The 72,089-nt window shown below is 44.8% G+C and overlaps 2 protein-coding genes across 2 annotated transcripts; one reads left to right on the forward strand and one right to left on the reverse strand.

The window, feature by feature from the left end:
• Nucleotides 1–10,315: 10,315 nt before the first annotated feature.
• LOC144764074 (uncharacterized) lies at nt 10,316–23,466 on the reverse strand. The gene is made up of 3 exons (XM_078650234.1): nt 23,404–23,466; nt 11,161–12,333; nt 10,316–10,996 (listed from the first exon to the last, which is right to left on the reverse strand). Exons 2-3 carry the CDS (start codon nt 11,910–11,912, stop codon nt 10,318–10,320), a joined length of 1,431 nt encoding a protein of 476 aa, XP_078506360.1. The 5' UTR covers nt 11,913–12,333; nt 23,404–23,466; the 3' UTR covers nt 10,316–10,317.
• A 348-nt stretch (nt 23,467–23,814) lies between these two features.
• Nucleotides 23,815–54,386, forward strand: LOC144764070 (uncharacterized). Its single transcript, XM_078650226.1, has 2 exons — nt 23,815–23,910; nt 47,905–54,386. The coding sequence occupies exon 2, from the start codon at nt 48,928–48,930 to the stop codon at nt 50,821–50,823; it is 1,896 nt and encodes a 631-aa protein (XP_078506352.1). The 5' UTR covers nt 23,815–23,910; nt 47,905–48,927; the 3' UTR covers nt 50,824–54,386.
• The last annotated feature ends 17,703 nt before the right edge of the window (nt 54,387–72,089 follow it).

Below are 72,089 nucleotides of genomic sequence, written 5' to 3' on the forward strand. Positions count from 1 at the left end.
TCTGTATATATTATACAGCCGTAATGTTCCAGAGGCAGGATTTCAGTCGGCAGAGGATATTCATATTAGTATTGGAGAAACTCTTGCGATTTTAAGTTAGGATACTACGTCTGATGCAGCAAGAGAATTAACCCATTGTATCCATCTCGGATGTAAAACTTTAGCATTCGGAATGCTGGCTCTTGTTACTGCCTCTAGGGCAGGTACCGGTGTAACGATTATTATACGTTTACCTTGTGCGAGGGCTCTTTCTTTTGCTACAGCAGTTTGGACCGCAGTCAGAATTTTTTCAGTAGAACTGAATTTCATTTCAGCTTGTGTGTACAAGTGTGATTTGTAAGCTATTGGTACCGTTTCTCCCTCATTAGAGGTCAGGTACATAAATCCGCATCTTCCTGGGATGACTCGGATTACAAGGTTGTATTCGTTTGCGCGTGTTTGCAGTTTTAGTTAATATGTCTGTTTGTATTGCTCGTAAATTTTCTGTGTGTTTCTGTCCAATTAATTGGTTTGAAATCAGGTTTTATTAATTCGTAGAGAGGTTTAACCCTCTCTGCATGATTTAGAATGTAAGTTCTTCCGAAATTCAGGAAACCTAGAATTGATTGTAAGTTTTTCAGCGTTTTTGGAGCTTGGAGTACTGCACACTTCTCTAAGAAGTTGTCTGCTAGGCTTTTGCCTTCACTTGATAACTCATATCCCAGAAACAGGACAGTGAGGTGGGCAATTCGTGATTTTTTAAAGTTGAATTTGTACCCTTCAGATGCGAACCGAAGTATAATGGTGTTCACTCTTTTCAAGTGTGTCTCCAGGTCATCGTCTGTTAGATAGATGTCATCGACATAAGATAATGCCTCATCATCATACATTTGTAGTAACTCTGTTAGCCTGGCTGAAAATAATCCTGGGCTGTTCTTGAATCCCTGGGGGAGACGACAAAATTGCCACTGGGCCCCCATACTGGAGAAAGCGGTCAAATACCTGCTTTCTGGTGCAATGTTTTGACAGAAGAAACCATTTGAAATATCTAGTGTTGTTTTATATCTTTTGCGCACGATGTTATTCATTAGTGCTGCACTGTGTGAATTTTGTACTGCAAATGTTTTGCAACAAGAGTTTAGGTGTCTGTAGTCCAATACTAGACGATATGAATCATCTGGTTTGGAGACAGGAAACAAAGGATTGTTCATTTGTGAGGTGCACGTTTCAAACACCCCCTGGTATTCAAGTTGATCTAAGATCTCCCTGACTTGTTTTTTAGCTTCTTGCTTAACAGGATACTTCCTCTGTGCAGTAGGTTTATTTTTTAACTGAATTTTATGGTGAGGAGAATCCTCATCCCATCCTACATGATTTTTATATAATGCAGGGGCTTGGGCCCCTGCCCATTTTCTAGCATATGTGTATTTTTTATGAATTGGAATGTGATTTGAGAAGGCAGGCATAATCATTTCTTCGCCATGTGGGCACTCCCTGACAAACTCTGGTGGTCAGTCTTTCTCTGCTAGAAGGATATCATAGCCTTTAGATACATTCTCCCAAAAGAGACCTCTTATTTGCCTAGTTGTGTCCCCTTCTATACGTAATGTTACTTCATATAATTTATGGGGTACACTAACTCTGGTGTCTGCAGTTTCCACCTGAATGTATTCATTCGTGTCCACTGTCTCCAGAAGATTCATCAGGATCTTGCGAGCTATGGTCACTTCTGCTTTGCTGTCTAGCATTGTCTGGGCCCACTCTCCATTCTTGAGTTGTGTCCCCGGGATCCTCGGCATGTTTTAATTTAATACTATCTACCTTCTTTTTGGGAAATTGTAATTTTTTACTTTGACGAGCAGGTTCCTTGTCTTTGGACTTGACTCGCTCTTCTTTATGTTCTGACCGTCCTCTTCTTTCCGATTTCTGTGAGGAAGTCTGAAAAGATCGAGAGGGATGTGTAGCATTATCTTGATATATGTCAGGTTTTCTGAAATTGTCCCTATTTCTAAGGCTGTATCTTTTTTCAGAGGGCTCCCATTGTGGTGACCTGCCCCCCCCCGTTCTCAATATCTAGCTCTCTATTGGGGAGACCTTCCTCTGGACTGAAACTGTTTTTCTCTGGGAGTGGTTTGTTTATTACCCTCCCACTTCTTTTTTGGAGTAATGAGATTATTCTTAATAAAAGTGTTTTCAGGATTTTCAGTTAGTTGTGGTTTTAGTTGTTTCCCACCCAAACTATCGCTACCTAATTCTTCAAAGCACTTTTCAATTATTCTGGGAAGTTCAAAAGGTTGGTCTGTTATTTCTGTTTCTTTTAAGTTTTGGCGGATCGCCACAGATGCTGCTTCTCCCTTTATGTTGGCTAGTAGTATAGCAGAGACTTGCTTAATTTCATACCTAGATTTAAAGCAGGCTCTGGACCGTATTCATTTTGAATCTGTCTTAGTACGCCTAGTATAACCGCCATAGACGGAACACCATGTGTTTTTGTGTATATTGAAGCAAAGACTGTTCCCCAAGTGTCACAGTCCTCCACATGTGGTGCGATCCCCATTGGTAAACAGATCGTCAGAATTCTGTGTTTTTCATGAGGTGTACTATCAGGGAATACTGCCTCTATTTGAGTAATCTTTTGAGCTAACCAGAACGGAATTTGTTCCCGTTTTGCGGGTAATTTGCCAATGACTGATTGTATAGTCTGTGGTGTAATTTTATTTGTGTTCCCCTGGTGAGGGGTGTGCTGTGGAATTTTTATTGCTGTTGGACTATTAAAGTCCGCATGACATATTGGACCAATTGTCTATGTATTTTAATTAATTGTTTTAGCTGAACTAAAAGTTCTCCGTCTGACATTTCTTAGATGTCAGGATGTGGTGTATAGCTGGCTAGAACCGGCCATGTCTACCTAGTGGACCGAGCCTGGTAATGTGATTTTGATGTTTTAGGGCGCCATTAAACCAGAGCTGATGCTCCTGGTAAGTTAGTGGAATTTCAACATCCTCGAAAGGAACGTATTCCACTGGATGTTCCTCTGCTTTGTAGTAGTGGAACTCGTGTGTCACAGCATTTGCTGTTGGAAAAGTTATCCATGAATAGAATACCTGTGTCTGCCGATCTTCATGTGCCTCTACCACAAATATGACTATACCACCTCTTGATGATACTCCATTATTTATAAGTTTGTAAGTTACACTTCTTATATTTATTGGGTTGAATATTGCATCCGGGTCATTTTGTAGAGCTCTCATTCAAGACTGCTTGAGCTGCTATTCTAGCTCTTTCCCTTTCGTCGTCACTTTCCGTCATTTTTGCTGACAGAAAGTTTGCAGAGCAAGTTTCAAGGAAACAAAGATTAGGTGCACAATATTTTGGAACACTGTATCCTTCAATGTTGACTAAACCAAAAATTAATACATAGGATTCTCCTCCTACTAAGTTTTGGCGGATATTAACCTTTTACCCACTCCAGACGTCTATTGGAGTTTTTACGGGAAAAGGGGTCTGTGTGAAAAGCACGACTGAGTTCCTCTAGTATCTAGCATTAAATTATCGCCTTACCAAACGTTGGGCGCCATGTAGTGTAGTTCTTACATTCCCAATAGGCTCCGCGCATTGGAATAACATAAACAATAGTTTAGACATAGGACTTAGGTCGACTAGGTCTCTATTGAATATGTTAGACTTAATTATGAATGCCAGCTAGCTAAGAGGTCACTAGAAACTTTCTCGAACTCACAAGAAGGGATTAGTTTCTGACAACCGCATAAACATGACAACTTTGCTCCCCAAAGAATAAGGAGTATATCTCTAGAGTCGCGGAAACAATAGATAGCTATTTCACTCAGTCAATCGTGCATGCTTAGTTCCACCAGAACTGGGATGGTGCAATGAGCTAAAAAACGGTGTTGGATCTAGCCCTGATCTCTTGACTGGGTGAGAGTACTCTGCTTAATTCAGAGACTCTGTCCATCACCACCCCTTGTTGTAAATAATTTTGTCCACCCTAAGCGTGGAAGGGTATACTCAGATGTGAGTCCCTTGCTCATTGCACCATCAGGATTCAAGCAAGCCAGGCCGAAGACGGCTGAAATGCCAGAAACCGGTCCCCGGAAGCTTGTTTCCTTCCCAGTGTAAGAATTGGCTTTTGTAGTCTGGTCTGCCATGTTCCCATGATGCACTGGGCCAGGGACAGACTAATTTGCATACAGCCAGGTTCTGAAACTGGGATGGTGCAATGAGCTAAAAAACGGTGTTGGATCTAGCCCTGATCTCTTGACTGGGTGAGAGTACTCTGCTTAATTCAGAGACTCTGTCCATCACCACCCCTTGTTGTAAATAATTTTGTCCACCCTAAGCGTGGAAGGGTATACTCAGATGTGAGTCCCTTGCTCATTGCACCATCAGGATTCAAGCAAGCCGGGCCGAAGACGGCTGAAATGCCAGAAACCGGTCCCCGGAAGCTTGTTTCCTTCCCAGTGTAAGAATTGGCTTTTGTAGTCTGGTCTGCCCTGTTCCCATGATGCACTGGGCCAGGGACAGACTAATTTGCATACAGCCAGGTTCTGAAACTGGGATGGTGCAATGAGCTAAAAAACGGTGTAGGATCTAGCCCTGATCTCTTGACTGGGTGAGAGTACTCTGCTTAATTCAGAGACTCTGTCCATCACCACCCCTTGTTGTAAATAATTTTGTCCACCCTAAGCGTGGAAGGGTATACTCAGATGTGAGTCCCTTGCTCATTGCACCATCAGGATTCAAGCAAGCCGGGCCGAAGACGGCTGAAATGCCAGAAACCGGTCCCCGGAAGCTTGTTTCCTTCCCAGTGTAAGAATTGGCTTTTGTAGTCTGGTCTGCCCTGTTCCCATGATGCACTGGGCCAGGGACAGACTAATTTGCATACAGCCAGGTTCTGAAACTGGGATGGTGCAATGAGCTAAAAAACGGTGTTGGATCTAGCCCTGATCTCTTGACTGGGTGAGAGTACTCTGCTTAATTCAGAGACTCTGTCCATCACCACCCCTTGTTGTAAATAATTTTGTCCACCCTAAGCGTGGAAGGGTATACTCAGATGTGAGTCCCTTGCTCATTGCACCATCAGGATTCAAGCAAGCCGGGCCGAAAACGGCTGAAATGCCGGAAACCGGTCCCCGGAAGCTTGTTTCCTTCCCAGTGTAAGAATTGGCTTTTGTAGTCTGGTCTGCCCTGTTCCCATGATGCACTGGGCCAAGAACAGACTAATTTGCATACAGCCAGGTTCTGAAACTGGGATGGTGCAATGAGCTAAAAAACGGTGTTGGATCTAGCCCTGATCTCTTGACTGGGTGAGAGTACTCTGCTTAATTCAGAGACTCTGTCCATCACCACCCCTTGTTGTAAATAGTTCCACCAGAAGAGCATAGAAACAGAGAGACGGGCGTTTTCAATAAAAGAGGTTATTTATTGAGTAGTCTTCTTTCACATGCAAGAGAAGTGAATTGCTACAATCGCAATACTTGTCATGAAGTAAAGTGCGTACAGTAAAAAGAGTATTATGAAATAATACTGTAAAAGCATTATATGGTTTCTAAGCCATAAGATACTTAAAATGGATAAAATACATACAATGATAAAATAATGACTAACCGTACTCAACTGGTTCTTCTAAGATACGCCTACTCCGGTGTACCTAACCTAAGCCTAGTACATGGGAAGGAGTAAGTGAGATGTAGTTTGAGTTAAAATAGTTTCTGCCAAGAATCTAAATCAAGAATTCTCTAAGGGTCTAATCAGCTCCGTACCTTGGTTATAGAATGAAGGAGGTCTTGTATCTCTCTCTCAGGACTCGATCTCCCAGCAACCTGCAAGGGTAGGAGGGAAACACTGGAGCTGGATTTCTCAGCAGGAGAAAAGACAGCGGCTCTCTCAGCGCGTCAGCGGGAGGGTCTGCTTCCTTTGGCACTTGCTACAGCAGGGTGTCGGGCAAGTAGATAGTCGATCGGCTCCAAACCATCGTATGTTTTTTTCTAGGGCAGATGCTGGTATATTTATACCTGGAAGGTGCCGAGTTTGACGTAAGGTTGGACATAAGACGCCACTAAGAACTCTCAGTTCTTTCAGGACCCCGGGAGTTCTAGGACAAATCAATACAGAAGCAGGGGGAATTCCCGGGCTGCTGGAGGCTTGGTTTATCTAAGAAGACGTTGTGCTTTCTAGGAGTCTATGGGAGTAGCCTTGCCGTATTTGGACTGCATTGGCTATGTCTTAATATGGGAATGATTCTTATGCCTATATAAGGATATGATTTGATATAACCACATAAGGGCAGAAATCGGGAATATTAACTAGAGTCCTAGATTCGTCTACAACAGTACACATCACTGGATGTGTTATCTCGTCACCACACCCAGAAATGATATCGTAGACCACCTCAATCTACGTATGCGGGCATTTAGTTGATAAAATTGATACAAGGTCTCTTTTCTTGTGTTGATGGTGAAAAATTTGCATTGTGCTTATATACCTAACCAAAAGAGACACAAATGATAGACGGAATTTGGAATAATTCAAACATTCACCCCCAATCAAGTGATCTGGGTTAAATCCATTGGTCTTTTGCTCACCATGCCACGCCAATTAAGACTTAGCCATATTCAAATCATTGGCCCTGCTCGACATGGGTACAGTCCATCTTGAACTTTCAAGTCAGGTTCTCCCTGGACCAGAAACAAGCATACTGGGACCGGTTTTGGGGTATCACCCCTTATTAGTCATCTTGAATCCAGTGTACAGTGAGCCCGGGACCCACGTCTAGGCATACCTGTGGCACTTTATATGGTTCCTCCCCAGGGTGGGCTTTTCTATGGTACATTGGCTGAGCTGTGCCTTTCTAATAAATGCCTTGTCACTTTCTGTAGATTCATACGGTTACTTCCTTAAGAACACTTTGTAACATTCTCCAGGAACTCGCCCAGAGTTCTGCAAAGCCAGCCCTTACTTCATCACCTAACTCGCCATTGCCTCCGAACACTAGATATTGACAGCAGATCTCAACTTCCACATGGAAGACCTTAGCGACGTCAGCACTGCCAACCTAATAGAAAGCATGAGCAACATTGGCCTCATCTAACTCGTCATCGACCCAACACACATCTTTGGGCACACGCTTGACTCCATCCTCATCTCCAGAGAAACAATCAAGTACCACCATCTCACAGAACTCACCTGTACCGACCACTCCATTGATAAAGATCAGATCACACCACAGCAATGAGCTTTTCACCATCATTATGGAATTCAGCAACCCTGCAGCCACCGAGAATATCATAACTCCCTCATAGAATCTGTGATACACGCTTGCTGACTACTTCCATTAGAAGATCGCTATCATCTACAGGGACTTTGAACTTCAGCTCTCTACCAGTGACAGCCTCGACCTCCTCACACCCACTGACAATAACTTTGACCTCCGTCTCGCTTTCTGGGATATCCTCATTGCACAAGACACCACCTCTATAATGAACTCCATGCAGTCTGGGGTCCCCACTGATCCATGCCCCCACCATATCTTTAACATCAGGAGCAAGGTGATCAGCTTAGAGCTCACAAACCCACATAGCAGATCGATCACCTTGGCCTCCTTCGCAGAAGAGTGATAACATGTAGAAGTAAAACCCTCCGGAAAAAAAAACATTCAGCAGACCTAGAGCAGTTGAAGAACTCCCGACTGATAACCCTGCTCTCCTTCCTGGACATAGTCTTCAAAGGACAATCAACAGTAAGCTCACCAGACACCTGGAGCACAACAACCTCCTGGACTCCTCTCAGTCAGGCTTCCGTGCCAATCAAAGCACAGAGACTGCCCTGATAGCAGCCACAGATGAGATCAAAGCCCTCCTGGACCTCAGTCAGAATACAGCCCCCATCCCCCTTGACCTCTCGGCTGCCTTCGATATGGTCTTCCACCAGATCCTGATCAAAAAGCTCCACCACATCGGAATCCAAGGAAATGCCCTCAAGTGGATCGCCTTCTACCTCACCAGAAAAACTCTGAAAATCAGACTCCCGCCCTACTCCTGAGCCCAAGGACATCATCTGTGGTGACCCACAAGGATCCTCCGTCATCCCCACCTTCTTCTACACTTACATGATACCCCTAGCCAACATTATTAGATCGCACAGACTGAAAGTCATCTTCTACACCCACCTCACCAACTCCAGAAACAACTTACATAGGTGCCCGGCCAACATCACCGACTGGATGAAGCACAACTGCCTAAAACTGAACACAGACAAGACGGAAGTGCTCCTCTTCAGTAACCACGCGTCTCTATGAAGCAATGCATGGTGGTCAGCAGAATCTGGCTTCTTCCCCTCCCTTACAGACCATGCCCATGACTTACAATGCACATGCACTGTAAGATCTTTAGATCTTGCAGCTCTCCATCAGCACCAGACAAATGATCACCCAAGCCCTGGTGACCAACTGGCTTGGCTACCTAAACACTCTGTATGTAGGAATCAACACTAACCTCCAGAGACAACTGCAGACAATACAGAACTCAGCAGGAATGCTAATCCTCAACCTCGTGAAGCAGACCCACATCACTCCCCACCTCAGTAAACTCTACTGGCTCCCAGTCCAGAAAAGAGGCAAGATACCGACCCATGCTTATAAGGCACTCCACAACGAAGGATTGTCCTACATCAGCCAAAGTGTATTCTTTAACCAGCCCGCCAGACACCTGCATTCCGCCTCCCTCTTGCTCACTCACACTCCCAGTGTCAAACCAGGCATGAAGGCTGCGCTTTCTCCCACCTGGCTGTAAAGACCTGGAATGAACTTCCCCGGCACTGGAGATCCGACTCATCAGTGAATCTGGAAAGAACTCAAGATCTGGCTGTTCAACTGATCAGCCCCTCCGGACAGCAACTCCTCCTCCAGCGGCTTGAGAATCTCACGGATGATTTGCTGCGCTTTATAAATACCCATTGACCGATTCAAGTCCGTACATTCATATAGATTTTTCCCAGTGGGGACTTGGATGTTGTTTAACTCTCCCTTGCTAACAAATGCCTTGCTTTAATCAGTGCAGTCCTCAAAGTGGACTTTTGATGCTGCGTTAGCTTTCCATTTATGAATTCATGGTCACATTCAATACATTTATAGAGTTTCTGTCCTGTGTGAACATTCTGATATATTACATTTTGTATTGTAATCAATCCCTTGCCACATTATATTTATTAGTAGGGTGTCTCCCTAGTGTGCATTTGTTGATGCTGCATTAGATTATTCTTCCTTGGAAGAATGTATTAAACTCTGTAAATACATAGGATTTTTTGCCATGTAAATTTTCAGACATCGCTTTAGTTGTCCATTTATTATGAATGCTTTGTGGTATTCAATACATACATTTTCTCTCCTGTGTGAACTTTCTGATTTTGTATTAAATGTTGCTTTGTGATGAATGCCTTGTCACATTCTGTAAACTGCTAAGTCGTATTCAGTACAGCCCTATCGTTTCTAACCAGTGTGGAATTTCTGATGTACTATTATGTACATTCATAGGTTTTCTCCCCTGTGTGGACTATCTGATGTTGCATAAGACATGTAATTATTATAAACGCATTCTCACATTCAGTGCAGTTGAATGGTTTCTTCCCAATGTGGATTTTCTAATGTCACTTCAGGTCTCCATTTGTTATAAATGCTTTGTCACATTCAGAGCATTCATACGGATTCCCCGCCAGTGGGGATCTTTTGATGTTGCTTTAGCGGTCTATATTTTATAAATGCCTTGCCACATTCTGTACGTTCATACGGTTTCTCCCCAGTGTGGATATTTTGATGTCGCTTCAGCTCTCCATTTGTTATAAATGCTTTGTCACATTCTGTACATTGATATGGTCTCTCTCCAGTGTGGACTTTTTCATGTCGCTTCAGCTCTCCAATTGCTATAAATGCTTTTTCACATTCTGTAAATTGATATGGTCTCTCTCCAGTGTGGACTTTTTGATGTCGCTTCAGCTCTCCATTTGTTATAAATGCTTTGTCACATTCTGTACATTGATATGGTCTCTCTCCAGTGTAGACTTTTTGATGTCGCTTCAGATCTCGATTGGTCTTAAATGCTTTGTCACATTCTGTACATTGATATGGTCTCTCTCCAGTGTGGACTTTTTGATGTTGCTTCAGCTGTACATTTGTTCTGAATGCTGTGTCACATTCTGTACATTGATGTGATTTCTCCCCAGTGTGGACTCTCTGATGTTCCATTAGTTTTGACTTTCTAATGAATGCCATGTTACATTCTGTACATTTGTATGGTTTCTCCCCAGTGTGGATTTTCTGATGTTGATTTAGCTTACTATTTCTGATAAATGATTTGTCACATTCTGTACATTGATATGATCTCTCTCTAGTGTGGGTTTTTGGTGGTTTTTTAGGTTTCCATTAAAAATAAATGCCATGTCACATTCTGTACATTGGTATGGTTTCTCCCCAGTGTGGATTTTCTGATTGTTTTTTAGCTCTCCATTTGTTATAAATGCTTTGTCACATTCTGTACATTGATATGGTCTCTCTCCAGTGTGGACTTTTTCATGTCGCTTCAGCTCTCCATTTGCTATAAATGCTTTTTCACATCCTGTACATTGATATGGTCTCTCTCCAGTGTGGAATTTTTGATATCGCTTCAGCTCTCCATTTGTTATAAATGCTTTGACACATTCTGTACATTGATATGGTCTCTCTCCAGTGTAGACTTTTTGATGTCGCTTCAGATCTCGATTGATCTTAAATGCTTTGTCACATTCTGTACATTGATATGGTCTCTCTCCAGTGTGGACTTTTTGATGTTGCTTCAGCTGTACATTTGTTCTGAATGCTTTGTCACATTCTGTACATTGATGTGATTTCTCCCCAGTGTGGACTCTCTGATGTTCCATTAGTTTTGACTTTCTAATAAATGCCATGTCACATTCTGTACATTTGTATGGTTTCTCCCCAGTGTGGATTTTCTGATGTTGATTTAGCTTACTATTTCTGATAAATGATTTGTCACATTCTGTACATTTATATGATCTGTCTCCAGTGTGGGTTTTTTGATGGTTTTTTAAGTCTCCACTAAAAATAAATGCCATGTCACATTCTGTACATTGGTATGGTTTCTCCCCAGTGTGGATTTTCTGATGGTTTTTAGCTCTCCATTTGTTATAAATGCCTTGTCACATTCTGTACATGCATACTGTTTCTCCCCAGTGTGGGTTTTCTGATGTCGTTTTAGCTCTCCATTTGTTATAAATGCTTTGTCACATTCTGTACATTGATACGGTTTCTCCCCAGTGTGGACTTTCACATGTTTCATTAGATGTGACTTTCTAATATATGCCATGTCACTTTCTGTACATTGGTATGGTTTCTCCCCAGTGTGGATTTTCTGATGTTGCTTTAGCTCTCTATTTCTTATAAATGATTTGTCACATTCTGTACATTGATATGATCTCTCTCCAGCGTGGGTTTTCTGATGGTTTTTTAGGTCTCCACTGAAAATAAATGCCATGTCACATTCTGTGCATTTACATGGTTTCTCCCCAGTGTGGATTTTCTGATGTCGTTTTAGCTCTCCATTTGTTATAAATGCCTTGTCACATTCTGTACATTGATATGGTTTCTCCCCAGTGTGGATTTTATGATGTTTCATTAGATGTGACTTTCTAATGAATGCCACGTCACATTCTGTACATTGGTACGGTTTCTCCCCAGTGTGGATTTTCTGATGTTGTGTTAGCTTTTCATTTGTTATAAATGCTTTGTCACATTCTGTACATTCATACGGTTTCTCCCCAGTGTGGATCATTTGATGCCGCTTTAGATTCGCCTTCCATCTGAACAATGTATTACATTCTGTACATTTATAGGTTTTCTCCTCTACGTGGACACTCTGATGCTGCATTAGGTCTTTCCTGGCAAAGAACACGTTTCCACAGTCAATCCATCAATCTGGTTTTTCTCCAGTATGAAGTTTCTTATGTCACACTTGCTCTTTTTTTGCCTAATAAATGTTTTGTCACATTCTAGAAATTCATATGTTTTTTCTCCTTTGTGTTCTTTCTGATACCAGGTTATCTCTTCATTAGTAATGAGCACCTTAGACTTGCTTCAGTATGTCAGTGTGTTGTGTCTCCAATGTCTATCAGCTGATATCTAAGAGCCAAGTACAGACCTCATTGGGCATCTTGGGTTTTCTGCTGTAGAAAAAGACTTCGGCGAGGCATTAGCCTTCAAGGGAAGAGTCACACTGTTTTTACATCACTCCCCACACGAGTGATGTTTAATAGCTTTACTTTTTTCATTCATTACTGCATTTATTTCACCTGTTAGATTAAGAAAAAGAAACAATGAATAAGCTTAAATGCAAAGCCCATCAGAAAAACCTATTGGCATTTAATGATACATTTAAGTGTTCATATAGACAAGTGCGCTGAAGAAATCCTAGATTCCACTTTCAATGTAAAGATGCAATAGGCAGAGTAAGGGCATACAATCCTTCCGTGATCCCCTTCTATTGAGGAGTGTGGACTCAAGGAGTAACTAGGGGAGAGGGGTTGGCCTAACGGCTAAGGCGCTCGACCTCGGACCTGGGGAACTTGGTTCGAGTCTCGGTAACGACGCCAAAAACCCCCTGTGATTCTGGGCAAATCACTTAATCTCCCCGTGCCTAAAATGAAAGTGTGTCCTCATGTAACGTAACTGGTGCTATGTAAAGCGCTCTGATAACTGATTCGGTTCGGTTCTAGTTCGCGCTATATAAAACTCTGCAAAAAAAAAAAAAAAACAAGAGACCAGAGGATGTTGCTTGTTCAGTGTTCAGTGAGTGAGATCTTCTCCCACGACACACTACAATGTTAAATTCATAGCAACCAGATGCCTCCCTTCTTATCCAGGGAACGGTTCCTATTATCAAACGGCCTAACGAATAATGCAAGATGGAACCGGTTAGAAACCTGGTCTCTAGTTGGAAGAGGTATGCACCATGTCCAAGTAGGGCCAGCAATCCTGGTCAGGGTAAGTCACAACACAATTCCAAATTATTCTGTGCTCACCCCCTGGTGGCTGGGCACAGAGCAGGGATGCTTAAAAGGCAATGTTTAAAGGGTTTGTGCAATAACTCATGCAACAACACAGTGAACACATCACAAAAAGACTCAGTTTAGAAATATAGAGAACATTTATCTGAGTAAAACAAGTCCAAAACGATCATCAAAATCAATCAAGTAGAAGCTGTGATATTGAATTTTGAAGAGATAAAAGCTAATAAAATGATTAAAAGCAGGTAACACTAAAAAAGGATACTTCAGGTTGGTCAAGAGGGACCGGCACAAATTCAAAGTGCAGGCCGACTACGATGGAGCGCAGAAAGACTACAGGGACCCATTAGGGCCCACTTAACACAGTAGCTTGGAACTTGGGGTGCAGTGTGCGTGGGGAGGCCTTGTGCCATCTAGTGGAAGAGACTTTGCTGGGTTTCGCGCTGCGTCACAACAGATTTGGCAAAGACTCAGCTGTAGAAACCACTTCTGAGGACCGGAATTTGGAGGGGGCACCTCAGACAAGGGTAGGACTTACAGAAGGGAGAGTCCAGCAGCATTAGCAGAACTGTAGGAAGTCTTTTGTGTCTCTAACACTTCAGAAACGGGAGGCAAGCTTACAAGCCCTTGGATCACACTTTGGAGTGAAGGCAGAGCCTAGCTATCCTTCCAGGAGTCATAGAGCTGCACTCAACAGGGAAACACACAGAAAAGCAGTTCTTCCACGAAAACAATCCACTTGAGTCTTTTCTGCAGCACCACAGTTCTTCTGACAGCGGTTCTGTGTAGATCCAGAAGTGTCGGAGTTGACGGGGCCAGAGACTTAGCACTTATGTCCAAATGTGCCTTTGATCGGAGGGAAACTCCAAAGAGTGGTTTTGAAGTGCACCAGTATCTCTTTCAATCCCAGCACTCACTCCAGACTACCAAAGGGAGTTATCAGTAATTTGTATGGTCAGTTCACTACCCTGTGATGTGTAAGGGTGGGCCTCTTCCTCCCATCTGCCCAGGAAGACCCATCAGAATACAGATGGGTGCTAAATCACACCGAACCCCTGCACTGTCTGTGGCTGTCTAGACAGAATGCACAAAGGGGCCGGTCACCTAGCCCAGACGTGTATTAGAGACAGGGTATGAGGCACAAAGAGCAGTACAAGCATAGAAAAGTCCACTTTCTAAAAGTAGCATTTTTAAAATAGGAATGTTAAATCAGTCTTTACCAGTAAAGAGGATTTATCATTTCTATTCCAAAGATATGAAATATGAAACATGAAACGGCTACTCCTTTCCAATCAGGAATTACAGCTCATAGGTATTCTAAGGAATTCCCAGTTCTAGCCAATGAAAGTCAGCATTACAGCAGTGAAAACTGAATTTAGCTGTTTGTCACTACCAGGACATGTAAAACAGAGTATATGTTGCGACTTTTACTTACATAGCACTCTCCCTTTGGTTCACCAATGGCCATCCTTAGGGGCGTCTTATATGTCAAGAAAGGAGATTTGAAGGCTTGGCAAGTAGTTTTAAATGTAAAGTTGATGTGGCAGTAAACTGCACACACATAGGCACTGCAGTGGCAAGCCTGTGACATGGTTTCAGGCTGCATATGTGGGTAGCACAATCAGTGCTGCAGACAACTAGTAGCAAATAATTTGCAGACCCTGGGCACATGTAGTAACATAGATCTGAGTGACGCTGCAGGAATGCGCCACAGCAGACACTCAATCTCCAACAAGGTATCCCCACCCCAGTTCTTTTAATACTTGATTTTTAATAAAATATTGCCCAAGGCATCAGATGCGTGCCAGGTTTCCCACAATGTACACCAAGCCAAACATAACAGCATTTAGACCAGAAGCAACACAGAGAGTAGCCTGTCCACATGTTGACAGAGTGCACACTATACGTCTCCCTGCTTCAATTAGGTTAATAAACAAGCATTGGCACAACCAATAGGTCTCGCTTTTGGGACCTTATCATTGTTTATCCATGAAACAGTTTCTGTTTTTGCACCAAGGATACTGTGCTGCATGACTAAATACTTATATGGTCCCAAAAGTGAGACATATTGGCTAAGCTAATGCTTGTTTGCAGCGATGGTTGAATGTGTAGGCAGAGCCTGACACTACGAAGGTTGCTGATTTTACAAGCGATGCCTAGGTTCACAGTTAGCACCAATTTATCTCAAGAATGGAACAAAGATAAAGAATGATGAATTATTTGAAATTCTCACATTCCCCTGGCAGGAAGGAACATTGAATATTGATTGTAGGCATACATTTGTGCCAAAATGAAAAAAAAAAAACGACAATAGATTTAAAGTGGCCCTTAAAAATGTCAAACTCGTTCATAGGACAGTATATGCTGAAATGTGACCACGTACAAAGGGATGTGTTCCAGCAACCGCAATGGATGTCACCTGATAACAGACCGTCAGACCTTTCAATAAAATCCCAAACTCTAGTCTGTGAAAGGCAAAGCCAATATAAAAAGCAGCCGCTGGCTACTATGGCAACATATAGGCTGGACGTTCCACTGCATGTATTTCAAAGCCTCGTGAGAAGAAACATATCGGAGGTTGCTCTTTTGTGGCGCCGAGCGCTGGCTCTCAGGCTGTGCAGGCGCTTTTTAAAAGCTGCATTTTGTTTAGAGCAACATGAAAGAAATATTCATTATTGCGATGTATTCATATGGCCTGTACCCGATTGGAGGGGAATTCGAATAACTCAGATAACAAGGTCAAAGACGCGCTTTGCGGTGAGGGAGGGGGAGGGAGTTGAAGCGAGGGCGGGCTGAAAGTGAAAATGCACACGATCTTGCGGTGAGGGAGGGAGGTGGAGTTGAAGGGTGGCCGGGCTGAAAGTGAAAAGACGCGTAAAAGAAGTGGGCACCTCAAGTGCGTGAAAAGAAGCCCGGGAGTTGAGTGCGCAAGCGCCGCGAATGTGATAGCGATCGGATTCGCGCGATTAAGCCACATGGCAGCTGTGGCTGCAGCAATGGACTGCAGGAAAGGACTTCAGCAATGGACGACTGCAGCAATGGAGTGCAGCAATGGACAACTGCAGCAATGGACCACAGCAATGGACCGCAGCAATGGACCGCAGCAATGGACCGCAGCAATGGACCGAAGCAATGGACTGCAGCAATGGACGACTGCAGCAATGGAGCGCAGCAATGGAGTGAAGCAATGAAAGACTGCAGCAATGGACAACTGCAGCAATGGACTGCAGCAAAGGAAGGCAGCAATGGACTGCAGCATTGGAGTGCAGCAATGAAGTGCAGCAATGGACTGCAGCAATGGACAACTGCAGCAATGGACAACTGCAGCAATGGACCGCAGCAATGGACCGCAACAATGGATTGAAGCAATGGACTGCAGCAATGGACGACTGCAGCAATGGACTGCAGCAATGGGCTACAGCAAAGGAAGGCAGCAATGGAGTGCAGCAATGGAGTGCAGCAATGGACTACTGCAGCAATAGCCTGCAGCACTAGAGTGCAGCAATAGAGTGCAGCAATGGACGACTGCAGCAATGGACGACCGCAGCAATGGACGACCGCAGCAATGGACGACCGCAGCAATGAACTACAGCAATGGACTGCAGTAATGGACTACAGCAATGGACTACAGCAAAGGAAGGCAGCAATGGACTGCAGCAATGGAGTGCAGCAATGGAGTGCAGCAATGGAGTACTGCAGCAATAGCCTGCAGCACTAGAGTGCAGCAATAGAGTGCAGCAATGGACGACTGCAGCAATGGACGACCGCAGCAATGGACTACAGCAATGGACTACAGCAATGGACTACAGCAATGGACTGCAGCAATGGACTGCAGCAATGGACGACTGAAGCAATGGACGACTGAAGCAATGGACGACTGAAGCAATGGACGACTGAAGCAATGGAGTGCAGCAATGGACTGCCACAATGGACTGCAGCAATAGACGACTGCAGCAATGGATGCCTGCAGCAATGGATGACTGCAGCAATGGATGACTGCATCAATGGACTGCAGCAATGGACTGCAGCAATGGATGACTGCAGCAATGGACGACTGCAGCAACGGACTGCAGCAATGGACAACTGCAGCAATGGACGACTGAAACAATGGACGACTGACGTAAGGGAGTGCAGCAATAGACTGCAGCAATGGACAACTGCAGCAATGGACTGCAGCAATGAAATGCAGCAATGGACTTCAGCAATGGACAACTGCAGCAATGGACGCCCGAAACAATGGACGACTGACGTAAGGGAGTGCAGCAATGGACTGCAGTAATGGACTGCAGCAATGGACAACTGCAGCAATGAGATGCAGCAATGGACTTCAGCAATGGAGTGCAGCATTTCTATGTTTTTTTCGAGTGGGCGCAGAGTCAGTCCGTTCTCCTCCTAGAGTGTCTTATGCTGGAAGGCCGCAGCACCACAAACTATATTTGAATATTTTAAGTGTGTACAGCAAGCTCACTTATTCAGCGACTTTCCTCATTTAGCAGCCCCGCCCATGCCCATGTCTGTTTCAGGGAGGCTGGGGGAGGGTATCTGACCGAGGGAGCAGCAGGAAAAGAAACCATATATCCGTGGCCGGTAGCTATAACGAGTCCTCCAAGGCCATCGCAGGCAGGATTGATGTCTCGCAGGCCCTGCAGAGCGCTGTGCAGAGATTATCTACGGTGCACAATGCTGTTTTTAAGCATTGCATGTACTCTCTATCGTATCTGGGAGCTATGTATGTGTACCGAATGCATTTTAAAGCAGTGATGCGGATACCAGCATTAAAATGCCTTAGCCTAACGCCTGATGCGTGGTACTTGACAGGGCTGGTAAGATGCTGACAGGCTGTCTGCAGGAGGCACATTAACCCACTGGGCTATCCATATAAAATACAGTCCTGTAATATGCTGGCAGACTCTCTGCAGGAGGCGCATTAACCCACTGAGCTATCCATATAAAATACAGTCCTGTAATATGCCCGCAGACTGTCTGCAGGAGGCGCATTAAAGCACTGAGCTATCCATATTAAATACAGTCCTGTAATATGCCGGCAGACTCTCTGCAGGAGGCGCATTAACCCACTGTGCTAGCCATATAAAATACAGTCCTGTATTATCCCGGCCGACTTCCAGGCAGGAGGCATATTAACCCACTGAGCTATCCACATAAAATACAGTACTGTAATATGCAGCAGACTCTCTGCAGGAGGCGCATTAACCCAGTGAACTATCCATATAAAATACAGTCTTGTAATATGCTGGCAGACTCTCTGCAGGAGGCACATTAACCGACTGAACTATCCAAATAAAATACAGCCCTGTAATATATGGTGGCAGATTCTCTGCAGGAGGTGTATTAACACTACTGAGCTAGCCATATAAAATAGAGTCCTGTAATATGCTGGCAGACTCTCAGCAGGAGGCACATAAACCAACTGACCTATCCATATAAAATCCAGTCCTGTAATATGCTGGCAGACTCTCTGCAGGAGGTGCATTAACCCACTGAGCTATCTATGTAAAATAGAGTCCTGAACAATGCTCGGAGACTCTCTGCAGGAGGTGCATTAACCCACAGAGCTATCCATTTAAAATATAGTCCTGTAATATGCTGGCAGACTCTCTGCAGGAGGCGCATTAACCCACTGAGCTATCCATATAAAATACAGTCCTGTAATATGCCGGCAGACTGTCTGCAGGAGGCGCATTAAAGCACTGAGCTATCCATATTAAATACAGTCCTGTAGTATGCTGACAGACTCTTTGCAGGAGGCGCATTAACCCACTGAGCTATCCATATAAAATACAGCTCTGTAATATGCTGGCAGACTCTCTGCAGGATGCGCATCAACCCACCGAACTATCCATATAAAATACAGCCCTGTAATATGCTGGCAGACTCTCTGCAGGAAGCGCATCAACCCACTGAACTATCCATATAAAATACAGCCCTTTAATATGCTGGCAGACTTTCTGCAGGAGGAGCATTTAGCCACTGAGCTATCGATATAAAATAGAGTCCTATAATATGCTGACAGACTTTTTGCAGGAGGCGTATTAACCCAATGAACTATCGATATAAAATACAGTCCTGTGATATGCTGGCAGACTCTCTGCAGGAGGCGCATTAACCCACTGAACTATCGATATAAAATACAGTCCTATAATATGCTGACAGACTCTTTGCAGGAGGCGTATTAACCCAATGAGCTATCCATATAAAATACAGGCATGTGATATGCTGACGGTTTCTAATAATTCAAATCTGACCTGCACTGTGGTACTCCCATTACCATGGTCCGATCACAGTGCCATTTTATTTGAACTGAAAGAGTCAAACGGCCTTCAACCCAGACCTGAACCCATAAGGAAGATTACAAAAAGTGCCTGGAAAAATGCAGATTGTTTAGAATTAGAAGGGAAACTGAAGAGAACCTTGTGCCCGCTCCCCTCTGGGGTGAACAAGGCTACGTCAGCCTATACAGATTGGATAGACACAGCATGCAATAAATTAGTTCCGGTGAAACATTGAACCCTTAAATGGGCCCAACCCTCAGATTCCTGGTACTCAGATGATTTTTTTTTAAAACTGAAACAGCCTGTAAAATATTAGAATGGGCATGGAGGAAAGGGTATAAAAGTAAGGATTTCGAAATTTATAAGCAGAGTCTCAGAATCTATAAGGAACTATTGCTGGAAACAAAAAAGAAGTTTTTACAGAACAAATTTCTCAAGCTAAGTCCAATTTCAAAGAACTCTTTAAAAGTATTACTAAACTTGCCGCACCAGCCCCTAAGAGCTTAAGTATTCCTGAATTGTGCGAAAAATGTGCTCCTTTTTTCCAACAAAAGGTGGAATGTATTTTTTCTACATTCACTTTAGCCCAAAAAGGTGAAAAAGTGCAGCCACCTAAAATAGAACCTAATAGGCCCAACCCTACACCAGTTTTAGATAAATTCTCATTGCTAGAAAGATCAGATTCAATTAATCTTTTGAACTCTTTTCGATCAGGGTCAATAGACCCATGTCCGGCGTTTGTATTGAAATTAATCCCGGAAGTCATAGGGTCAGCTCTTACCCCTTTGCTCAACACCATATTCACCACCGGCATATTTCCCAGGGACTGGAAGAAGGCCTCTATCCTCCCCCCATTAAAAAAATGACTCTGGTTCCTAAGGACCCAAGTAGTTATAGGCCAATTTCATGGCTTCCGCTTCTTGCAAAAAATGCTGAAAAAGCTATGAATACCCAGCTTGGTGTATTTCTCCGAACCAATAATCTACTCGACCAGTCTCAATACGGGTTTAGAGGTGAACACAGCACGGGGCTGGCTTTAATTAAATCTACAGATGAAGTGAGGGAGGACTTGGACTGTGGAGGCAAGGCAATACTGATTATGCTAGATTTGTCAGCGGCCTTTGACACGGTCCATCATGAAGCTCTGATGGACCGGCTGTCTGAAGCAGGGGTACAGGTTGCTGCTTGGAACCTCCTGCAGTCCTTTCTATCTGAAAGAACACAAACAGTTGATCTGGATGACAACAACAAGTCAAAGCCGTTTTCCCTCCCTTGTGGGGTGCCTCAGGGCTCACCGTTAAGCCCAACATTTTTTTAATATGTACATAATAACTCTGGCATGTTTGATAAGATCCTTTGGCTTCCAACTCACCTCCTATGCGGACGACACTCAAATTGTTTTATCTCTTAGAGATGTGGAGGAAAAGGAAACTGGGGCATGTTTTCATGATTGTATGAAAACCATCTCAGGATTGGATGTCGACCAACTGCTTGAAACTAAATTCAAGCAAAACAGAGGTCATCATATTCAGGAATAACCCACACCTATGGACACCAGATTCGTGACCAGAAGATTTTGGTATTTGCCTTGCCCCCACCGGGAAAGCAACAAATCTGTGGGTGTTCGTGCATAACAAACTTACGTTTAGTGACCACATAAGCACAGTGGTGTCAGCTTGTTTTCTGATACTCAGAATCATAAGAAAAATAAAGCTTTATCTTCCAGAAGAAAGTCTCAGGACGGTGGCCATGGCACTTGTTATGGCCCGTCTGGATTATTGCAACAGCGTCTGTCTGAACGCCCAAAAACAGCACATTAACAGGCTTCAGATCGTGCAAAACGCGGCAGCCCGGTTGTTGACAGGGACACCTAAATATTGTCAAAAAAGAACTAATATAACTACACTGGCTCCCTGTGGAACAAAGGATAAGCTTTAAGGCCCTCTGTACGGCATTTAAAGCACTTAATGGAATATGCCTGACCAACTGAGGCAAAGATTCAAATGGTATGTTCCTGGAAGGACTCTTTGGTCCACAGGAGCAAAACAAGTCCTAGTTCCTATATTTAAACAAGCCAGTTGGGGAGCTAGGAGTTCCATCGCCTGCGCATCTAAGGCCTGGAATGATCTGCCATTCCATTTGAGAAATTCAGCAGATCTCCTCTTTTTTAGAAGGGGGCTGAAAACATGGCTGTTTACTCAGTGACATAATTTCTCCTGACATGCAGTGCATAGCGCCAGGACACCTCAGGGAAACCGTTGCACTCTAAAAGTTTAATTAACATAACATGTACTTGCTGCCGTTCTTTTCTAACTAGAACTCGGCTGATTGTGGGCCTTTTCAAAGTATTTATGCTAATCACAGTGCCCATCAAGGGCAGCACTTAACAAATACTTTCAATAGGCATAAAATCAACCCCAAAGCTGTGCTCTACTTAGAAAAGAAATGCAACAAGTCTACAAACATGAGGTTTGCTTTCAGAATCATCTGAAAGAACAAGTACGTGCTTTTAAAATTGATGCATTTCTTTTCTAAATATAGCGCAGCTGTGTGGCTTAGTGTGTGCCTTCTGAAAGTATTTTTATGCTAAATGCAGCCCTTGACGGACGCTGTGATTAACATAAATTCTTTCAAAAGGCCCGCAATCAGCCCTGCAGCCATGCTGCTTTAAGAAAAGAAATGCAGGACGTTTAAAAGCACAATGTGTGCTTTCAGATGATCCTGGATGTTGGTGAGTGGTAGTGATGGAATTCATGGAGAAGAAGGAGATAGGGCGCCAAAAAAGACTGTTGCACAGTGTGCGACGCGTGCTAGGGCTATCCCTGGGTGGGAGTGTTAGCCCCCTCCCGAAGGTCAGGTCTAGTTGCTCCCCTGATCACAGCGTCCGTCATGGGCTGCATTTAACATAAATTCTTTCAACAGACAAACCATCAGCCCCACATTTAGAAAAGAAATGTAGCAAGTTTTATATAGTGGGAACTCAACCCAAAGTTATTGGAGCAATTCACCTGATTATTTTTTTTGTATGCATGGGGAGATTCATCGAGTTGCAGAGAATCACAGAATGTTAGTCTGACCCGAGCCAGAAAACCCATTGCCTAAGTTGGCAGCTCGAGCATTAAGCCACAACCTCTACCACAAGAGCAGAAGCATTTTCAATTGATATACAACTTTATGCAACGAACAACCATTGACAAAGCCAATAATCATGCCTTCTTGTAGGTGTAATTATACTTGTATTATATATTTGGATGCAATGACAGAAGAAGCAAAATATCAGTTGGGTGGCACACTATGTTAAGCTAACTTAATTGCTTTTAAGCCACGCCCTTCATTGCATTGGTCAGGCTTTTTGAGAGACACCCTAGTGTTTTCATCCCACTTAAAGCCCGGGTCTACATGCATGGTTAGGTTGTTGGCGCACATAGCCTTGGCTGCAGCACACAGAGACCTTACTCTCTCGCACACAGAGGATAAAATTAGAGGGAATATTGCTTGCGTGGTATTGTAATTAAACGTGTGACTGTGTTTATGAAATAATCCCCACATATCCCAGGTGTTGGTCGCCCTGGAGTAATGTTGCAGCCAACGCTCCTTGCATCGCCACTAAAAACATTAACAAAGCCAAACAGCTCTCAGATAACATGAGAGGTGCTTGGCTTTGTCAATGCTTATTTAGACATGATGCAAAGCTCGCGAGCTGCTGTGAACATGACAAAGAATAACACAGTCCCAGGCCGCGGTGCACTCTGGGGTGTCAGCGCTTTGCTCTGCTTTGAGCTGTGCAGCATGGCTAAACAAACATTGGCAACGCCAGGAGACTTTGCATGGGTGTAATCTCTTGGCTTTGCCAATGATTGTTCAGGACCTGTGCTCTGAGGACATAGATACCGAATTCACGAATGGTTTATAAAAATGCAGATCATAAACTGAGGCTTGTAAAGGGTCACACAGGGTCTGAGGGATCGACACTCGAAGGATGAGGGTCGATGACAGGGAGGGGGAAACATGGACGAGACCCCCCCTCCTCCCCCCTCCTCCATCCTCAGCCTCCCCTCTGACTCACCAGGCCTCACAGTGCCTGGAGGTGAAGCCTCCGCTTCGAGGCGCCCCCGGGGCTGCAGCTGCACTGTCTGCGAGAGCACTTCCTGGTTGCAGTCACGGAGGACGTCACTTCCGGAGGTCGTGAATGCGGATCTGCGCATGCGCCACCCACTGGCTACGGATTTATGGGGAAGTGAGCGCAGTGCAGGTAGTGAGTGTAGATCTGCGCATGCGCAACTCGGCTAACGCGGTTGTGAAAAGATCGACTGTTAATAACTGCGCATACGCGGACCTTAAGCTACTAGTTTAGGGGGAGACCGCTGTTTTAGGGTCTGCGCATGCGCAGCACGGCCTGTAAAACCTTGACAGCTGTCCCGCCGGCGTCTGCGCATGCGCAGTGCGACCAGTGTGCTACCCTGACTGCTGCCCGCCAGGGTCTGCGCATGCGCTGAGGGACCAGTGTGTTGTCCTGACAGCTGAGCCCCGACCTCAGGTTTGCTGCAGTCAGAGCAGGATCCCCGGGTCAGGGGTGAGTGCAGCGTCATCACTGTTTGTGTTTATGGGATTTCACGAGAACCAGAGAGAGGTGGACCAGACCCAGGCTGAGGGGAGTCACTGGACACGGGGGGGGGGGGGGCAGAGGAGAAGGATTCTATGGGACCCCCTTGGGGGGGGGGAGGGGCAGAGGTAAAGGATTCTATGGGGCCCCTGGGATGGGGGCAGGGGTGAAGGATTCTATAGGGCCCCCTGGGGGGGGGGGGATGGGCAGGGGTGAAGGATTCTATGGGCCCCCTGGGGGGGGGGCAGGGGTGAAGGATTCTATGGGCCCCCTGGGGGGGGCAGAGGTGAAGGATTCTATGGGTCCCCCGGGGGGGCAGAGGTGAAGGATTCTATGGGTCCCCTGGGGGGGGGGAGGGGCAGAGGTGAAGGATTCTATTGGCCCCCCTGGGGGGGGGAGGGGCAGAGGTAAAGGATTCTATGGGGCCCCTGGGATGGGGGCAGGGGTGAAGGATTCTATAGGGCCCCCTGGGGGGGGGGATGGGCAGGGGTGAAGGATTCTATGGGCCCCCTGGGGGGGGGCAGGGGTGAAGGATTCTATGGGCCCCCTGGGGGGGGCAGAGGTGAAGGATTCTATGGGTCCCCCGGGGGGGCAGAGGTGAAGGATTCTATGGGTCCCCTGGGGGGGCAGAGGTGAAGGATTCTATTGGGCCCCCTGGGGGTGGAGGGGCAGAGGTGAAGGTTTCTATTGGCCCCCCTGGGGGTGGAGGGGCAGAGGTAAATGATTCTATGGGCCCCCCTGGGGTGGGGGCAGGGGTGAAGGATTCTATTGGGCCCCCTGGGGGGGGAGGGGCAGAGGTAAAGGATTCTATGGGGCCCCCTGGGGTGGGGGCAGGGGTGAAGGATTCTATGGGCCCCCTGGGGGGAGGGGCAGGAGGTGATCAGGGAGCAGGCGATCCATCAATCAGAGGTTTGTGAAGCTGATAGAGCGCGCAGGTCAGCCGACTAGTCTCTCCCTGGCTTGCATTTTACTGTTTCAGTCTGAGACTGGCTCAGATTGTTCTCTGGGGCAGAGCTGGCGGTGTCTTTTTCATGATCAGTCTCCACCCTAATGCTGACTGAGTGTTTTTAGGCGCTAGGCTCTGGATATTTATTTACACAGCTTGGAGCAGTATCACACATTAGAGGTCGCGACTGGGGCCCTGGGCGATGGCTCTGTCATAGTGCTGCTTTTTCAAAAGTGTCCTTAATCGCAGGGATTTCATCCTGACTCCAGGTGCTTTTAGTGCGGTCCATGACCCAAACTGTATGTGTTTAAATGAAAAACAAATATGCTCCATTGTACGATCTAGAGTCAGGTTGAACATAATGAGTGCAATAATAGAGGCGAACCATTTCAAATTGTGGCGTATATTAACTGTTGGGAAAACGTTGCATTTTAAATAAGAGCCTCTTGTGGTCCTGCTGCTCATTTTCACCCGCGGCCAGCAGGTCACGGGCTCCTGCTGCTCATTTTCACCAGATGCCCAGGAGGTCACGGGCTCCTGCTGCTCAATTTCACCAGCAGGTCACGGGCTCCTGCTGCTCAATTTCACCAGCAGGTCATGGGCTCCTGCTGCTCATTGTCACCAGCTGCCCAGCAGGTCATGGGCTCCTGCTGCTCATTGTCACCAGCTGCCGGCAGGTCGCGGGCTCCTGCTGCTCATTGTCACCAGCTGCCCCGCAGGTCATGGACTCCTGCTGCTCATTGTCACCAGCTGCCGGCAGGTCATGGGCTCCTGCTGCTCATTGTCACCAGCTGTCGGCAGGTCATGGGCTCCTGCTGGTCATTTTCACCAGCTGCCGGCAGGTCGCGGGCTCCTGCTGCTCATTTTCACCAGCTGCCGGCAGGTCGCGGGCTCCTGCTGCTCATTTTCACCAGGAGGTCATGGGCTCCTGCTGCTCATTTTCACCAGCTGCCATCTGATCACGGGCTCCTGCTGCTCATTTTCACCCCCTGCCGGCAGGTCAAGGGCTCCTGCTGTTCATTTTCACCAGCAGGTTGCAGGCTCCTGCTGCTCATTTTTCCCAGCTGCCGGCAGGACACGGGCTCCTGCTGCTCATTTTCACCAGCAGGTCACGGACTCCTGCTGCTCATTTTCACCAGCGGCCAGCAGGTCACGGACTCCTGCTGCTCATTTTCACCAGCTGCATAGCAGGTCATGGGCTCCTGCTGCTCATTTTCACCAGCTGCCGCCTGGTCATGGGCTCCTGCTGCTCATTTTCACCCCCTGCCGGCAGGTGGCGGGCTCCTGCTGCTCATTTTCACCCCCTGCCGGCAGGTCACGGGCTCCTGCTGCTCATTTTTCCCAGCTGCCCAACAGGTCGTGGGCTCCTGCTGCTCATTTTCACCAGCAGGTCACGGGCTCCTGCTGCTCATTTTAACCCCCTGCCGGCAGGTCACGGGCTCCTGCTGCTCATTTTCACCCCCTGCCGGCAGGTCATGGGCTCCTGCTGCTCATTTTCACCAGCAGGTCGCGGGCTCCTGCTGCTCATTTACACCAGCAGGTCGCGGGCTCCTGCTGCTCATTTACACCAGCTGCCAGCAGGTCACGGGCTCCTGCTGCTCATTTTCACCAGCAGGTCACGGACTCCTGCTGCTCATTGTCACCAGCTGCCAGCAGGTCGCGGGCTCCTGCTGCTCATTTTCACCAGCAGGTCACGGACTCCTGCTGCTCATTGTCACCAGCTACCAGCAGGTCAAGGGCTCCTGCTGCTCATTTTCACCAGCTGCCGGCAGGTCGCGGGCTCCTGCTGCTCATTTTCACCAGCAGGTCACGGACTCCTGCTGCTCATTGTCACCAGCTACCAGCAGGTCAAGGGCTCCTGCTGCTCATTTTCACCAGCTGCCGGCAGGTCGTGGGCTCCTGCTGCTCATTTTCACCAGCTGCCCAGCAGGTCGCGGGCTCCTGCTGCTCATTTTCACCAGCTTCCGGCAGGTCGCGGGCTCCTGCTGCTCATTGTCACCAGCTGCCGGCAGGTCACGGGCTCCTGCTGCTCATTGTCACCAGCTACCGGCAGGTCACGGGCTCCTGCTGCTCATTTTCACCAGCTGCCGGCAGGTCGTGGGCTCCTGCTGCTCATTGTCACCAGCTGCTGGCAGGTCGTGGGCTCCTGCTGCTCATTGTCACCAGCTGCCGGCAGGTCATGGGCTCCTGCTGCTCATTGTCACCAGCTACCGGCAGGTCACGGGCTCCTGCTGCTCATTGTCACCAGCTGCCGGCAGGTCACGGGCTCCTGCTGCTCATTGTCACCAGCTGCCGGCAGGTCACGGGCTCCTGCTGCTCTTTGTCACCAGCTACCGGCAGGTCACGGGCTCCTGCTGCTCATTTTCACCAGCTGCCGGCAGGTCGTGGGCTCCTGCTGCTCATTGTCACCAGCTGCTGGCAGGTCGTGGGCTCCTGCTGCTCATTGTCACCAGCTGCCGGCAGGTCACGGGCTCCTGCTGCTCATTGTCACCAGCTACCGGCAGGTCACGGGCTCCTGCTGCTCATTGTCACCAGCTGCCGGCAGGTCACGGGCTCCTGCTGCTCATTGTCACCAGCTGCTGGCAGGTCGTGGGCTCCTGCTGCTCATTGTCACCAGCTGCCGGCAGGTCACGGGCTCCTGCTGCTCATTGTCACCAGCTACCGGCAGGTCACGGGCTCCTGCTGCTCATTGTCACCAGCTGCCGGCAGGTCACGGGCTCCTGCTGCTCATTGTCACCAGCTGCCGGCAGGTCACGGGCTCCTGCTGCTCTTTGTCACCAGCTACCGGCAGGTCACGGGCTCCTGCTGCTCATTTTCACCAGCTGCCGGCAGGTCGTGGGCTCCTGCTGCTCATTGTCACCAGCTGCGGGCAGGTCGTGGGCTCCTGCTGCTCATTGTCACCAGCTGCCGGCATGGCACATATTCCTGTAGCCTTCTTTTTCCTGTGGGTTTAGTCGGGAGTGGGCCCCAGTGATCACCCAAACATGCTATGCTGTGGGTCTCATGTGCAGCTTTGATACTGAATCAGAAAATAGATTTATTGCATCTTTATTTAAAATCATTACAAAATAATGCAGTAACTCTGACTATTCACCATAAAACATTGGTCTTTTATCATTGGCTGGCATATAAACTGTGGACACATGCAGACATAATAAAAGAAACTAGTGACATCCGCTAGCCATTGTGGCTATGCATTGCTACTTTACCAGCAAACTCCCACCATGACATAGGTAGTCCGGCAAACAGAATGCAATAGTGTCACAGGTAACATTGCCTCTAAGAGACATTTAAAATGACCCACATAATTACTCTAAAAGGCTTTTAGATTAACTTCTCACAAAGCTAGCCTTCAAGTAGCTTAATCCAAAGATAGTTGTAAGTACTTTATGATAGTGAAATCCATGAATAAAATGGAAATGTACTTCAGTTTGGACATGACTTCCCATCATAGAAGACTGCTATCGTCCATTTAAATCTGTTTCCACAGCTGTTGATGTGGTGGCATAAGCCATTAAGCTGTCTTTTTTGCACACGTGACATGGTGAAAAAGGTATTAGATTAATGGTTTTAGGTGGCTCCCATGATTCCCTACTTACATAGCAGACCCGTATAAGGTGGTTTTTGTTTGTTCGTTTTTTTTTAGGATAAGCGCCAGCGCCCTTTTACACAGTATTTAAGATTTTTTTGCTGTATGTATTTTTAGCAATGCATTTTTATCCTTTCAAAGGCTTGACTTTAAAAATTTGCTGTATTTTTTCAAGGTAGATAGGTCTTTGATTTTATTGATGGATACTCAAAAAAATCCATCATGCAACGGATCTAGGGCGCTATAGCAGGGACCCCAATGTAGAACTTTAAAAGATTCCTCCCTATACTTCTAAAGTGCCACGAGCAGCCGTCTGAAGCGCTGTAGCGGTGCTTGGCGCTTTCTGAAGTTACTAACTGTACCTATCATAGAGCTCCTGTGTTACTAGTTCACCTCCGTTCTGCCTCAACGATGTCACACTGTTTTAAAAGGCCATCAAGAATCAAGTCTGAAAGTGCCTTGTGCAGCAAATCAAAAGTGCTATGACTGCCTTAAAGTCCTTGCTGGGCTGCTTCAGAGTACCCAGTGAGGGCTGCCCCTGCGGCGCTCACTTTCTCAGTTTCCTGTAGGGTCTGTTTGATAGTGAAGCCCTTTGAGGGGTGTGAGGGATGCACAGCAGTAGTAGGCACAAGTGAGTAGAGCAACTGCAGGCGTTGAGAGCTGGGAGCAACAGAAGCACTGTCATTATCATGCTACAGAATCATCGATTAACTCGACCTGGTGCTCTTTTTCTACAGCCGCCCAATCAGGAGCAGGCCCGTTGTGGCTGCAAGGCAGCGCGTGCTTTTTGACTAAATTAACTTCTTCACCCTGTTCAGCCTTGCCAAGTGTCACATTGCATGACAATTTCAGTCCTTACGGGAATGCGAGAAATGACTAGAATAGGTTAATCTAACCCGCCAAGCGTAGTACTTGGCAGGGCAGAGTACCCATACTAATTTTAAAGGGAAACTACCAGCACTTCACAGAAGAGAGAATTGTTTATTTGTTTCCACAGTTTTACATAGCACAACCTCGACCCAAAGGAATTGGAGCACTTTACATGAGCAGTAGCTGCACTCACAAGGGTCTGCCAAGTGCCCCGTTCCAGGTGTTAAATTAATGCATTTAGCATGGTCCCTGCATTGATGGTTTTACATCACCTATTCTGTGCTTCACAAAGTCCAGCCCTGCATTTCTTAGAGAACCATGACATTTGTAAGATGCTGTCAGCTAGCACACTTTTGGGGAGCTGCTGTGTGACCTACCTGTAAAGTTTGTGGGACCTAGGGCCCCGTACCAGCTAAATGTTTATGTGTTTATGTATTTATTTTTATATAGCGCATAATTCACCGTTCGGTCTCAGAGCGCTTGCGGAGGGCTGGGCTAGAGATGGGCGGGCAAGGGAATTTTCATGAGTTTAAAAAAGCCAGGTTTTAAGGTTTCTGCGAAACGTTTTATGATTACGGTCCATTCTGATGGATAGCGGTAGAGTGTTCCAAGTGGTGGGGCCTATGTTGGAGAAGCTTCTGTCCCCATTTCTAACTGTCCTAACCCTTGGGACTTTTAGAACGTGTTTGTTGGATGAACGCAGGGTTCTCCCTGGGGAATAACCTTGAAGTTTTCTCTGCAGGTATTTGGGTCCATGTCCATTTATAGATTTATGCACCAGACAACATATTTTGAATGTGATTTGTTTTCTTATTGGGAGCCAATGAAGTGTCTTCAGACATGGGGCTGAGGGGGTACGAGGCGGAAGATCGAGTGTCAACCTCGCTGCTGAGTTTTGTAAGCTCTGGAGTTTAGTTAGAGCGCTTTCGTTCACATCAGCCAGTAGCGCATTACCATAATCAAGGCGGCTGATTATAAGGCCCTGAATAAGGGGTTTTCGAGAAGCAAGTGGGAGCCACTTAAAGATTTTCATGAGGCTTCTCATTAGCCCAATGCTGGTGTGGACAACTTTATTTATATGTGGGGACAAGGACAGTTTGTCATCTATGGTGACTCCCAAATTTCTGACTGAGTTTTTCGGGGCTGGGCAAGGGCCTAAAGACGAAGGCCACCATTCATCTGTCCAAATTTAATTTGCCATACCAAACAGCATGATTTCTGTTTTTCCGGCATTTAACATTAAATAGTTGTTGGTCATCCATTCTTGAATGGCGATCATGCACTGTTGAAATCTCACTTTGGCATCGACTGGGTTGGGGCCTAAAGTTATCAGAATCTGGGTGTCATCGGCATAGGATACCGTATCAAAGTCATATGCTTTGATTACCTTGGCCAGTGGTGATAGATATACATTAAATAAAGTTGGACTCAATATTTAACCCTGAGGGACACCTTTATCATTTTCCACATAAGGTGAGGAAAATGAACCAATCTTGACCTTTGACCGCCTCCCTATCAGGTAACTTTGGATCCATCTATGTGCACGACCCCCGACACCAATCTCCGCCAGCCGTCTTAGCAGTACGCTGTGGGACATGGTGTCAAAGGCCGCTGACAAGTCCAATAGGATCAGAATAGCAGATTGCTTAGCATCCAAGGCCAGCCGGATGTTGTCAACTACCTCCAGAATGGCGGTCTCGGTGCTATGGCAGGCTCTAAAACCCGATTGGGAGGTGTCCAGTAGCATGTTGTCTTCTAGGTAATTGGTTAATTGAATATTGATTAGGGACTCCATTATTTTGCCATAAAGTGGAAGGAGTGAGATAGGACGATAATTAATTGGTTGCTCTGGGTCGGCATTGTTCTTTTTTAAAATGGGTTTAACAGTTGCTTCTTTCCACGACGCGGGGAAGATGGCTTGGGCAATCGATAGGTTGAACATTTCCGTTATTTCAGTTAACATGGCAGGGGCAATTTTTGCCAGGATCTGGCCAGATGCCGGATCACTTGGGGAGCCTGATTTAACTTTCTTTAATTTGTCGCTAACTTCCTCCTCTGTAAGAGTGTGGAATTCTAAAAGGGATTTAGACAAGGGTGTAAATTCAGGGGTATGTGTATTAAATGAGCTTATGTCGTTGTCCTTAGCATTAGGTGGATCCATATCTTTTGGAAAGGCTTTATGAATAATCTCTATTTTGTCCTTAAAATAAGGGGAAAGCCTATCGGCCCACTCTTGCGACTCAGTGATAGGTGGCTGGCAGGAAGAGGGATTTGAAAATTCCTTTACTATGGAATAAAGTTCTTTGTGAGAATTGCCAGCAGGTTCAATTCTGGTTCCTAGATAAACTTTCTTCGCAGCGGCTATCTGGCTCATATATTCCTTGTGTGCCGTCTTGTATTGTTGTTTGTCCATGGGATTCTTTGTTTTACGCCATTTACGCTCGGCGCACCTAGTAACTTGCTTCACTAGTTTTTACTCGGATGTAAACCAGGGAGATCTTGTGAATGGGAATTTAGTTTGCTGTTTTGGGGCAATGTGATCTAATGCCATGGTGATTGCTTTGTCTAGGTCTTTCACCGCCTTGTCTGGGTCAGTGTTATGGGTCACAGCGGAAGGTGCAAACACGCTAGCAAAAGAGTCAGAATTGATTTTATTCCAGGGCCTACTTATTTTCACCTCCTTTACGTGAGCAGGTATGATCGCATTCACTCTGATGTTAAACTTTATTATCATATGGTCAGACCATAGGACTGGGTAGAGTTCGACAATCTGAATTCCCTGGGAGTTGGTACATAGGAAGTCTAAGGTATGGCCAGCTTTGTGCGTGGAACCCGTTTCTAATAACGTCATACCAAGTGCATTAATGCTGTCCTGTTCTGAGGTGTGTGTGTCTTGCCGCAACTCAATATGATAGTTAAAATCACCTATTAACAAAAAGTTTTTACATGCTAAAAAATGGCTTGCGGACACTTGGTATTATGTTACTAAACGAGCCCAGGGCACATGCGCCTGACCCCTTTTATTAGCAAGCTCTGCTTCACTTCGGATACCTGTGTCTGGATGGGTGAGTGTGAGGCCAGCCCCCGGGGAGTGGCTGGAGACCGCTACATGTCCAGCAGGACACAACATCCCTCCAAGACACCAAATGAAAAAACAACAAGTCCCTCAGTCTCTAGAGTTAGTCCTCAAGACATCACAAGGGACGTGAACAGGTGCACCTAGCAGCACCCTGACATTACTGATCGCATCCATAATTCAATTGGATAATTCTGGGTACAGGTGTGGGTGGAGTCTGGCTCCTTTAGCAGCATGTCAGTTGGGTTAGAGTCCATCCATACACTGTTGGTTGGTCCTTCCTGCTCTCGCTGTGGTGGGGTTGGTGGCAGCAGTTCAAACTAGGGTGGAGCATCAGTGGAGTGCGCTGCGGAGCTTTCTCATGGGGTGTCTTGACCTCTTGAAGGACTGGGGCAGCATCAACGATGTGTGGACGTCTTCCTCTGATGCCCTTGTGCCTCCTGGTACCTTTCGGAGGAGCAGCTTCAGGACCATCTCTCATGTGGGATTCCCCTGAGGCCCTTTTGGATAGTTTGCTACGGGAGCGTATGGATTATGCTGGGCTGATAGTAGGCCTCGCATGGGGCCATTAAAAGATCGCTAGCAGAGCTACTGCCAAGTCATTCGTGCAACCACAAGGGTTGATGATGGATGACTGGGAGTGCTCGCCAAGCGGACCAAGACGCAGGTGGGGTCAGCATAGTCTCTGGACAATTGGTCCCTTATGGTGGTCTCTTGGTGGCTCGTAGGTGTAAGGCTCCAGTCTAGTGGTGACATGTTCCTTCGGTGGTTAGGGTGAGCCATATGTCATGATGATGTTGCTATAAGACAACCTGTACAGATCAATATTCATGGTCTGTACGTTAGCCTTCCACGTGTGATGGCCATGCATCTGAAAGATTACATCAAAGAAGCATTGGCATAGCCAATAGATCTCGCTTTTGGGACCTTATAAGTATTTAGTTATGCAGCACAATATCCTTGGTGCCACAAAATCAACTGTTGCATGGCTAAACACTTATAAAGGCCCAAAGGCGAGAGCTATTGGCTAAGCCAATGCTTGTTTGATGTAATGTTTCAGATGCATGGCCATCACACATGGAAGGCTAACGTACAGACCATGAATATTGATCAAGATGATCGTTGCATGTTGTGTGTAGTGTAAGATTTGTGTACACAGCAAAAACACTTTTCAAAAAAGCTCTGTAAGCAGAAGGGGTGTGTCTCATCAAACGCTGTGAGAGAATGACTAAAATTGGTGGGGTCCTCCAACTGTTACAATGGGAAATGTTAGGAACTAATCAAATGCTTTTTTTAAGGTCACATGATAATCGTGCATCGAGAAATAATTTTTTGCAGATCTTTTATTATTCTGTGGTGCAGTCCGCATATCATAGGACACTTACACTTAGTCTGTGCCTAAAATCGGTCCCAATAGTTCTGTACGTCTAATGAGTAACCCTTGGTCAAAATACCGGCCAGAGAAGCAGTATGTCAACTGATAAAAATAGAAGGCGGAGCATATATAACCCCAAACGGTTGTTTAATAGAATCGCCGGCCTACATTCATCCTCCCTGATCCCACAGCAGAGGTTCCTCGATTAAAACTAATACTTGAGAAGCAATGCACTTTCCCACCCATAACACCTAAATACCTCACATCCCGTGCCTGACGGGTTGTGTTTCAACCATTTAAAAAAAATGGTTTGTAACTTCTAAAAAATTAATTGCATATTTTTTTTCATTTACAAATTGATAGTCTAAGTACATATGTGACTCTGGACCACAGGTTTGTAGCATTCAGCCATGCCCAGAACATGTGTATCAAATCCAAATTAGATGCATGACATTGTGGACACAGAGGGCAGGACACAAACTTTTGGGATAGGACAGCTGGGGTGAGACATACCCTGTGCTGGATTTCTAATTGAATTTATTAGAGTTTGGCATCACAAGATATTGACGTCAATAGTGCCTCGTGCATTCCCACGCCTTTGCCACAAGGGCTCGTCCTATATCAGTGTCTCATATCCAGCGAACTGGTGATATTGGGTCAGTCGCTGAGTGTGCAGAGCCATTACCAAACAAGGTCACCAGTCTCCGACCTCCACCCATGACGCGCATGGTGTGGGTTAGGGGGTGCTCCTCAGGTTCAGCGTCTGTGACTCTCCATAGGCGTCCCTTCTCTGCTATCAGTGGGCCATGTGCTAAGAAATGGCCCCCCTGAATGTCAGGATCTTCCTGCAACTGGCGAAATGTAATGTGCTCCCAGACCCTCAATAGGGCCCCCACTTAGATCAATCCTGTTTCTCTCCATGTCAGTTCTTCCATAACAATGCTTGTATGGAGCAGTCATAGGAAGTTCAGACTAACAGACAGAGTACAGGATCATGTCTGCCAGTAGCCTCAGGCTCTTAGCATAGTTCCAATAGGCCACGTTCACCAGGCTGGCAGCTCCACGGGGGAGCTGCGCTCCAGGGATCATAATCTATCCCGCCATTTGCTGTGCCCTGCATGTTGGGAACCTGCCCACTTCGTACAACTCCCTCCCAGCCAAACATCACACCGGCCATTGCAGCGATGCTGCCGCGTAACATTTCCTAAAAACGGCACACCCTGGACACCCTTTCCTACAGGCAGTAGTAGTCTCTATAGAGCTACACTTATCATGCCCTTATTCCAGATTAACCCTCGCAGAATGATGTCCAACGCCCTGGAGGTGGCACGAGGCACAGTGACGTGGACTGGCAGCTGACACCCAATCCAAACAATCCGATATAGTCAAAAAGGGCACTCAATGGGGAGCAATACACCAATAGTGTACACAAATTAGCGTTAATGAAGCAGTAAAGTAAATATGTGTTAGCACAAAAACAAGGTAATTACGCACATCATGGTATAGTGGATGGAAATAACAATCAAAAGATCAGATTCACTAAATATACTATGATTGTATGCACAAGTATGAAGGACACTGAAATAGCATTTAAAAAGCTTGGCTGCTCAGTATCTCATACCTAATTAGCAACTATGCAACAATTGAATTAGCATTCCATTGTTCTTGATTTGCAAAACAGCCTTAATTGTCTGGCTAGGAATTGCACAATAGCTACTGCATTACACTGGAATATCCAAAGCAATCCTGTAAGGGTAGGCGTCGGAATGAAGCATAATACATTTGATCACAGATGCAACACTGACACTTTAATCAATAAGAAGAAAGCAGTGAAATAAAGGCCCTTCATTCATGGGTGGAACTTAAGATAGAACTTAACTTATCCACAGTGCTGGGAAGCCCACTCCTTTCTCTCAAGCCTTTTTCTCTCTCTCTCTCTCTCTCTCTCTCTCTCTCTCCCTCTCTCTCTCTCTCTCTCTCTCTCTCTCGTGTTACAGCAAGGAACAGCACAGCCAGGTAGCAGCTACGTGGTCGATGGCATATTTATCATAATATAAGTTTATTACAGTTAGAAATATATAAATGTTTAAAATATTTTAGATTGGAAACCCTATACACAAGAATGTCATATGCTACATACCACTCATAATTTCTAGGTCTACACACACATCCAGTCACTTATACATGTAGTTACTCATCTATACAGGACTATAATATGCACTCATACACCTATACATGCAGTCACACTGCCACTCATCCATAGTTACTCACACTCCTAGTCAGTAATGCAAAGAATCAGTCACATACCTATTTACTCATGTATACAGTTATACAAACCAACTTCGTTATTTTTAGACATACCACATCACCTATTTATACAGATACTAACACATATTTACTGTCTTATATAATCACTGATAGAACCAGACACTCATTTATACACCACTCTTCAAATAACTTAGTCTCATGTATAGTCATTTATGTACTCCCAACAGTCACATAGAGTGCCTTAAAACATATGTAGTTAGTCACAGATATACCACTGAGACATTCATTCACTCACCAACACACACAAACTCACCCATACAGCCCTTCCCAATTGCACTTGTTAAACCATACAACCAGTGAATCACCTACTCAGACATCTATGTACAGACTCATACACCCCCCCACCAACCCACACAGACACCCAGGGACCTATACAGATACTTAAACAAATCAATAACCTATATAGACACTCATGTAGCTATTCAGCAACCCATGCAGTTGCTTACACACCAACTGAGACTAAATAGACTTTCACACAGTTTAGTCACTAACACATGCATTTAGTAAGATACATTCAATCACTCCCTTATGCAGTCAGTCATGCACCTACGAATAATAATTTTAGGCACTTGTAAATGCATTCATTCATCAATACACCTTGGCATATATTTATTAAACATATTTAAACTTTACAGAAATAAACATTCACTGGATGATGTCATGAGCGATGTCATCAGTGATGTAATTTGAGATGTCATCAGTGGTGTCACTGACCATGTCATAAGTGATGTAATATGTGACGTCATCAGCAGTGCATGGCGGGCATGTGAGTTATAGTTAGCTCAACTAACTATAACAGGTGAATTTCTCTAGTTTTATATGAGTCAAATGTCCAACTAACTATACTGTCCCTAAAACCTATGTTTTTTTTGTGAATTTCAAAGGTTTTTTAAATGCTAAGTCCTAACTATACTGTCTGTAAAACCTATGTTTTTTTCAGTGAAAAAAATATATATATATATATATATTACCTGCTGGCGGTCGCCAGTAGGTAGATATAGTTAGGACCTAGTTTCCATAGGAAATCCGCAACATTCTATCTGGAAAAACGTTGGCGTCGGTTGACGAATCTTTGCGAAATTCTCCAAGAAGATGGGGCGCTCCGCTCCGCTTCTATCCTGAAGTTTTCGGGGTGATTCGTCGACCAGGGGCTGAGAGAAAAGGGGGGTCCCAAAACGTGTTTTCCCCATGCAATTTTCTACAGGGACCGTTAAGCGCGGCTACAGCCCGAACTGCTAAACGGAATTACACCAAATTTGGCAAAAAGGTAGAGTTTGGTTCTCAGATCACGCTTCTTGTTAAATGGTGTAAATCTGTGCAGTAGTTCCTGAGAAAATCAAAAGTAAAATCATAGATATATCTATGGACGGAGTAGGGTACGCGTATCCTCTGAGGATCATGTGCGTACCCTTACGAGCATGAGCTGCATGCTAATTGGCTGTCAACTGTCTGTCAACACTCCAAACCAGGAAGTGTTGCCAGCCATCTTGTCTCAGTAGAACCGAGGCACAAGAAAACTGAAAAACAAGTGCGCAAAAGGCACAAAGGGGGCAGGGAAGAAACGCCCTGACCCCCTAGGCCTGCTCAAGACGTCCCACAAGGACCCCCAAGGCCCCCCAATTGATTTATTTTTTATAAAAAATCACGGGATGCGCCTAGGATACGCGTATCCCGTGGCAAAAAAAACCCTGAAGCCCACTTTAGTGCTAATTAGCCCCCGAGGGGGCCATGTCTAGTGGGCAATGTGCTTTATTATAATGGTGGGCCCCGGGGCCCACCACCCCCTGGGGCTTCTTTTATTTTATAATAATGGGGGGCCGAAGGGGCCCCCCATTCCCGGGGACCGCCAGCCCCGGGGCATTAAAATTATGTATGCGGGGGTCATCAGTGATGTCATCATTGATGTCATTTGAGATGTCATTAGTGATGTCACTGACCATGTCATGAATACTGTAATATGTGACATCATCAGCAGTGGATTGCGGGTGCGCGAAATATAGTTAGTACAGCTAACTATATAGGAGCAATTTCAAAGGTTTTTTATATGTTAATTCCTAACTATATAAGGCCTGAAACCTATGGTTTTTTCAGTGAATTTGCAAGGTTTTTTAAATGCTAATTCCTAACTATATAAAGACTGAAACCTATGTTTTTTTCAGTGAATTTCAAAGGTTTTTTAAATGCTAATTCCTAACTATATAAGGCCTGAAACCTATGGTTTTTTCAGTGAATTTGCAACGTTTTTTAAATGCTAATACCTAACTATATAAGGCCTGAAACTTATGTTTTTTTCAGTGAATTTCAAAGGTTTTTTAAATGCTAATTCCTAACTATATAAGGCCTGAAACCTATGTTTTTTTCAGTGAATTTGCAAGGTTTTTTAAATGCTAATTCCTAACTGTATAAGGCCTGAAACCTGTGGTTTTTTCAGTGAATTTGCAAGGTTTTTTAAATGCTAATTCCTAACTAAATAAGGCCTGAAACCTATGGTTTTTTCAGTGAATTTGCAAGGTTTTTAAAATGCTAATTCTATTAGCGGATAATGTTTAAATATGTTGATATCCTTGTGGGACCACCTGAGCAGCCCTAGGGATCCGATTTGTGGACCGGAGCAAGATGCTCTCTGATTGTGCCGTATTTCTTGCATTCTGCCCCCCCTGATTGTGCCGTATTTCTTGCCTTCTGCACCCTGATTGTGCCATATTTCTTGCCTTCTGCACCCTGATTGTGCCGTATTTCTTGCCTTCTGCTCCCTGATTGTGCCGTATTTGTTGCCTTCTGCCCACTAATTGTGCCATTTTTTCTTGCCTTCTGCCCCCTGATTGTGCCGTTTGTCGGGCCTTCTGTCCCCTGATTGTGCCATTTTTCGTGCCCCTGCCCCCCTGATTGTATTATCTTTGCCAGTGTTTGTTCGCTGCTGGTATTGCCTTTGCCTGTGTTTCTTTGCTGCCGTTATTGTCTTTGCCAGTGTTTCTTTGCTGCCATTATTGTCTTTGCCAGTGCTTGTTCGCTGCTGGTATTATCTTTGTCAGAGCTGTGTGGGCTGTGTGGGCAGTGAGAGCTGTGTGGGCTGTGAGAGCTGTGTGGGCTGTGAGAGCTGTATGGGCTGTAAGAGCTGTGTGGGATGTGAGCTGTGTGGGCTGTGAGGGCTGTGTGAGCTGTGAGAGCTGTGTGAGCTGTGAGAGCTGTGTGGGCTGTGAGAGCTGTGTGGGCTGTGAGAGCTGTGTAGGCTGTGTGGGCTGTGAGAGCTGTGAGAGCTGTGTGGGCTGTGAGAGCTGTGTGGGCTGTGAGAGCTGTATGGGCTGTGAGAGCTATGAGAGCTGTGTGGGATGTGAGCTGTGTGGGCTGTGAGGTCTGTGTGAGCTGTGAGAGCTGTGTGGGCTGTGAGAGCTGTGTGGGCTGTGAGAGCTGTGAGAGCTGTGTGGGCTGTGAGAACTGTGTGGGCTGTGAGAGCTGTGTGGGCTTTGAGAGCTGTGTGGGCTTTGAGAGCTGTGTGGGCTGTGAGAGTGTGGGCTGTGTGGGCTGTGAGAGCTGTGTGGGCTGTGTGGGCTGTGTGGGCTGTGAGAGCTGTGTGGGCTGTGTGGGCTGTGAGAGCTGTGTGGGCTGTGAGAGCTGTGTGGGCTGTGAGCGCTGTGAGAGCTGTGTGGGCTGTGAGAGCTGTGTGGGCTGTGAGGGCTGTGTGAGCTGAGGGCTGTGTGGGCTGTGAGAGCTGTGTGGGCTGTGAGAGCTGTGTGGGCTGTGAGAGCTGTGTGGGCTATGAGAGCTGTGAGAGCTGTGTGGGCTGTGGGCTGTGAGAGCTGTGAGAGCTGTGTGGCTGTGAGAGCTGTGTGGGCTGTGAGAGCTGTGTGGGCTGTGAGAGCTGTGTGGGCTGTGAGGGCTCTGTGAGCTGTGAGAGCTGTGTGGGCTGTGAGAGCTGTGTGGGCTGTGAGAGCTGTGTGGGCTGTGAGAGCTGTGTGGGCTGTGTGGGCTGTGTGAGCTGTGTGGGCTGTGTGGGCTGTGTGGGCTGTTTGGGCTGTGAGAACACATCGAGTACTTTGTGGCAAATAACCTATTATGAGATGGCTGCCACATATTCTGTTGTTTAACCAGTCCGTCATTTATGTCTATCATCATACTGAAGTGAAAACTTTATTTATGTAATGCACAACTACCTCACTACCTATCACACGTGATCAAGGCAAGTCGCCGAAACGCGTTGTGTGAAATAAAATGGTATGAAGAACTGGTGTGGTCTGGAGTAGTTCCTGAGAGCGTACTTACTTGGATCTTTTGTCTTGGAACATTAAACTACCGGCGTGCTTCACCGGAGCGTACGCCACCTTGCTTGGGGCACAGCGGTGCAGAAGAAGCGTCTTCCTTTGAGATATATATATATATATATATATATATATATATATATATATATATATATATATATATATATATTCACTGAAAAAACCATTGGTTTGACACATGTTATAGTTAGCTGGACATTTTACTAATATATAACCAAAGAAGTTCCCCCGTTATAGTTAGTTCAGCTAACCATAACTCGCGCGCCCACAATGCACTGCTTATGACATCACATATTACATCACTCATGACATGGTCAGTGACATCACTCATAACATCACTGATGACATCTCAAATGACATCACTAATGACATCATCCTTGTGAAAGAGTGGCAAACCTCCTCTCACCCTAACATAACCTTTGATACACATATTCAAAAATATAAACTAACATTTTCAAAACATTGGACATACCTATGCCACTTACATCACACCTATTTAGTAATTCAAAGATCTAAACATACATCCACTCATTCATCAACAGTCGTATATAGTCAATCATATATGTAGTCACTCTTCATATGTACTCATACACTGATACATCCTGATCATCCTGTTACACACCAACACTCATTCATATAGTTACTCACACATAACTCATATGTATTACGTTAACACACATGTATTTACTCATAAATACACTATTGAGACAGTCATTCATTCACTAACACACCCATACACACACTCATCCACCCATACAGTCAAAAAACATATAATAACCTATATAGACACTCATGTAGCTACTCACCACACACACTCATCCACCCATACAGTACTGCACACATGCTGCCTTCAACACATACAAGCAGTAATTAAATCATTCATGCATCTATGCACTACGTAAGACTTCCCAACAAACCATACAGACACTCAGACAGTTCTACTGATACTCAAATAAACAATAAGCTATATTGACACTCATGTATCACTCATATAACTAGTCACCAACATATGCAGCTACTTATGCACAAAGTGAAAGAGTGATACAGAAATGTATATATTTAAACATGATTCACTAACCCATGTATTCACTAAAATACACTTAATCAGTCAGTAATATAATTAATTGTTCACAACAAAATCAGCCATTTAAACACTTATATACCCATTCCTTCTTCCATCAACCTTGACATATACATATATAGAAGATATTAAATTTTCCGAAAAACACCCATTAACTGGACGTCATCAGTGATGTTATGAGTGATGTCATAAGCAGTGCATTGTGGGCGCGCAAGTTATAGTTAGCTGAACTAACTATAACGGGGGAATTTCTTTGGTTTTATATGAGTAAAATGTCCAGCTAACTATAACATGTGTCAAACCAATGTTTTTTTCAGTGAATGTTAAAGGTTTTTTAAATGCTAATTCCTAACTATAACCTGTGTAAAACCTATGGTTTTTTCAGTGAATTTGAAAGGTTTTTTAAATACTAATTCTTAACTGTAACCTATGTAAAATCTATTGTTTTTTCTGTGAATTTCATATTTTTTTAAAAGCTAATTTCAAACTATAACCTGTGTAAAAGCTATAGTTGTTTCAATAAATTGAATCATTTGTTTTTGTTTTTTTTTAAGGTGCGCGACCGGGTGCGCGCACCCATCAACCAGTTTTAATTTTTTTTTTTTTTTTTTTTTGGGCCTTGGGGGTCATTAATGGACCACCTGAGAAAACCTAGGGGGTCAGGGAGTCTCTACCCTGCCCCCTTTCCACATTCTCAACTATAGTTTTTCACATTCTTCTAAAGCGGGGTGCGCGATCGGGTTAGCGCACCCCGCTATATTTAAAAAAAAAAAAGGTTTTTTTGCCTTGGGGTTCCTTATTGGACCCCCTGAGAAAACCTAGGGGGTCAGGGAGTCTCTACCCTGCCCCCTTTCCACGTTCTCCACTATAGTTTTTCACATTTTTGTAAAGCGGGGTGCGCGATCGGGTGCGCGCACCCCGCAACTTTTTTTTTTTTTAATTGTTTTTTTTTGCCTTGGGGGTCCTCAATGGACCCCCTGAAAAAACTTAGGGGGTCAAAAAAAGTCTCCAGCCTCCCCCCTAACCAAGTTCTCCACCTATCTTCTCCACAATATGTGAACTAGCACTGAGAAAATGGCTGCCAACGCTTCCTGATTTCTTCTAATTCAAATGTGAACAGCAAATCAGAGTTGAGCTCGCGCACGGTGCGCGCTTATAGATATATAATTGATTTTAACTTTCATTTTCTCAGCAACTACTGGAGGGATTTACGCCATTTAAACAAAAGCGTGATCTGCGACCCGGACTCTACCTTTTTGTAGAATTTCTTGTAATTCCGTTCAGCCGTTTGGGCTGTAGCCGTGTCTAAAGGTCCTATGGAAAATTGCATGGGGAAAACACGTTTTGAGACCCCTCTTTTTTCTCGGCCCCCGCTTGACGAATCCCCCCAAAATTTTTAGGGAAGGAGCAGAACTGAACGGGCCTAAATTTTGGAAAATTGCACGCAAATTCCTCAATCGACGCCAAAGTTATTCTAAATAGAATGTTGTGGATTTCCTATGGAAACTAGGTCCTAACTATAACTACCTACTGGCGACCGCCAGTAGGTAATATATATATATATATATATATATATATATATATATCATTCCATTCTCAACCTGGTTAAAACAGCCAATATCGCCAGTTTTCCAGCAATAGCTCCCGCCCCAAAAAGTTGCAACAAATGAGAGCAACAACTAACGCAAATAATATGCAGAGTAGCCGTTCCTGTACAAAAATAACACAAAAAACCCACTTCTAGCCGCACATACGGTGGATTGTGAAGGTGTTCACCCCAACAAGTGGAACCCTCACCAGCATAGTATGGTAAGGGCGGGGCCCGCTTCTGCAGTATAGGTCCTGATGAATGCCACGGACCCCTCGGGCCGGTAGGCAGAAACATGTTGACCACTTATAGTACCGTGGGGAGGACAAAAGAATCCCCACAAACCAACCATTTATTTTAAACACCATACAGATGCCAGTTACATTAAAATAAGTATGACATCTGTAAAGGCCTTTTAACCTCACTTTTTTGGTAAGGGCCCCCACTTAGCATTTGAAGTGCATCCCTGTCTACAGGTGTATGCTCGTCCTCTATCAAACCAAGTTTTCAGAGGGCAAGGACTGGTCAATGATGAAGCATGACACCAGGTGGTGTGGGAGACCAGTCTTTCACTTTTTGTGAGATGCCTGCACTCACAAGATAACACTGTAACACTATGGCACGTCAGTCATCTCACTAGAAGCGGCTCTTTTTGTGTTAAACAGATTTATTATATTGACAGGCTGCTTGCGGGGTACCAAGATAGGACTAGAGAACACTTACTGTCCGAATATAGATACCCAGAATTCTTTGACACTATATGGAGTAAACTGCGAGACTTGCCGGCTATGAAAATCTTGTGGGGTGGTGACTTTAACCTCTCCGTTAATGACACATTAGATAGATCAGGTACAATGACAGAACCCCACAAACGTGCTGTAAGAACTGTACAAGATAGCATGGCTGTGAATGGAATTGTAGACGTCTTTCGATTGCACAATCCACATACATTGGAGCGCACACAGTCCATAATAGTTGGTCACGTATAGATTATTGGTTAGCAACAGATAAGGCCAGTACATGGGTGCATACCATCTCTCCCCTACCAAAAACATTATCTGATCATAAGCCGGTGCTGCTCTCCCTGAACCTACCACATTACATACCGCCTCCGTTTATATGGCGCTTCAATGCAAAGGCCTTGCTAGATCCAATCTATAACTCCACGATACGAGCAGCAATAGGGGAATACTTTCAATTAAATGTGAACACTGTTCAAGACAACAGTATACTGTGGGAGGCTTTTAAAGCCACCATACGTGATGTATGTATAAGTACAGACAGCAGAATCTTACGTGATATCCATACCCAACTACATAAATGCGAATACAAACTCTGACAACTGAAGGCGGACTTTGAAACCACACACAGGACTACCACACTAAGTGAAGTAAAGACCGCTTTATCTGAATATCAGGAACCCGCTGAAAGCGAGATTAAATATCTCTCATAACGCCAGATAGCCCAAACACATGGAGAGGGAGGTAGGCCGGGTCGGATATTGGCACACAAAATTTGTTACAAGAGCAAAACACACTTAGTTACCCATATAAAGAATGTCCAGGGATCCCATCACTATGACACGGCGACCGTAATAAAGTCTTTCATGGACACGTATGCAGGCTTATATGCAACATGCCACACAGCCCCAGCCTCCAATATACTTGACTATTTAGAAGATTTAGCCATAGCCTGGATTTCTAACAATCAGCGGGAATATTTAACACAACCAATAACCATAGAAGAAGTGAACGAAATTATAAAAACACTCCCTCAATGAAAAGGCCCCAGGTCCGGATGGATTCACGGGAATTTTACAAAGAATATGTAGAGTTGCTGAGCCCATACTTGGTAGAAATATATGGAGACGCGTATGAGAAACAAATCCTACTACCCAAAATTATAGCAAGCAGGCTCCAGCTATTAATGCAGAATATAATTCTACTGGACCAATCAGGCTTTATACCGAACATGTCGACCGCACATAATATTCGCACCCTATTCGCAATATCTCATCAGCTGAACCCGGAGGTAAAGGCAGCAGCAATACTGCTAGATGCAGCTAAAGCATTTGAGTCAGTGAAGTGGATGTATCTTTTCACAGTGATGCAGAAGATGTAGCTTCCACCCGGCTTGTTGACGTGGATAAAACTTCTATATACTAAACCAATGGCGAGAATAAAAGTGAACCAGAATGTATCAGATGCAATCTCAAGACAACGGGGCACACAACAAAAGTGCCCACTATCAACCTTATTTTTTGTCATAGCGCTGGAACCACTAGCGTGTAAAATACGTCAATGTCACGCGGCAACAGCATTGCATTTTTACCAGCGTCAAATAAGCATATTATTATATGCGGACGTTATGATGCTATATGTTCGCATCCAGTCGAAAACCTATCTACACTATTGCTCTTTTATTTATTTAACAACAACCCAATACTACCCCCTAAACCATTATTTAAGAGACTACATTCCAATGTAACCAGATTTATCTGGGCAGGGCAGCAAGCACGAATTGGGCTACATACATTCACACTGCAATACCACAGAGGAGGTTTTATATAACCCTGGGCGGAAAACTACAGTTTGCGCAACTACGCACTACGCGAATCACACGTAGCACAGAGCAAAAAAAAGCGTAGCGGGCATTTTTTGCTTGCTTGCAGTCCTTAACTTCAAGTTGGCGACTGCGAGTGAGCAAAATAACAACCTGGCCAGACTATTTCTTCGTTCGCTATCGGCAACATCAAGTTGACGATCGCGAGCGTGGAAAATAAACCTCCCGGCAAGATTCTCAACGCAGGGAGGTCAGGTTTCTCTTTGCAAATGGTCGTGCATGTTCGCGACTGCTCCTGATGAGAAACTACCAGTCTGCGTTAAGAAAGCTGTAGCTCAAGTACAAATCTACTCGAGCGGCAGTAAAAGACAGCTCGCACTGTGCATGATGCACTGTGCAATCATTGCCAACAGCATTTCCCTACCGCACTACGCAGTCCGCATAGCTACGCGTAGTGTGCGTAGTGCAAAGTGCACTTCACGTATCTCCCTGTTGCGCGACTACGCAAACTACGCCCAGGGTTAGTTTTATAGTGCTGGACTTTCTACTCTATTATCTCTGCGCACATGCCCAATTTGCGCATTTTTGGTATCACCCGATACATTATATGCCGTATCTTGCTGTAGAGGACGGAGATGCGCATCCAATTCCCCTACACTGCATACTGTCACATCAGCGCACACCAAGCACAAAATCAATACCATTAAAACTACAAACTTGGCGTAGCAATGCATGGGTGCGCTGGCACGAAGAGTCCCGCTGTATGCACCAGCGCTGCCACTGCAACATCACCCCGCACTATCTGTGACACATATGGGGGATAGCATTCCGCTACTGCAACAAGTTGGAATAGACACTATGGGAGATCTATTCATTGTTGGGAAATTTATAGATCAAAGCCAACACAAGGAGATGATGGACGGAGCGCTGAAACTTTTCAGACACTCAACCCCAGTCACGGATCAGGTTTGAATCCATCATCGTTTTTTAGCTCACTTCTCCACCCCAGTTCAGAAAACCGCTATATACAAATCAGTCTTGGCTCTGTGCCTCATGGGAACAATCCAGACCGAACTGCCAAGCAATCTCTTCCCTGGACCGGGAACAAGTATCCTGGGACCGGTTTCGAGCTAACAGCCCTCATCAGCCAGGCTAGCTTGAATCCAGTGGCAAAGTGAGCAAAGTCTGAAACGTTTCAGCGCTCCGTCCATCATTTCCTTCTGTTTGCTTTGTTCGCAGTAAGTTGGCAGGGTATGCCCAGACATGGGTCCCTTACTCAGTGATTTCATTTGAGATGTCATCAGTGATGTCACTGACCATTTCATTAGTGATGTAATATGTGACATCATCCGCAGTGCATTGCGGGGGCGCAAGTTATAGTTAGCTCAACTAACTATAACAGCCGAATTGCTCTGGTTTTATACGAGTGAAATGTCCAACTAACTATAATGTTCCTGAAAACCTGTGGTTTTTTTTAGTGAATATATATATATATATGTATGTGTAGTTTGATATTCAAGTTGATAATCAAGGATTGTTTTGGTGGTACCTTTGAAGACTGGTATGACTAGTATATATGATGGTGTAAGAGGTGATGAACAATAGAGGTGATAGAATCTAGTTTTGCAAGGGAATTTATTTGTGACGATTAAATCTTGCATGGAACCCTGTCTCTTGGAGTAGCAGGACCTCTTTCTTTTACATTGATGGAAAATGGTTCTAAACCTCCTGCTCCTTGAGTAGATATGGTCAGGGCATCGGATCTCTGGAGTTATATTTTGTCGAAGATGCTCAGATTTCCTGTACAGCCTATGCCAGGCTCTCTGATAGTATAAAGGATTCCCTTGCAGCAGTTGCTTATGTTTCATGCCGTTATTGTGATGCTCTGTCTTGCATCGTCCATTCACTGGAAAAGGGTCCATTTTGTATTTTTTGTAAGGCTGTATGATAATCGGAAGCATTCCCTGGATAAGAATTGACGCATCTTGTTGCTTTGGATTTAACATGTGTCCTACGGAGAGGGTTTCATTCAATGAACAAGGAACCTTCTCTGATGTCTTGGTTGGTATTTTAGTCCGCACTCCTCGATAGAAGGGGATTGTGGGAGGATTGTATGCCCTTACTTTGCCTACTGCATCTTCACATTGAAAGTGAAATCTAGAATTTATTCAGTGCACTTATCTTTATAGACAATTAAATGCCAATAGATTTTCGTGATGGACTCACCATTTAAGCTTATCCAGTATGTTTTGTTTTTTAAATCTTTTTCTAACAGGTGAAACAAATGCAGTAATGATCAAAAAAGGTGAAGGCAGTAAACATCATTGTGTGGGAAGTTATGTAAAACAGTATGCATCGAGATCACTTCCCATGAAGGCTAATGCCTCGCCAACCACAGCTGAAGACCCATACAGTTCAATGAGGTCTACACTTGGCTCTTAGGGATCAGCTGATCTACATAGAAGACATAACATACTGAACAAACGGAAGCAAGTCTGATGAGATGCTCATTACGAAAGAAGAGCTAACGTAGTATAGGAAAGAAAACAAAGAAGAGAACCGGTGTGAATATGTAGAATATTTATTATTTATTTATTATAACACTTGTAAAGCGCGAACGAAGGCCCTTAGGCATCTCGGCGCTAGATAACTGAAATGTTTTTCCCATAAAGACGCCAAAAAACTGCAAGGGGATGTTAAAAAGCCAGGTTTTAACGCTTTTTCGGAAAGACCAGAGGGAGGAGCTGGTCCTTATCGATTGAGGGAGTGTGTTCCACAGTCTTGGTGCAGCCACCAGAAATCGTCTGTCACCCCAGTTGACTGTTTTAGTGCGGGGGACCACCAGATCGAGGGAGCTAGAGGATCGCAGTGTTCTAGACGGGCAGTAGGGGATTAAGTTCTGGGTGAAGAACGCTGGTCCGGCATTATGTAAGGCCTTGTATATCAAGCACAATGCCTTAAACTTTATCCTCTTTTTCACCGGAAGCCAATGAAGTTGTCTTATGGTTGGTGAGACCGGTTGAAATTTCGGAATACGCCCTAGTAGCCTTGCCGCTGCATTCTGAATAGCCTGCATTTTGGCAAGCACTCTCTCCTGAGCACCCAGAAACAAGGCGTTACAGTAATCTAGGGTGGAGAGGACCAGAGCGCTCACCAGGGTTTTAGCAAGATGTTCAGGCAGAAACACATGTATTGGGAGAGACAGTATTGGGAGAGAAAGAGCAAGTGTGACATCAGAACCTTCATACTGGAAAAAAAACATATTTGATGGACTGATCGTGGAAAAGAGTTTTTAACAATGAAAGACCTAGTGCAGCATCAACGTCTCCACATAGCGGAGAAACCATATAAATGTGCTGTATGTAATAAAGTGTTCGGAAGGAAGAAGACTCTAAGGCAGCATCAACAAATCCACACAGGGGAGAAACCATATGGCTGTACTGAATGTGACATGGCATGTATTAGAAAGGCACACCTAATAAGGCATCAGAAGATCCACACTGAGGAGAAACCTTATCAATGTGCACAGTGTGTCAAAGCATTTAAAACTAATAAAGCGCTAAAACGACATCAGAAAATCCACACTGGGGAGAAACAATATCAATGTACAGAGTGTGACAAAGAATTCATAACAAATGGAGAGCTAAAACAGCATCAGAAAGTCCACACTGGAGAGAAACCATATGGATGTACAGAATGTGACATGGCATTTATTAGAAAGGCACACCTAATAATGCATCAGAAGATCCACACGGAGGAGAAACCTTATCAATGTGCACAGTGTGTCAAAGCATTTAAAACTAATGAAGCGCTAAAACGACATCAGAAAATCCACACTGGGGAGAAACAATATCAATGTACAGAGTGTGACAAAGCATTCATAACAAATGGAGTGCTAAAACAACATCAGAAAGTCCACACTGGAGAGAAACCATATGGATGTACAGAATGTGACATGGCATTTATTAGAAAGGCACACCTAATAATGCATCAGAAGATCCACACTGGAGAGAAACCGTATGAATGTGCTGAATGTAGCAAAGGATTTATAACAAATGAACAGCTAAAACATCATCAAAAAATCCACACTGGAGTGAAACCATATCCATGTACAGAGTGTGACAAAGCATTTATAAGAAATGTACATCTGAAACAACATCAGAAAATCCACACTGGGGTGAAACCATATGAATGTACAGAATGCAATAATGCATTTATAACAAATCGAGAACTAAAACGACATCAGAAAATCCACACTGGGGAGAAACCGTATGAATGTACAGAATGCAGCAAAGCATTTATAACAAATCGAGAACTAAAACGACATCAGAAAATCCACACTGGGGAGAAACCATATCAATGTGCACTGTGTGGCAAAGCATTTATAACTAATGGAGAGCTAAAACGACATCAGAAAATCCACACTGGAGAGAAACCATATGGATGTACAGAGTGTGGCAAGGGATTTATTACAAGGCAAAGGTTAAAACTACATCAGAAATACCACACAGGAGAGAAACAATATCAATGTGCACAGTGTGGCAAAGCATTTATAACAAATCAAGAGCTGAAAGGACATATAAAAAGACATACTGGGGAGAAACAATATCAATGTACAGAGTGTGACAAAGCATTCATAACAAATGGAGAACGGAAGCAACATCAGAAAATCCATACTGGGGAGAAACCATATCAATGTACAGAGTGTGACAAAGCATTTATAACAAAGGTAGAACTAAAACGACATCAAATAATCCATACTGGGGAGAAACCATATTATTGTACAGAGTGTGGCAAAGCATTTGGAACAAATGGAGTGCTAAAACGACATCAGAAAGTCCACACTGGAGTGAAACCATATGGATGTACAGAATGTGACATGGCATTTATTAGAAAGGCACACCTAATAATGCATCAGAAGATCCACACTGGGGAGAAACCATATGAATGTACAGAATGCAATAAAGCATTTAGAACAAATGGACAGCTAACACACCATCAGAAAATCCACACTGGGGAGAAACCGTATGAATGTACAGAATGCAGCAAAGCATTTATAACAAATGGAGAACTAAACCGACATCAGAAAATCCACACTGGGGAAAAACCATATCATTGTACAGAGTGTGGCAAAGCATTTGGAACAAATGGAGTGCTAAAACGACATAAGAAAGTCCACATTGGGGAGAAATGATTTCAATGTACAGTGTGACAAAGCATTGTTAACAAATGGAGATCTGGTGTGACATCAGAAAATCCATTCAGGAGAAACCGAATGAATGTACAGAGTGTGACAAAGCATTTGTAACCAATAGAGAGCTAAAAACATCAGAAATGCCTCACTGGAGAGAAACCATATCAATGTACAGAATGTGACATGGGATTTTTTAGAAAGCAATATTTAATTAAACATCGGAAAGTTCGCACAGGCGAGAAACCATATCAATGTAATGACGGTCACAAAACATTCATAACAAATGGCCATCTAAAATGACATTATAAAATCCACATGGCGAGAAATACTATGTATTTACAGAATGTAATAGTGTTTTAAATTGGAAGAATAAGCTAATACAGCATCGACTAATTCACATTATGGAGTAACCATATTAATGCACAGAATGCAACAAGGGATTTGCTGCAAAACAAAATTTGATATGACATTAGAATGCTCACACAGGAGAGAAACTATATAAATGTATTGAATGTGAGAGTGCATTCATAAGAAATGGAGAGCTAACACAATATCAAGCGTCCCCATTTAAGACTGCACTGCATGTGGCAAGGCATTTATTTGCAAGGGAGAGTTAAAACAACATCAGAAAATCCCCACTGGGAATATCTGTATGAATGTACAGAAAATGCAACGGTGTTCCTAATGAAGTGACCATATGAATGTACAGAAAGTGACAAGGCATTTATTAGAAGGACACAGTCAATATAACATCAGAAGTTCCACATAGTGGAAAAACCATATGCACTAACTGAGACAAGGCGTTTGTTAAAAAAGCAACCTAAAACGACTTCTGAAAGTTCACACAGGAGAGAAATATTATGAATGTACTGAATTTAACAAATCATTTTTTTTTTTTAGAGCGGCACAGCTAATGTACCATCAAAGTCCACACAGGGAAGAAAGTAATGACATTGAGAATGAACTGAATTTAACAAAGCATTTTTTTAGAATGGCACAGCTAATGTACCATCGAAATCCACACAGGGAAGACAGTAATGACACAGAGAATGGATACCACACCAAATGTGCCCAGGCATTCATCAAAAAAAGAAGGATCTAACAAAACATCAAAAAGTCCACCCTGGTGAGGAACCATATAAATGAATGGAATGTGACAATTCCTTTATTGGCAGGGCTCAGCTACCACAATAACAGTAAGTCAATACAGAGGAGAAAGTCATGATGGTGGAGAATGCATATCACTGCACTCAATGTGGTAAGTCATCTCTTACAAAGGCACAGCTAATGCAACATCAAAAAGTCATTACTAGTGTACACGAGTCCACCACACAGGAGCGGCACCATACAAATATACTGAAAGTGACAAAGCCATCATTACAAAGGGATCATTAATGCAACTTCCAAAAATCACACACTGGGAAGTAACTAAAGCAATACATGTGACCAGGTGCTGATCCAATAGTTCATATTGGCAGAAACAACTTTTTATGGAAAAGCGTTTTTCCACAGGAGAAACCTAATGTGTCAACATGCATTCCAGGGAGTAACTCTATCCATCTTCAGTGTGACAAAACTTTCATTACAAAGGAAGAGGTCATGCTTGATCAGAAATTATACACTCCAGAAATCACTTAAATATTATAAACATGGAACATTTCCTACCAACGCTCTCTTATGAGGCATCAAAGGCCACCTGGGTTTAAAATGCACTGATTGTGAAGTCTTTCATTTGAAACAGTCATCAGTTGCTACGTCAAAAAATCCACACCTGCTCACAGGGTTGTTTCATACAGGTACCCCAATATAGGCTCAGGTAATGACCAAACCTTTCACCTATATCTCCCCTGCCATTACACTACATAACGGTTCTTGGTAGTGACATTTTACCTAGTTAGGGTACTGCTTACAGGACGTGGAGTTTTCTCAGAAAAACGAGCCTCATCCATTATGCTTGATGATTCTTGAAATCTCAGCAGGATTATCATCTTACACAGTAACTATATATAACGGTCATTCCTTCTGTCATCCTAGTCCGACATGGCACAACAAGGTAGATCCCCTGAGGGCACCTCTTTGGGTCTATGAGCACCATATCTTTGCTGAGGCAGGGAGAGGAGAAGGACTTCCATGCTGATGCACTGAAGCGAGATGCTGAGGTTCCTGCACGCAGACACTCCAGCTCACATTGGTCTGACATCCCTCGCGGTGTGTCCATCTTGAGACCAAGACATGGTCCCACAGTCTCTCACTTTAGGTAATGGGGTTGGCTTTATCCTAGGGGGATTCTTGGCTCTACACCTACATACATGTTAGGTACACGTAGGTACATCTAGATAGTATTGCATTGTAGGAGTAGGCATTTATTACTGTCATGTATTTTATATACTGTTCTTTATTCATTGTTCTAGCACTACGGTAGGAATCTACCATCTTTTTACTCTATTGGTGCTTATAATCATTTAGATTTGTTTCTGTCTTATGGTTGTTTCAGCACACCTATTATGCGGCAGAATGATGCTGGTTCAAGAAATGCTTATTGAAAAACGTCCCCACCGTTTGTTCTGTGTATTACTCTGAGACAAAAGTGAGCATGAGTAACTGAGCGAAAAGTACTGCACTGTTTCCACAATCCCTGATGGGACAGAGTTGTCATGTTCGATAGTTGCCAAGAGCTATTCTCTCTTTGGTAAGAAGGGTTTATAGTGGCACTGTGAGCTAGTTGGTATGCAGGCTAACATACCCGGTGGGGGTGTTTGAAATTGGTGTGGACACCAATCCTGCAGTGTGTGTTGTCTAAACACGCAGCTCCTATATAGGTTTATAGAAACTACATGACAATAGAAATGGGGGAATGAAATAACTGAGCAAAATGCCGAACGAAAGAACAAAAATAGTGGCAGTCATCATAGGTGCCGAAGGATTAGTCAAGAAAAGGTTCCAGGACAACTTACACCTTTCCTTCAGAGGTGACAATATGCAAACTACAGATAGCAGCAAATGGACCGAAAGCAACAGCTACATTTTTTTACCTATACCCATTCGGCTCTAGGTATAAGGGTTATTCTGGCTACCTTGTGATAAGACCTGGCGCTGCCTATCTACTCAGTTATATGAGATTTGCTCTGCAAGGCCTTCTAGGGCTCATATCCAAAGTTCTGGGGATATTTTCGATAGTAAAATTCAGAGTTTGTTATCTAGGATGTTATGTTCATGCTGTTTATCGTTGACATTTTGTTTCTTTCTTTAACTATACTGCCCGGGAGAGGATAAGTGGAGTTTTGGGGTCAGTTGGAAGTCAGATGCTAATGTTTTTAGGTATTTGCAGCCCCTGAAGTATGTGTGCATCATGTTTATGGTTTCATGTGGCACAGGAGCTGCCACCATTTGTACAGACATTGCAGGACAGTTTGCTGGATAACCTGCGAATAAAAGGCCTCCATTTAGAGCAGTGATTACAATCTCCTATATCACATGTAGGCAACAATTCTATTCTTTCTCCTTTTGTACCATGTAGTTTTTTTCAACATGCTGATCTGTAATAAAATAAACATTTGCTGAAAGTACCGACTGCAATTCTAGATGTTTGAACACTGTTAACTATCTTATACCATACAGTGTATATAATAATTCTCCTTTCTAAAGCGCTCTAATGTCCATTCCGGCAAGGCCCACGTAATAGAAAACAACAAATAAATAAATCTGTTTACCTGAATAGGAAAAGACAAAGCAAAGGTCTTCACTCTCCTCGAGCTTTGTTCCAAAAGGAGAAACTCTGTGGCCACCATTGGGGGGAGGGAGGGGGTTAATGAGGAGAATCAAACAGATGATTTATATTTAGCCATGGAGAGGGATCAGAAATGTCAGCAATGTGTACCCCACCTTTTAGTTTCATAAAATATGAGCACAAGGTCGACAGACCCCTTAGTTTCTTCCAATGTGAATAAATGGTCTAGTACTACCCTCGGTGTCTTGCAATGATGTGAATGCGGCAGAAATTCATTCAATCCCAATCTGAGGTGCCGGGTTTTTAGGAACCCGGTGGTGCCAGGGGATAACACCCGAAGACCTCTGAGTTCTCCCTTGTTCCGGACCACAGAAACAATGAGTCTTCTAGTCGCAGTCAGAGATCAAGTTTTATTGGTAGCTACCAAGTAACACGTGTCCTAGAAGCACGACCAACACGGGTCATGTATTCTCAGGAGACTGTTCGTGTTCGTTTTTACAGAACCAGCCTTCTCCTTTTATACAGAAATAATGGCTTCGAGCAAGAATTCTTGAGTTTATGATATGGCTATAAACATATTTCTGCAATAATACAAAGTGCGGAGTCATGTAAGCAAGCCTACATTTTAGATGTCCAGTTCGTGAGAGATTACCCAGCAAGATCCGGGACTCCCATCAGATATCGATGAAACACCAATAAAGGCAGGTACCACCCAGTCATAAAACTGGCCATAAACAAGGAATATGGACAGGTGCATGTTTGTAGAAAGCATGTTCTGTATGGGGTGAATGGTTTGTGGAATGTTATGCATTGATGCTATCGTATTCGGCCACTGGGCGAGGAGCTGCCCAAACAGGTTTGGCTTAAGGCCATGGAGTCAGTTGGGACAGGTCAGGGGGAAGTCAGGGAAGGTGGACGTGTCCCTTTGGATCAAGCTCGACCTTTAATTGACTTAACATGAGGGCAAGACGTAAGATGGATGCCGTTCACAAAATGGAGTCTAAGGGATTGGGACGGAAACTACGATTTAGGAGTGTTGGCAACCCTCGATTGTGACGCAAATACATAGGAATGATGTCCTAATCATTATCGGTTCATGGACACCAAAATCGTCATGGTACGTTGATATTTTGTGACACGGGTATTGGACCTCGATATTGGGATAACAACAGGGTCCAGATTTTCAGAACCACAGACCCTACTTTTGCCCTTATGTAAGGCAATAACTCATGTTAATCCGAGTCCAAATCTGTATGAAGGAATTCGTGGAGATGCTGCTGTAACATCATTCTGTTGCTCAGTTCGTCCCTTGACACAGGCTTCCGTACACATGAAGTAGCACAGAGGCCACAGAGTGCAGGAGCGCACTGTACACACAGGCAGAACATAAACAGAAGTGTTAAGATCATCCCAGTGAAGATCAGTGCTTTCCATCCCCAGGCAGCGATCAGTCCCCAGAACCACCCTAGCAAAAACCAATCCCCTTTCTCAACGTGAAGGGAACCAGATATTTCATGTAGTTTAGAGATGGCCTGGTATACTGTCGGCGCATTATCAGGGATGAATATGCAACAACTGGATTGGATGACTCTACACACACCACCACGATCGGCGAGCATGATATCAAGGGCAATTCGGTTCTGAAGGGTCATAAGTCGATCCGACTGAAGCTCGGTTGTCAAATTGCCAGGTGCGCCGGCCGTTGTAGTCACGGCGGATTCAACTATCCTTGCTAACTGGCGAATATTCCTGCTGTTCACCATAGGCCCCCAAAATGGCAGAAAACCTTTTGCGAAGTCAGCGAATTCCTGACCCGCGGTGTCGTCTTTACTCACGACACCTCTAGCTGTCCTTGTCGGATGGTAATCTGCTCGGGCCATGTAGGTGGGAGGCAGCAGAAATGAGATGAAACACGTGCCTGAGAAGTCAGGGGGTAACCATGTATAGGCTTGGTCGTGGCAGACGAAATACGTGCCTTTGGCTGCTAAGAGTATAGGGGAAGTTTGGGAGGCGAACACATATGTTTCTGTGCAAATGCTCTTTCCTAACTGTGCTGTGGGATCCCTACCAATACCTTGTAAACATAAGTGACCTCGGTGGGGCACTATCCAAACTGGGCGGGATTTCTTTGCTGCTTGGCTCTTGATCAGGTAAACGCCATGTTTGGTTACGTTCCAACGAGTGTATGGAGTCAGTTCATCTTTGGGGATAGTCAGATATGTGTCGATATCCCTACTCATATTTCTTATCCCTGCTATTAGTGCCTTGTTACTGGAATCGCTCTCAGTGGAACGGGTCGGGTATGGTTCTAGGGCGAATAGGAACATGGTCTGAAAAGCCCACAGAGAACCATAATAACTAAATGGCAGGATGAAGTATGGGATACCCTTATCAGTTGTGTGCGGCATGAGTCCGCATATCCAACAGTTTGATGTGTTCATTATAGACTGGTGTTGGTGTAGGAGTTGGATGAAAGAGTTATTTACAAATTCGAGTCTTCTGGCAGACTCGTGTTCAGGTAGAGGGTGAAAAGAGTGTGGGGAGAGAGTGGGAGGAGGCGTTGGCAGAGTGTCATTTGAGAATAGGGAAACTCGAAATACGAATAGAGCATAACCAATCAAAAGCATCACAGTGCTACACAGCATTAGAACACATATTATTAAAAATCTTCTCTTGGACAGTATAGTACACAATTGTTTTTCAAAGTTCGTAGGTTTGACAGGTCTCTCTACCCTTGGAAACTCCATCCTCTACTTGCTGCCCGCGGTGGTAGGTTGATTCTGCCAGGGAGTGCGCTCCGTTCAGTCCGGGGTGACTCCCTCGGACCAACCAGAACCGTGGACCTAAAACTTCCTTGGTTGCACTCCCTACACTTCAACCGCGACCCTAGCAGCGGAACCGGATGGCGGTTCGAAAATCAAAAAATGAGCTAGTTCCCTGGGACGAGAGAGCTGAAAGATCAAAAATAGTTCTTGGGGGGAAAAGGGAAATCACATTAGATCAAGTTTTAGTAGTCTCTGGGGCTAGATCTCAGGTCGTACCGTCGCTTCTCAGGTACGGTGTGGTCTTTAAACAATGTCTCAGGTTCGGTAGTGTCCAACTGCATAGACGGTGACACAAGTCCTTGCAAAATACGATCACTCTCCTTTTCGGTACCAGTCTCTTTTAAACGTGCATCGCTGAAAGGGATGAAACGAGGTACGGATTCAGTCTCAGAGTTGGCAAGTCCTTTATCGACCCACCGGTCGTATGGAAGGGGCAGAGGGACCCGTTTTCAATGGGTCCCATGTACCCAGTTCTTTTTGCCGTCCACCCGAACAGCTGACCTCGTGGAAAGAAGCATCAAATACGGTCCGGTCCACCTAGGCTGTCCGTTGCTGGTGCGCTGGAAGTTCCGCACCAAGACCCACGTGCCGGGATTGATTGTATGACCTGGATCGTCAGAGGCTGGCGGAGAGGAACTGTGAACCTGTTGGTGTAAAACACGCAATTTAGCTTTCAATTCGCACAAATAATCAAGCAGTACGGGGTGTTCTATGTCACTGAGTTTCTTTGGTCTTGGCACGCCCCAGACGTTGGCTGGGCGGCCAAACACTATCTCGTGAGGGCTAAGACCTAATCTGGAATGGACAGTCATCCTAGTTGACAAGAGTGCTAGGGGCAAGGCGTCAGGCCATTTAAGACCCGTACTGGCTTGGATCTTGGCTAGCTTGAGTTTCAATGTGCCATTGTAGCACTCTACTAATCCAGCTGATTGGGGGTGATTTGCAGCGTGGAATTTCTGGTGTATGCCTAGACACTCACACACTCTCTTCATCACTCGTCCTATGAATTCACTTCCATTATCACTCCAGACAATTCTAGGCATACCGAATCTCGGGAAGAACTCTTTGACAAGAGCTTTGGCAGTTGTCAAAGCGGTATTGTCTTTAAGGGGGTACGCTTCCACCCACCTTGAAAAGGCGCAAACAACAACAAGCACATACTTTAGATTGTTGCACCTCTCCATGTGGATGAAATCGAGCTGCAAAACCTCGAACGGATACGTAGGAGGCGCAAAATGACCAGCTGGAGTTGGAGTTCCTTTACCGGGATTGTGTTTCAGGCATATCATACAGTTTCTGACCACATTTTCTGCATATTTTGAGATATTGCTATTCTGCCATACTGGGGCCAATAGCTTACATATTCCTTTCGAACTGATGTGTGCCATGCCGTGAGCCATTGTTACTACTGCAAGTACGTATGCATTAGGTAGTAGCCATCGCTGGTGTTCCGATAATTTGACCCAACAACCATTCTCATCCAATCTACCCTTACTTTCTCTCCACTCATTCAACTCATTCTCAGTTGCCTCAGCTTGTATAGATTTCACGCTTTCAATGGTGTCCTCACACATTCCCACATCAGCAATACATCTAGCGGGACCCGCTACATACATTCGACTCATCGTGTTCCTTGCGGTCTCTTTCGCAACCTTGTCTGCAAATGCATTCCCGCGGCCAACATCGTCTTGAATTTTCTTGTGTGCACTGCATTTTATAATGGCAACTTGTAGTGGCATGGTCAGTGACTCAAGGAGTTCATTAACTAGCTGACCATGTTGTATCTTTGCACCATGTGATGTAAGGAAGCCACGTTCACGCCATAATCTCCCAAAACTGTGAGCCACGCCAAAGGCGTATTGGCTGTCAGTGTACACATTCACTCGCTTTCCTTTTGCTAACACGCATGCTCTGGTAAGTGCAATAATTTCCGCAGCTTGTGCAGAGTTGTGGGAAATACGTGCGGTCTCTATAATGGTGTGTAATGTTGTTACGGCATATGCGGCAGTCGTATCACCATTCGGTAACTTGAAACATGAACCATCAACCCATAAAGTATCGTTGCATTCAGGAAGGGGAGTGTCCTGTAAGTCTACTCTCCCTTTTGTCTCTTCTTCTGTCTTGAAGCAGCAGTCATGTTTATCAATCTTGTCTGTGTCTGTTTCTGTCGGGATGGGTAATAGTGTAGCAGGGTTGAGTGTATCACACCTCTTTATGTGTATGTGACTTGCTAGCAGTGTAAGTTCGTAACTGGATAGTCGAGCGCTAGTAAGGTGCTGTGTCTTTGTCCTGTTTAGTAAAATGTCTACTGCATGTGGAACCATAACAATCAGAGTATTATTCATGACTAATCCAGCAGACTGTCGAATGCAGACAGCTGCTGCGGCGGTGGCTCTCAGACAACTTGGTAGTGCCTTAGCCACAGGATCTAGAGTTGCCGAAAAATACGCGCATGGGCGCTGTTTGTCCCCAAAGTGTTGTGTTAAGACTGATAATGCACAGCCTTCCTTCTCATGGACATATAATGTGAAAGGCTTACTGTAGTTGGGTTTTCCCAACACAGGAGCAGAACACAATGCATCACGCAACTTGTGGAAACTTGTCTGACAATCTTCAGACCAGGGCATAGGATTGGGCGTATCTTTACGGAGTAGTGCCAGCAAGGGTTTAGCTAGTAGTGAGAAATTCGGTATCCATTGTCTACAGTACGATGTAATGCCCAAATAGGCTCGAACTTCTCTCTGTGTCCTTGGGGCACTCAGTTCTGCAATTGCCTGTATTCTTTCTGGTGTCAGTCTCCTTCCCTCCTTCGACAAGATTTGACCTAAGTAGGTTACTTCTTGTCGGCAAAATTGTAGTTTGGAAAGGGATACTTTGTGCTTCATGTCACATAAGTGACGTAATAATGACAATGTAGCTCGCTTGCAAATTTCCTTAGTGTCTGCGGCGATCAGCAGATCGTCGATATACTGAATCAGAGTCGAACCATCTGGTAGAATAATCGTGTCCAGTTGTCTTTTCAGGGCCTGACTGAATATTGATGGGCTTTCGCAGTAGCCTTGAGGAGCGCACTTGAAGCGGAAGCTTCGTCCTCCTAAATTGAAGCCGAAAATGTCTCTACTCTCCTCAGCAATCGGGATGCTGAAGAAAGCGTTCTTCAGGTCAATCACCGAGAACCAATTTGCTGAAGCTGGAACCATTGTCAATAAAGCAGTAATGTCGGGGACGACTGGAAACTGTGGAATAACTACCTTGTTCACTTCTCTGAGGTCGATCTTGAATCTGTATGCAGGCGGTTGTAAATGATCAGTGCGTTTTAAGACGGGCAAAACCGGACTGTTACAGACATTTCCTGTCGTTTCTTTGATGACGTCTTTATCAATCAAATCATAAACAATTTTCAACAATGCTTTTTCGCATTCGCTAGATATTTTGTATTGGGGAATACGTGGCAACCTAACGTCGGCATTCAAAGTTATGACATATGGTGTTATCTCCAAACGACCTACATCATTAGAACCATTAGCCCAAAGTATATCAGGAAGTGACAATAATTCAGTTGGAATATTTTCCTTTGACAAATACATCGAAGAAATGACCTTCTTACCTAAAGTAAGTTGTACTCCCGAGGGAGAACAGTACAAGGTCGCATATAACCTTTTTAGTAAATCCAAACCTAACAAATTTTCACCACAACCTGTTGTCAAAATGAGGGGTGCTTCTAATTTGCATGGGCCAACAGAAAGGGATATAGGCCTAGAGATCGGGTTTCTAACAGGGGCGCCAGAGAAACCTACTGAGACATTCATTTCGCCAGACAAAGGTGCGCCAGGAAGTTTCGAGTGCATAATAGAACTTTTTGTAGCACCAGTATCCAGCAGAAATGGCTCTGACACTCCTGAGGTAATCACCTCGACATAAGGTCCATTCTGATCTACCGGAACTGAAACAACTCCCTCTCTTTGTCCATGGCTGTCCTAGCAATCATTACCCTCATTCTCGTGTTCGGCGTAATAGTCGTCAGCATAGTACTGAGCTGACTTAGACGATGAATTATTCTGTTGGTCAAAGCTATTCAAGGACTTCTGAGGCGGAAAAGAAGTTGTATTCTGAGTGAAATGTCCACGGCCTCTACCTCTAGGGGCATGCTGAACACCTCTTCCCCTTACACCTTGAGCACCGTTTAAACATCGTGCAAGAGCCGGACAATTACCTTTAAAATGACCTTCTTCCTTGCAATACGCACATTGATTCGGGCCATATGTAGGACGCTGATGGGAAAACTCGTTACCTTGCGCGTTCCTCGAATACTGCTGTCGTGGTTGATAGTCGGGCTGACTAGCCGTGCGAGGCGGATAGGCCTGCTGGAGGAGAACCTTAGTTTTCAAATCTTTCGTCTTTTTATCTGCCTTGTCTAGCTCGTCCCTACACCTATTTTCATAGTACTGGGCCGTAGCTAAAATCTGCGCTGACGTAGAGACAGCCCAAGCACTCTCAGAGTCTTTTAGTTTATTACATAGTTCAGGGAGCAAATTATGTACGAACTTGTCCACAAACAATCTTTGGCCACCCTCGGTAGCCATATCTTGACCACTGTGGTCGGTGAATGTTTCCTCAAATCTTGTGAAAAAGTCAGACACATTCTCATCTTTCTTTTGTTTACACGCTGATAGCTTGTCCCAATTTACGCGTACTTCAGGCATTATTGTCTTCATGTACGCTATAATTCTACCGGGAAATTCGGCTATTAACGGCTCAGGTTTAAAACCACCGATTTGTCTAGCATCTGTAGTCGCAATGTTCGCCCACGAGTCACCTAGTTCCTGATCGTGATCCGTATGACGTATCTTGCTCCATAAAGGATGTGGAACAACGTTCCCAAATAACATGTCTACATCCGCTAAATTCATTATACATGAGCTTGCAGTTTGCGATAACTCCTTATAATACCCAGTTGGGTTCTTACGAGGGTCAGGTAGTGACTGCTTGAGTGCTAATACTTCCGATCTTTTCCATGGGACATGTACCCATACACGCTGGAAATGGGGCAGAATTGGTGGATTAGCATTCGCATCACCTTCCCTCCAAACTGGAGGAACCTCTCTCATGGGGTACTGTCTCGCTCTTTTCCTACTAGACGTACCACATTCAGACAATGACCCAGAGTTACCACCTGTACTTCGATATGATAATAATACCTCAACTGCTTTGTCGACATCGGGACCTACAATCATGCCTTTCCCAAATTTAAATCGTACATTACACAACTCTCGAGCGTTGCTCTCTTGACCATTATCTTCCAAATCCTCACACAGAAAAACACACATCTGTTCAAAAACATATCTTTGCGTCGGTTCATCCCATTGACGGAAAACGTTCATGACGGACTCTATATCATATCTGGCTGTATCCAGAGCCCAATTCCGTGCTAACTTATTCAGGCATTCCCTCTCTTGATAATCAGGCATTTAGCTTCGTAACTGTCTCGTATTAGGGGTCGTTTTAGGCGACCGAAACAGTGGTGAAGGAATGTTAGTAACAATGCTGGCCATTTTATGCCAGACGAAAGGTGAAAGCGGAGGAATAACTGGTGGCAGAACAGAGTCACGCAAAGCAGAAACAGAAGCATTCGCAGAACTAGTATCAGAAGAAATAGAAGGTGCGCTAGGCGAAGTTGTAGAAGGAACAGTAGGAGAAGTAGATGTGATTGGTGAGCCTTGAGGAGGCTGCACTAGAGAAATAGAAGCCAGCTGAAGAGTAGCTGGTGAGTGCTGTAGAGGAGCTGGTATAACAGCTACCAGAGGTGCAACTAAAGGTTGCGGAGGTGCTGTGGCATTTTGCGCATAGGGTGGTGGCGAACTTAGCAAATGAGCCATTAATGGATCTTTTTCATGCTCTTTTACTGTCTCTTGCTGAAGAGATGGTAAAACAGGATAGCATTTATCTATTGCCATTTTACGTTGCCTGTGCAACTGCTCACTTATTCGATCCTCTTCGTTGTCTTTAAATTTTATCGCGGCTTGCATTACTGAAATACCTCTTTCCCTCTTATTCTTCTTTTCTAATTTAATTTCCTTCTGTTTGGCCTCTTTACGCCATAAGCGGAAAAAGTCAAACATCGCCGGTCGGGCTTTCTTCTTGAACAGTTCGACCTCTAGGTTATCTAAAACTTCTGAGTCGAAACTACCATATTGGGGCCATTTTAAAACACCATCCTTACGGGTGTATTTTATCCACACTTCATTATATGTGATAGGACCTACGCCATGTTTTACATAGAGCTCATACGTTGGAGTTCCAATTGGAGGAACTGGACAAGAATCGGGAGTCCTTATTATAACCAAGACAAAACAAGTTTCCAAGTCTGCTAAAACCAGGCATCTTCGCTCACTAGTCTAGCTTCAAACTTCAAAGGTTTATCTATTATGATATTTCTCGTGAAAACACGAGTCCTTCGGCTTTGGGGCTTGCAAGTACCAAATCAAGTCGTATCTCAAGGATACCAAAAACTAAGGACAAATTAAGGACTGGGAGACGCTCCACTTATACTTAACTGAAGTATTTGAAGATCGGTGACGTCGCTAGAAGACTCGTCTATCGTTTCGCTCTACCAAGGATCACTGGGTCCAAAACAAGGCGATAGTCAGAGCAGCAGTCCTTCGTAGCCGTCGGGACGTGGGGAACCTCGCAGCAAAGACCTTCGGATCCACGTCGACATACAGGGGTCGCTGAAGTGGCTGGCCGTCCTCCGGAATTTTCACACGAAGCTCCTCACGAACATCTGGCTTGGACCGTCGCCGCTTGATATCGCCCCGAGTTGGGCGCCAACTGAGGTGCCGGGTTTTTAGGAACCCGGTGGTGCCAGGGGATAACACCCGAAGACCTCTGAGTTCTCCCTTGTTCCGGACCACAGAAACAATGAGTCTTCTAGTCGCAGTCAGAGATCAAGTTTTATTGGTAGCTACCAAGTAACACGTGTCCTAGAAGCACGACAAACACGGGTCATGTATTCTCAGGAGACTGTTCGTGTTCGTTTTTACAGAACCAGCCTTCTCCTTTTATACAGAAATAATGGCTTCGAGCAAGAATTCTTGAGTTTATGATATGGCTATAAACATATTTCTGCAATAATACAAAGTGCGGAGTCATGTAAGCAAGCCCACATTTTAGATGTCCAGTTCGTGATAGATTACCCAGCAAGATCCGGGACTCCCATCAGATATCGATGAAACACCAATAAAGGCAGGTACCACCCAGTCATAAAACTGGCCATAAACAAGGAATATGGACAGGTGCATGTTTGTAGAAAGCATGTTCTGTATGGGGTGAATGGTTTGTGAAATGTTATGCATTGATGCTATCGTATTCGGCCACTGGGCGAGGAGCTGCCCAAACAGGTTTGGCTTAAGGCCATGGAGTCAGTTGGGACAGGTCAGGGGGAAGTCAGGGAAGGTGGACATGTCCCTTTGGATCAAGCTCGACCTTTAATTGACTTAACATGAGGGCAAGACGTAAGATGGATGCCGTTCACAAAATGGAGTCTAAGGGATTGGGACGGAAACTACGATTTAGGGGTGTTGGCAACCCTCGTTTGTGACGCAAATACATAGGAATGATGTCCTAATCATTATCGGTTCATGGACACCAAAATCGTCATGGTACGTTGATATTTTGTGACACGGGTATTGGACCTCGATATTGGGATAACAACAGGGTCCAGATTTTCAGAACCACAAATCCTTTCCCCAAAAAATGGGTTTCTTTCATTTAGAGGGTTTTATAAAGCCCGTACTTGATCCAAAAGAATCAGAAACCCGTACATATGAAAATATTGTTTTGGTTTCATATGTAAGCGCAATACAACTTTTAAACCATCAACACAACGCAAGAGAGACATTGCATCAAGTTTAGCTACTCTGTACCCGCATACTGAGTTTGAGGCAGGCGATTGGATAACGCATCCAGTAATGTGTGCTGTTTGCAAAGCCGACTCATAGTCGCTGAGCAGCTTGACAAAGCCCTTTTCCTGTTTCCAAGTCTGTTATAATTAGGGATCCTGGTTTTATGGTATTTTTTTTTTTCACATTTCCGCCTGTATTTATACATATTTATTTTTTGGCCTTCCTATTAGTATTCATCCAAATTTATTTTGTGGTTTGCAAGTACGTGTAGTTAAAATTGGTGCATTTCCACATTTATTTAACTGATAATCATGCACGTAATTCTTTGATACCTGTCACGTTTTAGCAAATTTAGCAGTCAAATATAGCAAAATACTGCACCGACAAGTAAATATTAGTAATTTACTACAATTATATTTTAACATATGCCTGTATTTAAGGATATCTTAACCTATTTTCTACCTTCCCATTCTGTCTATCTGCTCATCTGTTGTCTTGAAATTCTCAACCGACAGCATGGAACATCACTCAGTCAAAGCACAATTTTCAGTATTTTCAGCTTTTTAAAAATATATACAGACTGGAATCATATTGTTTTCTGTCTGTATTTATCAGTAAAAACGGAACACTGGGAGCCTTAATTATGATAAACTTTCATGACCAATGCAAAAACGATGTACCAAACTTTTATCCTACCTGATCTTTGACTGGGGTCCCACGCAGTAAAAATGATAAAAAATAATATTACTGAAGTGTATGGGCCCATTTGGTGACTGAAGAGCCACCGTTGGAAGAATACAAATTTAAATCCTCAGTCCTTGAATAGAATGAAGTGGAATTAATAGGTCATTGTTTCACCATCCTGAAGACATTGATACTTGATAGAGACTATTAAAAAGAATTCAAGCATCTCCTCACTTGTTTATGAGAGGCTACCTGTTGTTAATTCCACGGTGAACAAGGTTTGCTCTCGTGCTGTGAAGATTCTAAAAGAAGGAGGCACTCCATGTGTGAGCTAGAAAAGGTCCCCCTCCCCCACAATTCACCAGCTACTAATCCTCGGATAACCACCCACACTCTCAAGACAAGTTACATCTCTCATCGATATGTGGGTAGAGGTTTGCTGCAAGAGCTGTTTGGGCAAATATGACTAAAATACAGGTGGCAAAGGATTTTGATGTCCGAAATACTTCTGATCTGACAGAAGAAAGATGGAGTGAAACCATCAGACACAACATATATAATTTGGGCAAGCCAAGGCTGCTTGTCTGGAATGTGAGAGGGGTGAATAACCACCACAAGGCCTGACTAGTGATTGCTTCCCTTAATAGACCTAAATTGGATGTTGCATTAATTCAGGAGACACGTATTACTTCCGTGGGTTTCAATAATTTTTCCAAAAGCTGAGGCTCGTACCTCTATTACTCTTCCTCTTCCTCCGTTGCTAGGGGAGTGGAGATATTGGTTAAACCAGGTTTGTGGGTCAGGCCTCTGGACACATTGTGTCATGGATTGGGCCGGTGTGTGGTTGAGCAGAGGTTGCTGGGTTCAATAAGTATGACCCCCAACTTTGACAACCCTGTTTTTGTTTATAACTAAATATAGGAAGAGGCTTGTGGATACTACTTCCCATGCTGAGTACAAGGAGGAGACTTTAATGTTATACTGCAAGCTGATTTGGATAGCACTGGCATCGGTTTCAGCCAACACGCATGTGGGAAGATCTGTGAGATATTATGCACCAGTACATTCTGCTAGACAGTTACTGTGCTAAATGCCCCAATTCCACTGTGCATACATTGCATTCCGTAGTACATGGAATATCGTCCAGGATCGATTACTCGTTAGGAACTAGAGAGGAGATGCGCTAGGGTGAAACTATAACACATTTACCTAGGACTTTATCTGATCATTTTCCAGTTCTGATGGCTTTGACCATAGCCAGGTGTGTGGGAATGCACAGAATGTAGCAGCTGCGAATATCTGAGCTGTCAGACCCAGTCTTTAAACAGAAATCCTCCAATCAATGTTATCCCACCTCACAGTATACCAGGTTTCGGTTGCCCTGTATGATCTGTTTAAACCCATTAATAGGAATTTATTTATTTTAATTTATTTATTTATTTTAAAAATTTATAAAGCGTGACTTCTACCCGTGGGTGTCTTGGCGCTGTGGCTCAACTTATTGTCTCAGTGGGAACATTTTCGAAATCCAAAAGTGATAAAGTAGAGAGGAAAATCATTGGTCAAACAACCAGGTCTTCAACAGTTTTCTGAATTGAAACAGTGAAGGGGTAGATCTAATCGCCAGTGGAAGAGTATTCCAGAGTCTGGCTGCAGTGTTCGTAAAACATCTGTCTCCCCATGTAACAGTCCTAGTCCGTGGCACCATTAATTGGTGCGAGTATACGGATCTAAGTGGTCTGGTAGGGCGATAAAGGATGAGCTTCTGTTTAAGAAACTCCGGCCCAAGACAATGTAGCGCTTTAAAGGTAAGGCATAAGGTTTTAAATCTGATCCGATTTTTGACCGTTAGCCAGTGGTAATTCCTGATTACTTGCTTAATCGGTTTGAATGCACATATAAATGAATGCACATATAAAGTCCCAGGATTTTAAGATCGCTGACAGATAAAATGTCACACCCAGAGCAAGAGATATCATCCCTAGAGTGAGAATACGGGAGTCATTCAGTCCAACCAATACAAAGTTATATTGAGCCTTTAAATACTGGATTTCTGTGGTGCAGGGGACACAAAAGTTTAATTCCTAGATAAGCATACTAGTTCCCAGTGGTGCAGGAGGTGTGGGGGCACACATTTGCTGTACACGGCCCAGAGTGATTCGACCAGGTGGTTGGCTTCAGATATTTTTGCAATAGAAACCCTGGAGGCTGTTTGTAGCCCCTCTCCCCCCATTGAATTTGTACAGGAATTTAGAGATTTTTCTTATACAGAACTTTACACTGCAACAGTGAATATTCCTGCCTAGAGCACACGTACATATCTGGATAGGACGACCCAGGCATGGCTTGAACTGTCCAAAGGGAGCCGCTGTGCACCCAATCTCTTCTCAAGAGGTTAAGTCTGTGATCAAATCAATGAGAAATGGTTCCGCCTTAGGTGGTGACAGGCTCCCAGTGGAGTTTTATAAAGAATATGCTACAGAACTTTCCTCATTTCTACTAGAAGTGTACAAAGAGGCTTGAAACCGGTATGCTACCCCCAACCGTGTGAGAAGCCATTGTTATGTTATATGTAATTTATGCAGCGCGCAGCTACTCGAAAGTGTCCCGGTGCTAGCTACCAAAAAGGGCCAATGAGCACAAATCAACGACTAGAAAAGCAACGTTTTCAGTTTTATTTAAAGAGCAATGGGTCCTGGATGCATCGGAGAGCCAAGGGACGCGTGTTCCAAGCCAAACTGGTTTTTCGCACAAACAAGTTCCCACCAAGTCTTTGGCGGTTGAACCTAGCGGGGTCTGTAACAGCCGCTGGGCAGACAATCGCAGCTGTCTTCCTGGTGTATAAAATACGAACCTCATCTGCAGATAAATGGTACCAAGCCCATGCAGGGCCCTATGTGCGATAGTCAGCATCTTGAACTTCAAACGCAAATAGACAGGAAACCAGTGCAAGGAACGCAAATAAAGGCGCACACTCTGTCTTGAAGCCAGTCCAAAGAGCAGTCTGGCCGCCGAGTTTCTTAATAAGAAAGCCCGGGCTGCCTACCAACAGGGCATTGGCATAGTTCAAGCGGGACAAAATAAGAGCCCAGACCACCGTTTCTCTAGCACTGCTTGGCAGAAAGGGAAGAAACTTCCTCAAGATTTTCAGGGTGCCAAAGCACCTGCCCGCCAGCTTCTTTATTCGTGCAGAGAAATTCAGATTGTCATCGAACCAGACACCCAGATTTTTTGCGGCACCTTTATCTGCCATAGGACGGGGAAAGCGGGAGGCCAAAGCCTCTCTTTAAAATCCAAAGTGAAAGAGCCATAGAGAAAGACTTCCGATTTTCCTTCGTTACATTTCAGTTGAGCGTTGGTCAGCCACTGGAAAATCGAGGACAGACATTGTTGGGCCGCCACTACTGAGGTATCCTCCTTGCTCCATGAGAACAAGAGCTGGGTGTCGTCTGCGTATGCCATCAATTTAGCCACTAGTGACTCCGCAAGATAAACCAGTGGAGTCACATAAATGTTAAAAAGTAGGGGGCTCAGTGACGACCCTTGCGGCACCCCAGTGGTTACCTGCATTGGCTCAGAGGCACACGGAGGAAGCCAGACCCGCTGTGACCGGCCTTCCAAGAAAGAACTAATCCACAGCAGGGCTGAGCCAGAGATACCTATCTCTGATAAGCAATCCAGGAGCATAGAGTGGGTCACAGTATCGAATGCCGCCGAGAGATCTAGCATAACCAGTGCGGCTCTCCCGCCGGCATCCAAACACTCCTGGATCGCCTCTGTCACCTCAAGCAGAGCTGACTCCGTGCTATAAGAAGCACGGAAGCCAGACTGTGCCGAATGGAGCAAGCCAGATGCCTCAACATAGTTAATAAGTTGGGAGGTAACGACTTTTTCGCACACCTTAGCCAAACTCGGTAAGAGCGAAATAGGGCGGTAGTTCTCAGGAAGCAAAGGATCGAGAGACGACTTTTTAAGGAGAGGCAAGATAAGCGCCTGCTTCCATAGCATTGGAACATACGACTCTCGGCGCGACTGGTTAACCATTAAGTTCACTTCTGCATTAATGGTATCTGCCACATCCGACAGAAGCCTAGCAGCACACGGGTCATTAGGTGAACCCGACTTAAGTGCCTTGAGGATCCTGAGGGAGCTGGGCTTATCAACCACACTAAATGTGGGAAACATGGAGGCAGAAACAGCCTTCGGCCTGGCCCACAGCCCACCTATAGGCTTCCTAGACGGAGTTGAAAACGTCTCTAGGATACTAGTTATTTTATCCTTAAAGAATTTTGCCATGGTATTACACCAAGTCTCAGAACTTGGAGCCCCTGCCACCTGGCGCTAGGTGCTCGGAAGTTCTGTACAATAGCAAAATTTTATTTTGCATAGTTATTAGCCTGATCAATGCGAGCCAAGTAAAACTGGCCTTTGGCCAATACAATGGTCGTATAAAAAAGTTTTTGTTTGTCTCGTAGGGCGTCTTGATACGTAGAGCCTAAGCCCCCAGAACGCCAGGCTCTCTCCAGCACTTTACTGCCATGTTTCAAGGTCTTAAGCTCAGGCGTGAACCAAGGCTTGGAGGGGGCCTCTCTCCTCAGCCTGACACAGAGCCGAGATGGTGGAAACCGAGCTTGAGATCCATGCAGCAAACTTAGTCAGATTTTCCTCCAGGTCCCCCAGGAGGGCCACGAGGCCATCAGAGAGCTACTGAACTGCACGGGGTCCAGTTTCCTTGTAAGAGGGTGACGATGGCAGTTAACTGGACGTGCACAATGCTTAATATCCCAAGAGAAGAATATTGGAAAGTGAGCCGACCAGGTGACCGGTATCAGCCTCTCCACCATTAGAAGAAAATTAGACCAAATAGTATCCAAGGTGTGTCCTCCTTGGTGGGTAGGATACTTGACCCATTGGGAAAGATTGACCAAGTGTAGAGAGTCCAAAAAGGCGACAGTTAGTAGACTCAATCTGATCAAGATGGAGATTAACATCCCTGAGAAGCACATCATTTGAAGAACGCAATGCGCGCTCAGCCAACACATCCCCACAAGTGTCCAAAACAGGTGGGCAATAGATCAGGGATCCCCCTAAAGTAAAATGTTCAGAAAGTTGAAGGCTAAAATCCAGAGCCTCACAATTGCCGCAACGGGTGGGTGATTCGCTATGGAAGGTCCAACAATCCTTATGCAAAATAGCCAAGCCGCCGCCTCTGCCCACTGGGCGGTCAACCCTATGCACCTTAAAGCCCTCAGGAGTGGCCAAGGCCACGATGGGATTAGAGAAGGCATCAAGCCAGGTCTCGGTGATAAACAATAAGTCTAGGCAATTATAATCAGATCTGCAACATCTACAAGGTGCTTCTTCAATGATCTAGCATAGATGAGGCAGGCCTTAATATTCCCAGGTCTAATAGTATTCTCAGCTATGACAATCAGAGATAACTCTGGTACAAATCTGAACCCACGATCTACACAAACATAGTCTCTTGTGGGCTCTGCCGACTTACCACTATGTGATGAGCACTGGGGAGGTCTGAAAGATTTTCAAAGCTCGCTCGTAAAGCGAATGGCCCCGCTTCTCTGGGGTAAAATGACCATAGTGTCTCGCCCTGAGCACTGACGGGCGCAGAAGGGCTTGCCTGCGCGCCCGCTGCGTGTCTGAACATACAGCATTTAAGTAAGGAGTGGCTAAAGCCGGCGTGCACCGTGGATCAGCTAGAACGCTGACCGCGGTGAGCGCTAGTTGCGTCCAAGATGGCCACTGTCAAACAATGCCACCTCACACAGATGCGTGAGGTGGAAAGCACTAAATAGCAAACTTACGGGCCCATCTCTTCTGCCTCTGATCCAAGTAATAAGAGCTAAACTGTTGCCGATAATAACATACGGGAGTGAAGTACTGAGAGGCACAGATGCCAAGACTCTGGGCAAAACTGTAATAGCGGCGTAAAGGATAATATTTAGCCTGCCCAAACAAACTTCACCGGCCCAAATCAGGCTTGAATTTGGCATCCAGAAACAGACCCTGGTAAGACAAGGCACGTACATAGTAGCGTGGGTGTAGGAGAGTAGGGTCTGCTATCCTATGGTCACCCCAAATTTTTGCTTTTTGCTTCACTGGTTTCTGACT

This window comes from Lissotriton helveticus, chromosome 6 (assembly GCF_964261635.1).
Source record: "Lissotriton helveticus chromosome 6, aLisHel1.1, whole genome shotgun sequence".
Taxonomy (NCBI): domain Eukaryota; kingdom Metazoa; phylum Chordata; class Amphibia; order Caudata; family Salamandridae; genus Lissotriton; species Lissotriton helveticus.

Bases quoted from the DNA above. Each gene is read 5' to 3' on its own strand.
- LOC144764074 (XM_078650234.1), bottom strand. From the start codon at position 11,912: ATGCAGCATCAGAGTGTCCACGTAGAGGAGAAAACCTATAAATGTACA. The intron at 10,997-11,160 runs GCTAAAAACCAT...TATCAGAAATAG, and splicing joins GCATTTATAACAAATGGAGA to TAAGCTAAATCAACATCAGA.
- LOC144764070 (XM_078650226.1), top strand. From the start codon at position 48,928: ATGAAAGACCTAGTGCAGCATCAACGTCTCCACATAGCGGAGAAACCA.